This window comes from Cavia porcellus, unplaced genomic scaffold (genome assembly GCF_034190915.1).
Source record: "Cavia porcellus strain 051 isolate PalLab524CR breed Dunkin Hartley unplaced genomic scaffold, mCavPor4.1 scaffold_10, whole genome shotgun sequence".
Taxonomy (NCBI): Eukaryota; Metazoa; Chordata; class Mammalia; order Rodentia; family Caviidae; genus Cavia; species Cavia porcellus.
Genome location: NW_026947493.1, coordinates 67,172,481 through 67,236,477, shown reverse-complemented (window position 1 = coordinate 67,236,477; position 63,997 = coordinate 67,172,481). Strand labels below are relative to the sequence as shown.

The 63,997-nt window shown below is 40.3% G+C and overlaps 2 pseudogenes; both read right to left on the bottom strand.

Annotated features, from left to right (window-relative positions):
* Positions 1 to 18,442: 18,442 nt before the first annotated feature.
* Positions 18,443 to 37,092, bottom strand: LOC100735709 (tropomyosin alpha-3 chain-like; annotated as a pseudogene).
* A 16,919-nt stretch (positions 37,093 to 54,011) lies between these two features.
* Positions 54,012 to 55,724, bottom strand: LOC100735987 (heterogeneous nuclear ribonucleoprotein M-like; annotated as a pseudogene).
* Positions 55,725 to 63,997: the final 8,273 nt, after the last annotated feature.

The following is a 63,997-nucleotide window of genomic DNA, read 5'->3' as shown; positions in this document are numbered from 1 at the left end:
CAAATTGTATCACCCATTTGATTTTTATGCCTTTGTATATTTCCATTTCTTTTTAAGCCAGAAGACATCCTTTAATCTAAAGGATGCAATTGAAAATCAGTTTTCTGGAAACAGTTTGCCATTTTCTCTTTAATGCTGTGCCAACAAGCCAAAGGGCACATTATACAGCAGATATATATATCTCCATGATAGACAAACAAATCATACTGCCATCAGGACTAGCCTGCCTAACTGTTGTAAAAATTTTAAAGATGCCTTCATGGGAGATGTTGCATGGATATTCACAGAAAACAAAATTATGGAGAACTTGAGGGAAATTGATCTTATCATTAATAAGTTCATATTTTTGTGACCCTAGTGACTGACATTCCTAACATATGATTCCATTTATTTCACTAAATGTGAATTTTAAAATGTAAGTTATATTTGGGGAGGGGTAAATATGGTATTTGAACCAGTATCACTTAGAGCCAAAATCTCAGATGTATGAATTGAAATAAAGAGAGCTTTTACCTTCATTAAAAGGTATTTAAAATGTTTCTTAGAAATGCTTTTAATTTGAGAAGAATCAATTAGCTTGGGTCTTATTTAAGAGAATATCCTACATGCATTTTAAAAGATATATTTTTAAGGAGTTTTGTGATTAGCTTTAAGGCTGCTTAAAGATCTCTTATATACTGTCAGCTCCAGTGATGATGTGCAGATTCTAACCTAGAAATGGTCTGACGCCCCTTCCAACTTGGGGGTCTGGACATTTCAGTTTCCTTCTTATTCTCCAATTACCTGGATGCCTTGGCACTGTGCATAGTGCCTCCTGACTTAATGATGGATTTGCATACCTGTCAATCTTAGATTTATGTCTTCATGTGTGAATGAGCTGTTTTAGTCACACATGCCCTGCAGATCTTTCAGAACTAGCAAAAACTGTCCATCTGAGGCAAAATATTAGTCTGCTCCTCACATTCTCACATTCCTGAGATTATGCAGGTTTTTGCTCTGAATAAAATTAAAAATTCAAAATGACAATGCAAATTTCCTAACCTCATCATAAACTTTACTATATTACTGTCTGGCAACAGCCACAGCTAACCCCATGACTTAGGTTTCAAACTTAGTAAGTGAGAAATCATCTTTGCAAGCCAGAATACACAAAGTAGCAGTTACAGCAATATCCTTCTACAACATGTTAGAAAGAACATCACAAACACATTGCCAAAATTATTAATTTTCAAGAAGAAAAACACATGAAGCAAATCTTCCTGTAGAACTAATGCTGCATGTCTTGAAAATTACTCGAACTAGCAATAACATAGCTATTATGTTCAAGTCATCAAGATTCTTGTTAGTTTATACTTTAACTATTTTATAACTTAGTCTCCTAAAAAACCAGATATCTTTAAAAGCGGAAGTTCTAAGGGTTCAGAACATTTGTGGAGAGTCTGGCTCAATTTCTTTTATTGAAGAATGAGACAACAAAAGGAAAGGATGGAGGTAATATTTTCTTCTTTTCTCTCTTTTCATGCTTCTCACAATCAGTCATTATTTGATAGAAAAGTTTCACTTATATGTTGTCTTCAGTTTCAGAGTCTCTTTGTAGACCAATCTTTTTTCTTCCAAAATATGGTATTTTAAATTTCCTTTTCATGTTTCTTTCTTCAGATTCAAACATCAGTGGCACTTGAAATCTTTTCTATTCTTTGTTCCACCTTTAAATCTTTATGGTTGCTAAATTCTTCCTCTAAAATGTTTGCTTTTTGAGGTCATCAAAATGTATGCTTTAATTTTTCCCTCTTTACATTGGGTTAACAGGTCAGCTTCAAATACATCTCTCTACAGCATTGATTTTAATCTTTTTTCTTGCCCAGAACTTAGGAAATATAGTTAGACCTTATTGCTGGTGAGAGCAAATACACTCTGCTGGAATGTTTTTAAAAACTTGACCTGGCTGGCATGATCCTTACTGCAGCCACTTTGAGCTTCCTATTGCTCCCGCCTCTTTCTATGCTCATTGTAGTGTTTCACAGTTATTGTACTTAAATGTCCCATGGAAAAAGGAAGAAGAAATTGTCATTCTCAGTTTACATCCAGGGAGAGGAGGTCTCAGACAGGTTAACAAGTTGTCCAAAGTTATACAACTAGGATCCAGGAGCTGCATAAATAGGATTCAAATTCAGTGGTACTGAGCTCTAAAGCCCTTATCTTTTCCACTTAGGCTGTACCTTCTGGAGAGGAAATTTCTGGAAGAATGAGCCACAGAGTCATTGTGAATGAGGAGACAGAGCATGAGCACGCCACAGTTGGGCTCCCCTTGGAAAGGAAAAGAAATAATCAGAGATCCTGACCAAGGTGTGTGTGTGGGGATGTCCCTGGTGCGAGGAAGGTAAACCTTTAAAAACTGTGATGAAGTCACGTAAGGACCCTTCCTCAGAAGAAGCATCTTTTGATAAAGGAATGGAACAACACATGGACAGTGTCTCAGACTGACCAGACACTGCTGCTTGTCAGTTTTGCCTTCGGGAACTAAATGACTTCCAACTTTGGATACAGACCATAAACAGCTGAGGTGCTCGCTACTCAATGATTTGGAAATACTAATGCTTGTATAAATGTTATTTTTCCAAGGAGATATGTATTACGAAAAAGTCTGTAAATAAGTTATTTAGGTCATTTTTTCCTTAACATTTATAATTTTTTTCCCACTTGGTAGGAAGATTTTGTTATGTAATTTCTTTTAACAGTTCTTAAAACCATAACTTCTAAACATAAAATATATAAAAGGAAAACATTTATAGCAAAAAAATCTATGAAAAGAACACAGAAAAGCGAAGTGAGGGTCTGGCCAAAGGAGGATGCTCAGGCCCCAAGTTTGCGAGCAGATTGCTCTCAGAAAATACTTTCATGCTTACTGTTCTTCACATGAACTAGGAAACCTGGGAAAACCTTTTCTCTGCTCCTCAGGTACCCCCCTCCCCAAACAAAGCAATGAGAAATTAAAGTACATGTGAAATTAAAGAAATTGAGGAAAAATATATTCAGGTTGGCAAAGAAATGAAGAAAAATGGTAAGAAATAATTACGACAGAGCTGAGATTGATCACCAGATAGTGTTCTATGCACATCAGATCCTCTTGGAGAAATGTAATTTCTCTCTAACCTATTTCAGAGCTTAAATTATATATGGCACTTACTATTTTCAAGAAAACTCATTATGCATAATTTTAACTTCAATATTTAAAAGACCTCCAATCATCACTCTTTTTTTACCCTTTGTGATTTTTTTGAGGTCTTCGTCTTCATCTGTTTTATGTTGCTAATAACACAATACCACAGACTTGGTAAATTACAGAGAAAAAAGATTTATTTTGGCTCATGGCTCTAATCCAGGATCAAGAATCTGAACCTGATGGCCTTCTTGGCAGTAGAGTCTTAAAATGGCACAGGGCATAGTGGCATAAGAGGCCAGGAGCATGTATGTGTGTGTGTGTGTGTGTATCTGTCCCACTATCTCCAGTCTTATAAAACCACCAGTATTCAATAATGAACTCCCCATTCTGATGATTTTCTTTCATCCCCCATCCCACTCTAAGCACCATGGCTAGATTATGTTATGATTCTCTTAATACTTCAACAGTAGGAATTAAATGTGATTTTTTGGAGAGAAAAAATATATTTAAATTATAGAAGTCTCATTTTCTCAACATTTGACCAAATTATTGAACTAGAAATGGAGAAACATGGATTTCCTCCCAAGGGTTTAAACATTGATTTATAGTTTGATTAGTGTATAGAGATGGAGAAATGGTGTATAATTTCATCTGTAAACTTTGGACATATTTTGAAATTAATATGGTTTAAAATTAACATGAAATGAAATTTATTTCATTTGAAATGAAACTCCTCCTGCCACCCCTTCCCCTCATGGACAGTTGTGTGTGGGTTTGGTTCACTCTCAGGATGTAGTAGAGACCCTTCCCATGGTGCCAGTTATTGGAGAGCACTGTAGTGGGTTCCAGTCTCCTCTAGTCTCCAGTTCTGGGTTACTGAGCTTGGCAGGAAAGAAAAGAAAGAGCAAGAGACAAAATAGAGGGGTGCATAGCAGGATCTGGGTCCACCAATTGATCTCTAGGAGCGAAAGTCCATGGGACACCCAGACTCTTGGTATTTATGTGTTATATCTGAGTCAAGAACAATGGGTGAAGGGCAGTAGGGTTTCCTAGGAACAGTAATGGCAACTAGACTACAGTGGGTGAGAAAGATCAAAGCATTCTTGCAAGGACAAGGACAAGAAGAAGGATAAGAGTTTCCCCAGGTGCCTTATCCTCTTTAGCAAGTCTTACCTTGCCTTGTGAGGTCACAGCAGTTATTAAGCCCTGGGGATTCCAGCTGTGGCCACAAAAGAGTGGGGAGTTTCCACATTCCAATCTGGCCCAAAAGGGCAGGACAAGGAATGCCTAGGACAAATACTATGTCAATTTACAATCTGTGATCCCCAACAGAAGTGGGCACCCTGGTCCTGTGTCATACCTCACATGCCACGCATGGCCCCATGGCCATTGCCTAAGGGAGAGTAGGCACTGTCCCTCATGCTGGTGAAGCTGTCAGTGTGAAAGGCCGTTTCCAACAACAGAGCTGCCTTCAGCAAGACCCAAGGATTTCCACTGCCCACCCAGTGCCACCATTTCCATTACTGGAAGGACCACACGGTGGGTACTCTGTACCTACTGCTGTGTGTACTGCACTTAGCTGCATTCCTAGAATACCTCTACTCCACTGTGCTCACCAGAGACAGTGGGTCTCTGACTCCGTTGCTTTATGCACAGTGCTTAAAACCACTAGTTATAGTCAGTGAAGCTACAGGGATACGCTACAGAGCCCAGTTGAAGTCAAAGCCCACGGTGCATAACCACCTTCTAAACGTGGTAGAGATAACTGACCCATTAAGTGAACAATGCTCAGTGAAGGGTCATCAGAACTATGAAAAACAGGCTCATTTGATGCCTCCAGAAGAGCTTAGTAACTAACAACAGATCCTAAAGAAAACAATGTTGATGAAATGCCTGATAACAACTTAACAGAATCATTACAAAAAAATCTCAGTGAGAAAAGAGAATATATACAGTCGAATAAAATTAGGAAAAGGATGTATGATGTTAGTGAAAAAGTCAGCAAAGAAGTAGAAATTCTGAAAAAGAACCAAATATAAATCTTAGAAATGAACTCAATAAGTCAAATATAACTGAAAGCCTCAACACAGATTAGATCAAGCAGAGGAAAGAAAGCTAAACTTAAAAATGGGCTTTTTGAAATATTTGGGTTAGACTATTACAGAAATATAAAAGAATGAAAAGCACGAGAGAATGAAGACAGTCTTTGAGACTGTTGGGAGATTATTAAGTGAGAAAAATTTGTCTTTTTTGAGGTCACTAAAAGAGAAGAAAAGAAGAAAGACATAGAAAATCTATTCAGTAAAATAACAGTAAAAATTTCCCCACTCTTGGGAAAGATAAAGGTACTGAGGTATAGGAAACTCATAGAACCCCAAATAGAAGACCCCAGAAAAGAGCTTCAATCAGCATATTATAGTCAAACTGCCAAAAGAACATGACAAAGAGAATTCCAAAAATTGAAGAAGAAAACACCATGTCACATTTAAGCGTGTCCCCCATAGACCACAGAATATTTCTCTGTTGCATTAATTAGATCCTTCCATTACTGTGGCAAAATATTTAAAATAAATAACTTAGAGAAATGCTTTATTTTGATGCATAATACCTATGAATAAAAAAAACCTAGGAATAAATTTAACCAAGAAAGTGAAAGATTTTCAAAATGCAGATGTGAAATTCTGATGGAAGAAATTGAAGCTACACACACACACACACACACACAGGCCTCCCATTGTGCATAGACTATAATAATTAATATTGGCAAATGACCAAACTACCCAAACTGATTTATAAATTTAATGCAATATCCATCAAAATGTCAATGAAATTCTCCACCCAACTGGAAAATAGAATACTAAAATTCATTTTGAAGCACAAAGGCCTCAAATAACCAAGTAATCCTGAGCAAAAAGAACAAATAGTTCTTCTTCAGGTAGTGGAGGTATCATACTATCTGACTTCAAAATATACTGCAAAGCCATAACAATCAAACAGCATGATATGGATGTAAGTACAGACACATGGACCAACGGGACAAAATAGAACCCAATGTACTTATTCCCAATTTATTCTTGACAGACATACAAAAAGCATACATCAAAGAAAGGACAGCCTCTTCAATAGATGGAACTGGGAAAATTGGGTATTCACATATAGAAAATGGACCCCTACCTCTCATCCTGTACAAAAATCACTTAAGTGTAGGAACTGACACTATGAAACTTCTAGAACAAAACAGGAGGAACACTGTAACATACACGGATAGGCAATTATATTTTTTATTAGGCCCCCAAAGCATAGGAAGTAAAATAAAGGGAAAAAATTGTATCAAACTAAGAAGCCTCTGCACACTAACTAAACAAAAGGAATTAAAGTGATAATTATAGAATAGGAAAATTTTTTTACACTATTCATCTGACAAGGGGTTAATATCCAGACTACACAAGGAATTTAAAAACTCCTTAATGAAATGCAAATAATCTAATTAAAAATGGACAAAAGGATAAGAACGCATACTTTTGCAAAGAAGAATTTCCAGCGGCCAGTTAATTTATGAAAAATGTCCAACTTCATGAGCTATTATGAATGCAAGTCAGAATTCTAACAATGTATCATTGCCCTCCAGTTAGAGTGGCTGTTATCAAAAAGTTAAAAAAAGCAAATGGAAAAAACAAATTTTGGTGACAGTGCAGAAAAAAGGCAACATATTGTTGGTGGGAATGCAAATTAGTACAAACCCTATGAAAAACAGAATAAAGGTTCTTCAACAAACCCAAAATAGATAAGTATCAGATTACTAGCTATAAATCCAAAGGAAACAATATCTACATATCAAACAGATACCTGTGTACCCATTTGTTGCTGCTCTGATTTATAATAGATCATAGAATCAATTTAGATGCTCATCTGCAGATAAATGGATAAAGAAAATGGGCCATATATATTCATTGGAATATTATTCAGCCATAAAAGAGTAGTAGTATCATTTGCAGCAAATTGGACAGAACTGGAGGACATTACGTTAAGTGAACTAAGGCAGGTTCAGAAATACAAACTTCATGTTCTCTCTTATATGAGGATGTTAAAGTTGGTTGGAATATATAATAGTGATTAGTAGAGGTTGGAGGAGGTGGGAGAGGGTAGAGAGTGCGAAATTAGATAACAGAAACTTTGGCAGAAGTAGTAAGTTCTATGTCCTGTGGAACAGTGGGGAGACTATAGTTCACAGTAACTATTATATATACACAATATTATATAAAATGTTACATATTTTAGAAATAACTAGAGAGGAGCTCAGTGTCTTCAGATACAAAATAATGATAAGGAAAGAGAAGCATTAATTATGTTGATTTGACCAGTGTACATATATTAAAATGTTACACTATACCCTTTATAACTATTATGTTAATAAAAAAATTAAAAATTTGAGGAGATGAAAACACTAGCTACCTTGATTTCATCACAGCACATTGAATGATATATTCAGGCTAGTTGGGGTATTGAATCATTACACAGTCTTCTATACACTTGTGCAATTAATAATTTAAAAACTGAAATTAAATGTAATTTATGAAAGTTATTATATGACTTGGTTCTATAATTTTTTTAATAAGAAGTAAATTTCTTTCCTCTTTCCCTTTGTGTACTGAGTTAGAAGTTTGTGGTAACTGAGTTTCTGCCCAATATGAAAATAGATTTGAATGAAACTTGAAGTTTAAAAGCTAGTGAGTGTGCTAATAAATTGTGCTTCACCATTGATCTTTCATGATGAATTATAATTTAAAATAACAAATTCCATATATATTCTTATAGGTTAGACTCAATCACATGCTGTTGCCTTTGGCTGTATGGCAACAAAAAATAGTAACTTTAAAACTGTTTATAAAAGTAACACAAAATTTAAAAATTTGACTCAGAAAAGTTGAACAATAGAGAGAATGAACTTTCTTTGACCGAGGAGAAATGAAAAAGTGATTTCAACCAAAAATAACGTTTCTCCCTGCAGAGCAGGAAGGTGATATACGACGCTACCTTTGCAGCATCCAGACGTGTGATTTCAGGAAGCTGCCAGATGTGATATGTGCTCCAGGAGACCACACAGAGCTGGGTAGGAGGTATGGAATATGCGCCTGAGCCCCACACGAGGAGGGACCGTTGGGCCTATAAGGAAACATCGCAGCATAAATCAGCACACGGACAGCTGCTGTAAGAGGAGGCGCAGGAGCCCCTGCATGCTTGCATTAAGTTCACTAAACACACAGGAGGCAAGACTAGTTCCAGTGTACAGAACCAGATCGAAACTTACTCCTAGCTCCTTTTTTGTTTCTCTTCCCCGAGCATGAAGAAAAAAGCATGTAAAGCAATAGTTCAGTTCAAGCAGAATTCACTTGGACTTAAATTTCAGGCCTTAATGTCATGACTGCAAATGAATAGGTCTAAGTGTTATCGGTGGGATCTTCCTTATTAGGGTTCATTTACAGGTAGGCTCAGTTGTTCCCTCCTCCCTCTCTCCCTCCCTCTTTCTTTCCATCTTTCCTTCCTTTAGCTGTCAAATAACATTGTATTACCACTCTGCTAGGAGCCGATGAGGAAACAGGCAGCAAGCTAGCCCACAAGGGCTCATGAATGGGAGCAACATCCATGGCTTGTGAAATCCTGGCTGTTTGGGAACACAGTAAATAAATACTGGGAAAGACCTAACTAAAAATCAATTGCACATTACAGTGACTGCTGTGGGGGAAACACCAGCGTGCAGCGTGAGACAGCAGTGCCAAGGAGACAAATATTTAGCGTGGGCAGGGGCAGCTTCTCCGAGGAGGGAGCCCCGACTGAAGATGAGCAGGTGCCATTTGAGCAAAGAAGGAGCCAAAGAGCATGCTGCACAGGGAAGAGCAAGGGCAGGGGCCGGAGGGTGGAGCTGGAGCCGGGAAGGGGTCTGGTATTTGCAAGGCCCAGCTGGAGCTTTTGGGAATAGAGAGAGAGTCCTGGACTGGGAGGATGGGGAGGCGCCTGTCAGGTTAGGTGGGGCCTTTGAGGTGAGGTAGGAGCATGGCTTTCTTTGAAATGACTTGGGGAGCTGGGTGAGGAGCTAATTTATGTTTTGAATAAGAACGCTGGGGTGCTGGGTCAGAAACAGGTGGAGGTGGGCAAGAGAAAACACAAGGAGAGCAAAAAAGAGGGTTCTGCACTGCTTTGGGTCAAAAGACAGCCGTTCTTCAAGGCTACCCTGAACTACATGGGGAGAGCTTGTCTCAAAAAACCAAACCAAACCAAACCAAACCAAACCAAACCAAACCAAACCAAACTAAACCAAACCAAACTAAACCAACAACAAAAAAACCACCACCACCATCACCACCAAACCCCACCAAAAAAAGTAACACAGTGGTTCCCTTCCAGTAGCGATGGGCCAGGAAGCAGGTAGGGCAGGGTGGCTGATCAAGCCCCAGGAATCCGCAGAGCCCCTTTGCTCTCTGCTTGTCTCCACCTCTGGGGAACCCTCTGCTTGAGGAACACAGGTGGACATCTAATCTGTAGAGGGTGAAAGGGATTTCTGACTGAAAATTCCAGACCTGTAATAATGATTAGCTGCCCTGCCCACGTTCTCTCATGGTTGGACCAGTCGTTCTTCTAAAATTAAGATTCTAGTTTGTCGTTTTCAAAAGTTACAAGACAGCTTTTCTGATGGATGTGTCTTTATCAAGGTATATCAAAAGTGTTTGCCACATGTTTTATTGAAAGCGAACTGTGGAGGAAATAATTTCTAAATCCTTGACTTTCCAGTTCATGTTTGACATCTCCTGATGGGAGGTGGAGACTGAGGGGAAGCATAAACAAGGGAAAAGGCCACCAGGAGGAAGGAGCAAGACGGATCAGGCGATGATTTAATGGCACACAAATGAAACTCCGTCGCATTGCGCTTGATCTCAATTCTTTTTAAAACTCTAGCCCTTCTCTCGGTGAACAGTGTTTGGAAGGTTAAGGCTGTGGTTTTGTGCTTTGCAGGCCTTAGGCAGGGTGTGCTTCTGTATTTAATTTTGCTGCCGTAACACATGCCCTGATGGTGCCCGGGCTTGATTATTGTAATTCTCTTTTAGTAGGACTTCCAGCAGGGTTTTTCTGTCACTTGGTGCTCATGCAGCATGCAGCAGCACATCTGCCGGCTGATTGGAGAATGGGCAATCATGTTAGCCCGTCCTGTATAATTTGATATGTGTGGGTCACTGAGGACTCCGGCAATGCTTCTTTGTTTCTCTCCCTCTTTCTTTTTTTTTAAAGGATGAAAGCATTTCCTCTGTATCCATGCCTATCTGTCTTTCACAGTCATTTATTTTTTCTTAGGAAGAATCCTGTGGCATTTTATCTACTCTCAGGTCACATGTCATTTAGGCTAAAGATATCTATGCTGTTTGAAATCTGAATGACAAGGAGAGAGAAAGAGAGGGTGGGGGGAGAAAGAGAGAGAGAGACAGAGAGAGAGAGAGAGAGAGAGAGAGAGAGAGAAAGAGAGAGAGAGAGAGAGAGAAAGAGAGAGAGAGAGATTACAAGGCACTGTTTTAGTGACTTTATTTTTACTTAGAGTCTTATATCTTGTAGAAAAGTGACGTGACCCCACCCTAACCCCACTCTATCCTACCTGCCTTATCTTGTTCTGCTTTGCCCCCCCCCCTCCATTCCATCCTTCTATTCATGATTCTTAAGCCCAGCAACAGTCAGAAAGCAGAGGCAGCTGTTCCTGACACTGCAGCTTTGCCTCTGATTGGTCACATGACTTGGGCCCACTTGATGAGCGAACATTGGAAAATCTGTGGGTGTAGAGGCAGAGAAGTCGGGGTCTCTAACCCTGAGGAATCCTGTGGCCTCAAAGTTCTCTCTGGACCTCCAGATGGGGACTGAGCCCATGGTCTCCCTCACTGACAAGTTCACTGTGGTTTAACCAGATGGGGAAGAGGAAGAGGCTGGAAAGTTGACTCAAATGGAGGTGTTGTACCCCTCACCTCGAGGAGGTCAAGGTGGGCTGAGCCTAGGGAGATTATTCCAAGGGGCTTTAATTACTGAACATATAACTATTACAATTACTCTTTTTCTATGGTGTCCTGAAATTCACTTATTCTTTTGATATTTTTAGTTACTATACTTAGTGCTAGTCTGATTTTTCAAAAGACAAGAATAAATTTTAGTATGGAAATAGAGCCCATGTGAAACCTGTACTCTGCATTGCTAGATATTATTGTAATTTTCTTAAGGCAATGACTAAAGCATCCAAAGGATGATCCAGATGTAGGCTGGGGGGGGGGGAGAACCTTATCTTTGTGCCTCTAGTTACAGGTCAGCAGTCATTAGTTCCTCTGTAGGAAGTAGTTAGGTGATTTTACATCTCTGATCTCTCAGGTGTTGTGAAGGTCCTGCCAATACCCTTCCATGTCTTTTTCAAGGTTAATCTTGAGTTCCATGTAGTTTGGAAAGCCTTCGCTGACTAATCAAGTACTATTATTGTTAAGTATATACCTTATACTTTTAACTAGTCAGGTAATATCTAAATTCTTCGAGAATAGAGCACATAACGTGATTTTTGAGGTTGGAATAGTGGACTGTACACGAGCCATACTTAACAGATATTTGTCCATTGATAATTTGAATTACTTTCTTTCTGCCTTTCAAAACTGAGTAGCTTTGCTAACAATATTTTTCAGAAGTCCTGTATAAATTACTGTGTAACATCTACAGGAATTCCTGAAAGGACTCCATTCTTCTCTTGGGGACTGAAACATAGGTATACACTTCAAGAATTCACCTATCTCAAGAGGTCAGCAGAAAACACGAAGTCCTGGTGGAAAATTTTCTTGGAGGGATTTTCCTCAAATACAAAACAAGCATTATCTCATATAATCCTTAAAACCGCCCTAGTAGGTAGGAATAATTTTGCTTCTCCTTTAATAGATGAAGAAACTCAGGTTTGGGGTTATTAATATTGTCAAGATCATACATAAATTGCCTCACACCACAGAGCTGGTAACTCAGTATGTGCAAAAATGAAGGCTGGCTCCAATGCTGTGGTTCAGATTTTGCCTATATGGTAGCACCCATGTCAGAATACATGTGTGCATACATATATTCATACACACATGTATATTTTACATATAGCTATTATGTGATAAACTGGATAGAAACTGCTCATTAATTTTTGATATATTTGATTCTATCCATAGAATATATTTTTAATTCAATACAGTAATTTTTTTTCCCGCTCTTTGAGTTTGACTTTTCTTTTTGTGACATGGTTTTGTCATGGCAAAATAACTATTAAAAAGATATCTTCCTCCTTCTTCCCTTCATTCAGTCCTTCCTTCCACTGAATTATCTTGGCAGACAGACCCAAAGGCATTCTCTTTAATTGGTGAGGAAACCAGATTGGTGATTGTGTGGTTTTAGTAAACTAATCAAATTCAGTGAGAAAGTTGTGAAAATGTTCATTTTAATTTTGTTTTGTCTTTTCAAATATAAAGTACCCTAGCTGAAGATTTATTTTATACACATACAGTGAAAATGTGTAAAAAACTAAAGCATGCTTTACTAGAGTAATGTTTAAGAAAAGTCAAAAAAGTAGGAATCTAAGAAACAAGCATTTAAATAGCTTGTCCAACTGAGATCAGAGTGGCTCATAGAAAGCAGTAGAAGAGGTACAATTAGCACTAGATGTTAATAGCAAGGAAGTCTTATTTCATATAGCAGTGAAAGCCAACCTCACTGTGAAAACATCCTTATTTCTGCTGAAATAAACTCCACAGTGTCAGTCTCAGGTTGGTGATCGCAGAACATAATTCTTGGGACACTTCTCAACCAAGGATACTAAAGCTCTTCAGATAGTCTGACTTCAAGGCTGTCCACGGCTTTCTAGGTTTGCAGTGATATATTGCCGGGCTCAGTTAGGTAGTAGAATTGCTTACTGGCTTTTGGGGGGATTTTCATTTAAATCCAAACCAAGACAGAGACTCTTTTTTTCCTTTGTTCATTAAGAAAATGAACTGATGTCCAGTGTCAGAGCCTACAAGTCAGGGATCCCATGAGGAGGGAGAGCATTGTTTCTTGTGGATAAAGGACACAGGACATGATCATATTACTTACAGTATTTTTAAAGAGTTAGATGAAACGACCCTAGACTACATAAAATACTGTGAAAGCGTATCAAGGAATAGTCACTTTATGAATCCTAGTAGGGTGTAAAAAAGCACTGTGCTGGGCCCCAGCCCCAGCGATTTTGCGTAGACCCTGATAGACACTGACTTACATGAAGGAGACATTTGCCAGTGTCGGTGTGAAGGCACCAACAGATGACAAGTGCTGGAACTTGAGGGAATGACTTTCTCTCTGGGTTTGGAGAAGGCGTGATAGGGAAGCCAGGACCTGAAGCTTGGGAAGGGTGGCTGAGCTCAGAGGCACTGTAGATAGCTTTCTAGATCGCTGTGGTGACTGTACTTCCCCCTCATATCTTTTGAGACAGAATCTCACTGTGTAGTTCAGGCAGTCCTTGGATTCACTGTGTAGCCCAGGCTGGCTCTGAACTCATGGGCTTCTTCTGCCTCAGCTTCTCAAGTGCCGGGATTATAGGTGTGTGTCATCATGGCCAGCCTCCAGCTCCTCATTTTATTTTTTTTTAAAACAAATTCATTCTGAGGACCCCCGAGGGAATTTATGTAGATTACATAGCAGGAAATAAGCTTTTATAAACAGATACCCTGGACTGAAAATGTCCAGAACCTCAGTCCAGTAGAACCATGTAGAAGCTAGATGGAGAGTTTTTGTTTTGAGATTTTAGGATTATTTTATGAATTTGTGTGATTAATTTCATTTTCATATATATGTATATGTAATTATTTTTTTGGATGTGTATGTTTTCATTGAAGTAAATGACCAAAAACCTTATTGAAAACCAGAAGAAGTATGTGGCTTAGATCTTAATGGGGTGACCTGACTTTGTGACTGTGGGCAAGTCCTTTCTCTAGTCCTCCTCAGGTCATTTACAGAATGAGAGAACTGGACTAGGCGCTTGGACTCGCACAGCTATGTGTAAAATTCATTGCGCTGCGTGTGTCCTGTGCTTCTAGTGGACACACACAGTCGTTTTTCCTCTCCGCCATGCCTGTGAGGTGTGCGTGCTGGTCCTGGTGTGGATGAGGGAAAGGGAGAAGAGAGAGAGGCAGGAGAGGGAGCACTGGCTTGGCTGAGGCCAGCAGCACGTTCGAGGTGTGTTTCCAATCAACTCTTCACTGCAGCACTCAAACCTAACACAAAGAAACAAAACCAGAGCAAAACAAAAAACCAGCCACACAGACAAGCAAACAGGCAAAAAGAGCTGGGGCAGGCAATTTGTCCCCTGTCTTTTTAATCTAACCCATTAATAACATTTCCAAGCCAATGTTTGGAAATTGGCAAATTATATTTAGTAAGGACATTAACTTTTATTTATTAAAAAAGTTTTTTTAAAATTCAAAGATAAATCTTCTTAAACACTTATCACATTCTTATTTTTCTCACTTTTCTTTGGGTTAAAAATAGTAACAACAAATAATAAGGATAATATCTTCTCAGGTAGTCACAAGTCCTAGCTCTGGCATTTAGAAACCTGTGAATGTTATCCAGAACTGCATTCTGTGACTCTTGATTGTATTTTCTGGGAGAGAACTATTAGATGAGTGCTCTTGAGGCTTGTTTGGAATCCTGAGGGTCTAGTGGTGCCCTGACTCCCTGGACTGGAGGGCAAGAACTTCTCTTTGCTGATTTTGAGGAGCTGAGCCCAGCGTTCCCTGTGAAGGGGGGCGCATATGTCAGCTCGCTCCACTTCACAAACAGTGGGGAGCTTGGAGATGGAACCTTTGCAACCCTGCTGGGAAGATCATCTTTACATCGAGTTTTACAATTAGAATGGTATGAATAACATAAATAAACGGATGGTGATTTACCTTGCTTTTTTATTTCATTTCCTGCAGTTTTATGAGTTGAGTTTTGTGAAAATCTCTATTACCAGTCGGCGGGTAGTCCACCCATCTAAAATTATTTGTTGATTGTCTGAGAAATAATTTTCCCCCAAGGAAGTCCAACAATGACATAGTGTTGATTTAATTGTTAAACAATTCTGCTTATTTTTCATAGTGTTTTTTGACTGTGTGTAGCCTTTCTGTGTTCTGTGAATGTTTGATAACCAACTAGTACTGCCTGTGGGTACCAGTCTACACTTGAGTGTGAAAGCCTGCTCTCTGTGCCTCAGTTTCACCTTTGTGTCTAGAGGGTAATAACAATCAGGCAGTTATCTCCTGGAGTAACAGATGAGCTTCCTTCTGCTCAGGATTCTTTTAATGTATTTGGACTCACTCTCAGTGTATTTTTATAGTATGGACTTCTATCAGCCAATACCATGATTTTTTATGCAAAGTTGTAAATACATATAGTAGTATAATAATAAATGTCCCTTAAGAGAAAACCAGAAAGCTCCTTGGGTTATTTCTTTCAACACATGTGAATCCTCTAAGCTTTGGACTTTTGGTCAGTCCATTTCACCAGGCAAGAGGTCAAAATTTGTCCTAGCCCAGAGGGAGACACCGGGTCGGGGACACATCTTCGTTTTGCTAGTTTAAAGTCACACAGGGACCTTGGGAGACATTTCTCTGATGTTTATACCAGGTTAGTCTTTCTCTCTAAGAGGGATATTAAGTTCAGTAAGTGGAAATTTCATTTGGCTTATTTCTAGCTAAACGTTGTACATAATTGAATGCATTGTCTTTTTTTTTTTTTTAAATCATGTCCTGGTAACACAGTAGCTTTAAAAAAATATCCTCTTTGTTTTGTGGAGGAAGGAGCCTTCAAAGATAGGCAAATCAAAGCAAAGGGCAGGTAAGGTGGAGGAGATGGCACTCTAGAAGAGGATGTGGAAAGATTTTTCCTCTGTTTTCATGTTGATCTTTTCTCCTCCTTTAAAATGAAGCTCAGTTCTTGCCAATTCCTAGATCTTAGTCAACAAGATCATGTAATTTCAGTCACCCACAGGAAAAATTTTAATCCATTACAAATACTAATCTATTTTTGAAATGTATTGTACTTATGGTGATGGTGATGCATCTTATCTTTTCATAGCCGATCATTTTCTAAATGTAGGAGATTTTTCTTTTCAGATATTTCTCTTCTATTCTTGTAGTAACTACTTAATACAAAAATTTGGGGAAATGACATATACCAGGTGAGGGAAGCCCGAGGCTCTGCCCAGGTACAAGAAGGGTGATGTCATTTCCTGCCTAGGTCCCAGCCCGGACCTCCTGCTTTGTTTCCTTGACCTCAGCCTCCTAGCCTGTCTAGTTCATTCTATGTACTGGACTTATCTTTCCTCCATCCCCACCCCAGTGTGACTGTCATCTTCCCTGACTTGAAAAGTAGCCAGTACATCAGTTCTCTACTGTGCTCTGTGGGTTTCTCCATTCATCTACTCCAGATGCACTTTTGAGGACATTAGTCATGGTACTGGGGTTTGGAGATATGAAAAGACACAAGCCTCACTTTTGATGATCATCAGTTCTTGTGGAGGAGAGAAATATAGTCCAGGACCAAGTTCTGGAGTTGGACAAGGAAAGCTTAGCAAAGGAGGTGACCTCGAAACCTGACGCTGAAGAGTGCGATGTGACAGATGAAAGGGATTTCTAAGAAGAAGGAAGTGTGGGAAGATAAAAGAGCATCGATGTGAGAACTGGCATTACTTGCTCCCCAGCTTTTGGACTGCCTGCCTCAAAATGCCATCAGAATCCGTCCAAAATTGTCAAAAACCTGGGTCCTCCCCATTGTTCCCTTGGAATATGCCGTTTCCCCCAGCTTTCCTATCCTCCTTCCAACCACTCTAGGGAGCCTTTCTAAACCTCTCTTGTCCTGTTCACGGTGCCCTGTGTATTTGAACTTTACAAATATATATAATCTATATGCCATTTTAATGTACAGCGCAGCTGCATTAAGTATAATTACAACTGTGCAATTACCACGATCATCAGCTCCAGCACTTTCTCATCTTCCCCAATGGAAACTCTGTACCCATTAAGCTCCATTAAACAATAACTCCCAGATCCTCCCTCCCCCAGCTCCTGGCAATCTCTATTCCACTCCTCCTTTTCTTCTCTTTGCTTTTCTTTTCTATAATATGGGAAATGTACTTTATTTTGGTTTTATTTAAAATGCAAAAAGAATAAAAACAATGGTACAGAATTTCAAAACAAAACAGTAGGAGATCAACACTGGTCAATACATTGTGCATCGCCAGCTTCAAAGCTATCACTAAGACCACAAGAAAAAAATGATCAAACAATTGAACAATGAAGCACAAACTATTCTGTGCAATGAATCAGCAGAGACCAGCAGCACAGCTATAGATTATGTAAATATATATATCTGTGTATATTATATATCTGTATATATTATATACATGTATTACATATAATCTCTTCCCTTCTGTATCCTCTCCTATCCCCCATCCCAGCCGTCCCCCCCCAGCAGCCTCCCTCCCCCTCAGCTTCCCACCCCAGGGAGACAACATGATATTTACACATGTGAGTCTGATTTACCTCAGCTATCAGCATGGTCTCAAGTTGCTATTCTACTTTTTGTCTTATGAATTTGACTGCTTTATGTATCTCATATAGGTAGAATTACATAGCATTTGCAGCAGGGAAAGGGGTAGAAATGGGAATCACGTTTCTGGTTAGGCTGGTACTTGGTACTGAGCAGCAAGGTCTCCCACAGTGGAGTCTTCCCTGGGCTCGGTTTGGCTCTGAGACCTGCTCATGCTCCTTTTCCTCCTCTATGGAGAGAGTATTACGCGTCAGGCTGAGAAGTTACCTTCCAAAGTGAGAAAGGAATTAGATTGCTGCTTCAGAGTATGGAAATATTTGGAATGTTTTACAAATAGTTGTTATAACTAAAAAGTTATTACAAATGTGTGCATTGGTTGGTGGTATAGCTCAGCAGTGAAAGTGCCTGAGTTTGATTCTTGGTACCAAAAACCAATTACCCCCTCCCCCCCAAATGTGTATATAACAGCACACTTTTCAAAACACTACATTGTGCTTACATTCCCTTAAATGTTGTTCCCAAGGTGCTCAGCCTCTAGCCCAGCTGGGATTTCTGGGAAGAGTCAGAGATGGTTTGATGAAAAAGACAAGGCGGAGATGGGGAAGAGGGGTAGAGGATGTAGAAAGGAGAAAGCAGCCTTCCAGGTAAAGATCAGCTCTCAGTTTCCAGGTCAGTTTAGGGCAGGCTGGCCTTGGCTGGTATGGGAGTTAAAGGGAGGAGCATCCAGGGGCCGGGTGGGCCTGGGGAGCTCCACATCTCCTGCAGATAGGGCAGGGCCTGGCCCAGCATCCTTCGCACACAGAGCTGCTCCTCTGTGGTGCATTTCAGCTTCTCTTCCAAGTCCATCGGTTGTCTTTTCCAGGTTGGCAACTGATCTCTCAGCAAGCTCAGCGTGGGTCTCCGCCTCCTTGAGTTTATCAGTAAGCATCTTTATCTCTTCCTTATATTTGTTTTCTTTTTGAGAGTGCTTATCTTCAGCAGCGCGCAGATCCTGCAGGTTCTGGTCCATCAGTCTGATCCGCTCATCCTTCTCCTGGCAATGGGACTCTGCCAGCTCAGCGCTGTCCTCTGTGTGTTCCAAATCAACTTCAATAAATGTCAACTTACTAACCAACTCCTCACATTTCCTGTCTGTCTCTTCTGCAGTGTGTTTAACCCACTGAAGTCAGATTCCTGGAGTTCCATCTTTTCTTTATCTTTTACAGTTGGGTTTTCACTAACGATCGTTCCCCTCTCACTCTCCTCGGAGGCTTTCTCAGCTTCCTCCAGCTTTTGCAGGGCAGGGGCCAGGCGCTCCTGTGCATGGTCCAGCTTCTCTTCAATGAGCTGGATCCTGCCGTTTAAGGAGGCCACTTCTGCCTCAGCCTGTTCCCAAGCCCGGCTTTCTCCCTCTACTTCCCTCTGGAGGCACTCGGCCCCCTTCTCTGGGTCACTGGCTTGCTGCTGCTGGTGATCTCGGCCATAGCACCCAGCCAGCAGCCTTAGTCTCCATCTCTGCCTCCTGTATTTGGTGCTCCAGCTGCATCCCGATGCCTTTACTCCTTTTGAAGGTTTTTAAAACTTGTAGAAGATTAGTTTAGCCTATATTATACAATCTAGTATGATTTTTCCCCTGGAGTACTGCAGATTTATTCCAGGGCTTTTGTACTGAGTTACATTCCCATTCCTTTTATTTTGGGGCAGAATCTTGCTAAGTGACTGACTTACCCAGGCTGGACTTGAATTTGCAATCCTCTTCCCTCAGCTTCCAAGGAGTGAGCTGCCATGCTTGCCTAGTAGGGTCATTTTATTATCTTACTTATTGCTGATATTTTATAATACCTTAGTACTATTGAACACCTACTAAATGGCATGGAGTGGGCACTTTATGTATAGCAATAACTATAACCACTAACACTTACTGAGCACTTACTATGTAATCAGGCATTATTTTGAGGCATTACATAATGTATTTAATAATGTATTTAATCATTAGAAAACCTCATTAGAAAGACATTTACTAGCCCCATTTGACAGCTGAGGGAGTAGAGGCCCTGAGCAGTTATTCATCCTACCCAAGGACACATAGTAAAGGGATGCATTACAGACTCTCCCAGCAATGTGGAAAATCCAATACTATCATTTTCATTTATTCACATGGGAAAATTGTTGCTCAGAGCAAGTAAGTGCCATACCTCATATCACATGGCTAAGCAGCGGCAGAGTTCAAGGGCACCCTTGGTTTACTTGGCTCCAACTATGGTTGCTCGTTCCATTGCAGATGAATTCTTTTAATTTACCTTGTTTGCTGTTGCTGTTACTAGATTGCAATTGTTAAGGGAGAAAACTTCTTCTGGTCACTGCATATTCCCAAATCCATAGTCAGTGGTCACTGAATACTTGATTTCTCATTGTTAGGCCTGTGAATAGATGAACATACAGGAGTCAAGGTAAGGACAAAGTTTTTAATGGAAACGAGTTTCGGAACAGAGAATGGAAAGAAATCATTTAAAACAATAGCTTAACAAAGAAATTAATATTCCATTGCCATGGTTTTTTGGAATCTGTGAGGATGTCCTAATACATGGGATGCAGCGTTAATATGCTGTATTCCATGCAAAAAATCTGCATTGATTATTCACAAGACTTACATTGCTCTAGTGAATTATTAAAATTTGCTAATGAGATGAGAAGTGGCCTGAAACTTCCATCAGGCTGGTGTTTCTGGTCTGGCCATGAAGCCTTTTCTGGTAAGAGGGGAGAGCTCTAGGGGACTCAAGTGGGGAGAGGAGGGCTGACAAGGAGTGTCAGTGGGTGGATGGATGGCCCCACTGGGAGCAGAGCACGCATGAATTGAGAAGTAGGATCCATCCATTATATAAAAATAAACAATAAGCAACTTTTGAATCACAGTGCTGTATTTTCTTCTGGGATTCAAATGACTACACAAACCACTTGAGCTTCATTTTTATGGTTTATGAAGCTCAAGGGAATTATATGCTCATAATTTATAGTTGGTGGTTCCAACGTAGTGTTTATGGCTCCGTATGCTATGTATGATGATATCGTGTGCATGCCTGTACACGGGGTTTAATTAATGACCTAGAGATTATCCTTGGCCTGAATTACTGATGTCTCTGTATTGGAAAATATGTGCTCCCTTGCTGAAAAGGAAGAGCAGTTCAGGGATGAGAGCAGTAGCCATGGAATTGCAGTAAAATTTCACACCACCTGATGGCTACATCAGTTGCAGATCTGATCTTTGGGATTCTGCATGTGTTGTGCACCATACTTTTGCAATAAGCGAAGCAATTAAAAGTTAAATTGAATTTGAGTCCCTTTGATTCGGTTTCTTTCCCATGGTTTTTGGAGAGTGCAATGGATGTAAATATGATTGATTTTCTTAGTTGCTCTTTCCTTCACAAGAAATTACCTTTTTCTATTTCCTGCAGTTCAGATGAGTCTTGTAATGGACCCATGCAAAAATGTCTTTTGGGATGAGAAGAGAAGAAGGAAAGTCGGGGACCAGACTGTAAATTTTTAAGAAACTTTTTGAAGAGTGAATTTTAGAGTGCAAAGCTGGAAAGTGACTTAGAATAGTGTCTTGTGTGTGACATTTTCTCTCAGCTACTACAGTCATTAACTGACCTACTCAGGAGGGCTCAAGGAAGTAACCTGGAAACCTCTGAGCGCTGTGTGCTAGGCAGGCACAGTTGTAAGTGCTGGGAGATGGGGAGTGGAACGAAATCTCTGCTTTTCTAGTGGGTCTAGCACAGAGGCTGAGAAACTTTTCTTGCGACGGGCCAGATAGTAAATATTTTAGGCTTATGGCCTCTCTTCAGAATGGAAAGCTGAAGCAAACTTTCTAGGAGTGCGTGGTGCTGATCCAGATGAGAAGTGATATTGGCTCAGCAGTAAATAGAGAGACGGGGAGGAGGCAGAGTCTCAGTGATATTTTGAAGACGGAATGGATGGGCATTTCTGAAAGACGGGAGGTGAAGTACGAAGAATGGGCCAAGGATGACTCATAAGTTTTCTTATAGGGTCGCAGGATTCTGGCGCTGATCACACCACCCAAGAACCTTCTGCTGCGTCTGGGAAAGGGGAGGTGTGGAGAAGGGTGACTTGCACCAGGTCCCCCCAGCGTGGGGTGGATGCATCGGTCTGATAAGCATGGCTGTTTTTCTCTTTCCCGTTCATGGTCATTTGTTTTCCTGGGTTACTCTTCCAAGTGCCCACCTTAACCATATTCTTTATTTTACTCTATCCTGTTTTTATTTCCCTTGTGAAAAAATTTCCTTCTGTTTTATAACTGACTGTTTTTTTGTCATTCTCACAAGGCAAGCTTGTTGAAGTTTCCTAGCATGGCCCTGGGCATCCAGTAGTTGCTTAATAAATGTTTGTTATATAAAGAAATAACCAGAGTTTTTCAAATAACCCACCTTCTACTTTCAGCTATTTAAAAATGTTGTCGTTCCTGTGTAGTTTTTTTCTCTTTCATTCATCTTTCCTCCAGTGTGTTCTTTTTTTATTTTTAAATTTTATTTAAGGAGAAAAAAGAAAAAAAAAACAGAAAAAGGGTACAAGTTATACAGAATTTCAGAGAAAATAAACAGTAGGAAATCACTAGTTAATTACATATTGTCATCTTAGAAATAGTTGTTCAAGTTACAAAATTAAAGCATATAGAGGGGACTTTCAGACAGTGAGACTGCAAACAGTTTTGTTCAGTGATCCAACAAAACTCAGTAATCTGGTTATCTATCTTATACACTTAAATATATATGCAGTTATATCCTTTAGAGCACTTTCTTTTCCTTTCTTTTGTACAATGACAATTACACATTTTGTGTTTTATTATTCCCACAGTTCTTATTACTTTTTTTTTGAAGAAAGTAAAACCAAATGTGACATAACAGGACAGAGTCAGTCAAATCAAAAGGATGGACATAATACATAATGTAAAAACAAAATACAAGGTGATCAACAATGGTTACCATACTGCCTCTTGCTATCTTAAAAAGAACTGCCTATATCATCAGTTATAATAAAATTGAACAAAACAGTAAAGGACAAGACCAAAACATTGGAGACATTAGAGGACTTCAAAAGAAGATAATAATCAACCAGAATGGGCGTCATAATAAATCTTATTGTCTTCATAGTTGTTGCCTATACTTTCGAACTTGGTACTATCAAGAATAGAGGAAAATCAGTCAAAACAAGATGGTGAGAGCAATACAGGGTTTCAAATCCAGTTAACAGGAAATCAATGTGGGTTACTATAATATATCCTATTTTTTATTTATTTTTCCCTTAATTAAAAGGATAAAAATGAAAAAGTAGATAATAAAAAGGAGATTGAGATAAAAAAGAGGGTATAACAACAAAACAGCGCAGGTCAAAACATAGCCATTTAAGCAAAATAGTGTTTCACCACAAGATAATCTCGACTTAAAAGTAGTTACCATAGTGTCTCTTTCCTTAAAATCTTTGGGTATAACTTTGTATACTGTAGCCAGTGTGTTCTTTATGTCTTCTTTTTTTTCTCTTAGACTCTTTACTTGAATTTGATTCATGTTTTCTATTTAAGAGTTTCCCTAGAGCCTGTCACATGGAAGGGAACAGACCTTTGATTTTCATTTAAAATTATATCTGTTAAACAGCTACACATCAGGTAGTAAAGCATTTGACATATTAAATCTCTTTTTTACTTTCTTTTTGGATTTTCAACAAGTCTCTTGGGGGGCATACAAGTTCAGAGCATCTTGAAATCCTGCCAGGAATGTGGCACGGTTGCTACAGCGTGCATAGTACTCGAGTGTGTGGCGTGCAGCTGGATGATGCAGGCTTTATTCATACTTCCAGAGCAAAGCACCTATCCACACCCTGGCCTCTCCTCTGGCATTACTCTTAGCTAACATGTGATACAAAATCACCAGGTGTCAACAGTCTAGGCCTCTGTGCCCTGTCTAAATCTAAATCTTCTCAAGATGAGGATGCACCTGGCAGAGGCTTCTTCCAGAACTCCTTGAAGCTGAGGCTGCATAGTCACACAACACTTGCTTTTAACTAATTTACTGTGCCATGTTTTGCAAAATACAAAAAGAGGAAATAAGTTAAGTATATCATAAATAAAATATACTATGTGACTGGCTTTTCTATTTCTTTACCTCATCAACAGCAAATCCTAGATCCTTTTAACTTACATGAAATCCCTGCTTACTGTGACCTGAAAGATGTTTTTATTCTTATCTTCTTGCATGTTACATTTTGAAGAATATATAGGTCTTTTTATTGTCTCAGGAAGTGTTGTGAGATGGAAATCTATTTTTTGTTGTCATATTTGTGGTTTTGTGATCCATTGATCATAATCTCATTCTAAATTCAATGATAGAACAATAGATAATATGTTGAGTATTCTGTATGCAACTTTTATTTGATTCTCATAGCAATCCTAAAAATAAGACATAATGTTATTCTCGTTTATAGGTGGGGAATGAAGTAATTTGCCTTATGATACAGAATATATGGTGACTTGACTGGACTAAGACATCCTCAGTGGTAAAACGTTTTTCAAGAGTGTTCTGGAGGGTGTTTTTGGAGAGATTAGCAATTGAACTGGTAGATTGAGGACAGATGGTCCTGGCCAGTGTGGGCCAGACTCAGGCATCAGTCCTTTTGGAGTCTAGATAGAGATGACAGAGGAAAGATGAAATTGCTCTCTCTGTGAGCAGAAACATCCACATCTGTCTTGTCCTAGTCTTCCACTTGGTGCTCCGGGTTCTTGTACTGTTGGACTTGATTTTAGACTCATTTCTTGACTTTCCTCGTTTTCAGGTCTTTGGCTTGGACTGAAACTATACTACTGGGTTTTCTATTTCTCCAGCTTATAGATCGTAGATCCTTTTAACCTCCATAACCAAAGGCTTATATTAAGTCTCTTATAAATCTCAATGTATCTCTGTTAGTTCTTTTTCTCTGGACATATTTGTAATGTTCAAATGTTATCTCTGCATATGAAGAAATAAGAAATCACCACACACATAAAAACTTTGACTTCCAAATCCACGACATGGAGGTTTAAGATCTTTTAGGTCATTAGGCTCTTAACTCTGTGCACTTAGAAGAATGTGTTAACAGTTATCTTTGTGATCTCTAAAATAAACCTCATCATATCATTCTCTGCATACATGATCACTTCTCATCACTTAGGCAAAAGGACAAATCTTTACTTGTTAAACTTTAAGTCTGCTCATGCATTATGCATGAGTCTAAGAAGTTTGCAAATCTTAATTTCCTTAACTGTGTGGGGTATATAATCTCACCAGCACTCCCATTTTGCAGATGAGAACTCATTAAAGTTAAGTAACTTGGCCGCTGTAAGATAGCAAGTCTTCAATGATCGGCCCCAGCCCAGCCACAGACCAGGTCTCATTGATCCCTACCATCTTTTCTACCCTGGACTTTTATTGATTTCTGAAATGCACGAAGCTTTCTTTGTGCTCTATGGCCCATTGCAAATGTCCTCGCATTCATTTCTCTCTATTCTGTCCTCATTGGTTCTCCGTGGTGATGACATTATATGATGGATGTGCTCCACTGTGGCAGGCCTCCAATAATCACAGTTCCCTTGACTGTAGGAACTTATGAAGCTAAATCCAAAGGTCCAAAGAGGTTTTATATCCTCACCCCTTATCTGTGATTCCCTGAATTGTGTTCAGTTCTTTTAGGAGGACTAACCCTCACCCAAGTGTTCCTGTCTACCATCTTAGAGTTCCTCTGAGATTCTCTTGTTTCCGCACACCTCATCCCATCCCTCGTACATCCCATCAGTCCTGCCTTCTTAGTCCACCCTGAACCTAAGCACTCCACTTCACTGCTACCTTGCTGATCCAAGCCACTGCAACAGCTTGGTCTTGGTTTCTCGTTTTCTCCTGCTCCTTCTAGTAAGTTCTCTACAGGCAGCAAGAGTGATTATGCTGCTTCTCTGTGCTCATCTGAGGTGTGTTTCTGTCACATTCAGTGCACAACCCAGTGCATCATGGGCTCTGCACTGGCACCCAGATCCCTTGGGTCCACAACTACCTTTAGACCTTTATTTTCTTCATCTGCCTCCCTGCTCACTGCATTCAGGCTTGGAGACTTCTGCCCTTGGACTTCCGTCCTCCTGCTCTAGTGCACACTCCATGGCCTCCCACCTCAAAGGCTCTGTTTTTTCTGCTGTCCTTCAGCTGAGACTACTCCCCCACCCTCTGTGGGTGCTCTTCCTAATTCTTATCTCTGCTCAGACCATCTCCTTGGGGATGCTTCTTCTGTCCCCACTGTTCTCTGTCCCTCCCCTAACTCTATTTTGCCTTAAGGCATCTGGGTTTTTCACTGCATGCTTTCCTTTTGTTTTCTTTTTCTGTCTAGAATTTAGGCTCCTTGGCATCAAGGATTCCATACCTGAGAAAGTACTGAGTCCACAGTAAGAGTATATTAACTAGTTGGATAAATAAATTGATAAATAAATTATTAAAGAGTTAAAAATGAATATGGGAGAACAGAGAGTTGGATATTTCCAAAAACACTTGTGGTGAGAGAAACACAGGAGATAGCAGGCAATCTGTGTAGGGCCGCTTTTCTCCCCTTGGTAGCAAACAAGAATTTACTTCCTTCTGGGAACGAAACTGAGTCCACACTGAGGAAGCACTTCCTACCCTGTGCTGTTTTACACACCTGTTACTTCACCCCTGTACTTTTGGTTGGCGGCTCAGGGAAGGCACCTGATTTGCCATCACTGAGCAAAGCAGCTGTGGTTTCCCACATTTCCCCTGTGCTTGGGGCTTCATTGGAAGTGGGCTTTATAGAAGCTTGGTGTACAGGCTGTTACTCCCTCCTGGGGAGGATTTAGAAGGCATCAGAGCCTATTTGTCCACTTGGGAGCAAAGTCCCCCAGGAGAAGCTTAGTACTTTGGCTGCATAGTCTTTCTAAGGAAATTCCTGCTCAGGCCTCCCAGGGTACAGCAGTGATGTGTAGCAGTTTTAGGTCTCTTTGTATTCCAGTTTCATCTCTCCCCATTGATTTTTCCATTTGCAGCTTATAATGGCAATGAGGATAGCAGGTACGGATGGAGCAGTTACTAACACTGCTCCCTATCTTGTAGCTGGGGCACTCCTGGGGAATCAGTTGAATGGATATTTGCTTTCTTAACTCTTCTCTGGGTTTCTCCAAGTTGGGGGTCACCTAGAAGGTCACTGTTCATCCTGTGCATTGACTTAAATATTACAGTACAAAGACACACGAAAGAATTAGGAGTGTTTCTCAAAATAAAACTTTCCAGGGAGATATGTTCATAAATTGTGACAATTCTTACTAATTTCAGGGATATATTTTGCTAGCAGAGGGTCAAAAGCATATCAGGATAGATAGGGAAGAATGAATGTTAATTTTACTGCAGTTTGATTATGATGCTGGTACCCTAACGAATGCTGGTATTTATTTTGCTTTAAGAACACTCAAGATTGATATGATCTCATCTCTGTAGAGATCAATTTAGAATACAGCTTGGATTTGATAAAGCAAATGGACTTGTAAAGCAGGAGACCTGAGGTCCCTGCGTCGCAGCCAGGGTCCCTAGCACTTCCAAGGATCCTCACTGATTTCCACTTAGCATTCTATTCTCAACCTATTCAGTTGACTTGTTTTCCAGCCCAGAGCAGTTTAGAAGCAGCAAACAGGAAGAGGGCAGAGGAGGCTGCAAGTCAAAGTCACATGGATGGAAGACAGAAATGACAGTTGACAGTCTGACAGCCAGGAAGGTGACAACAAAGCTTAACCAGAAGAGCAGCTTTGCCACTATTAGCATGAAATTGTCGGGTTTTGTCTGAAGGCCAGGACAGATTCAGTGGGGCATTGCCCGCAGATGTGACATGCCGGAGGGGGACCTTGGAAGGAATGGCGTGGAGTAAGAAACCGTGACTCTTTAGAACTCGGTTATAAATTCACCAAGTCAAAGGGCTATGCCTGGATGTAAAGCTAAGAGAAAAAAGGGAGCCAATATTTCTTGGTTCTGTCCAGACACTCGAAAACTCAGGAGAGATGGTTCCAAGGTGTGTGGGCATGAATATTAATACACCGAGGTAGACCAAGGTGCATGTGGGTGATCAGGTTGTTAAAAACTAAATCCAAAGAGTTTAGGGTTTTGTGGCTTCACCTCTTCTATAAAGCTGTTTAATTCCCTGTACGATAATTCCAACATCTCTCAGATCAGAGTCTGACTCTGGTGACAGCCTTTGGCAAGCCTTGCAATTTTGTGTAGAAAGCTGGACCTGGTGGTGCATTGTGGTGGAAGCGTGTATGTCAGTCCGGCTAGCAGTTGGGCTGTGTTTTAATATTTACCATAGCTGCAGGTGCCAGAGGCCCCAGTGTCCTCTAGTTGTCCTTGTTTTTGTCCTCTTCCTTAGCTTTGAGCTTTCCTGTATACTGCTCCTAAAGAGAGGCTCTTCCAGGTGCTGCTGGGCACTGGAGACTGTTGCTGTGGCAGCGGTGTGTGTGTGTGTGTGTGTGTGTGTGTGTGTGTGTGTGTGTGTGTGTTGGTGGGGGCATTCTATAATCTTCTGATTAGCTCCCAGTCTTTTAGGGAGTCTGTGTCTTGAGGCTGTGGCCTTCACATGTGTTTTCATCCTTCCTCTGGTAGTAAAGCCCTATCTCCCTTCATGTCCCCTACCAATCCGTTGCTACAACAGTTCCAATCTGCTTCCATGAAGCCCTGTTCTTTAATGCTGTGAAATTGCTTTTTCCCCTGTAAGTGAGATGGAAAGGCTGCAATTATAGGAATGAGGAAGAAATTCTTTCGCCTAGGTGACATAAGGATTCAAAATTGTACACAGGTGAGATCTTTTCCCCTTGATAGTAAGGCCTTTGTTTTGGAGAAGGATTTGAATGGGTTTGTTTCACAATGGTTCCTCTTTCATTCTTCATGCCATGGATAGAAAAGAGTCTCAGATCCTAGCTGTAAAAATGGGTGAGGATCCTGGAGAGAAAACCCAGCAAAGTGTTCCTCCAAGGACTATGACTCTCAGGAATTTCTTACTATTATAGCCAGCAATTCATCAAAATGACTGTTTAGCCATTCCTACTAAAGATAGCAGATCTTGGTTGCAGTATCTTTTGAGATGCAACTACCTTTCTAGGTTTCAAGAAGGTAGTTTGTTCTGCTATCTTAGTTTTATGATAGATCAAAAAAGGTATTGCTTTTCAGCCTCTCCAGTCTTTCTTGCTGTAAGGATAGCAGTGGAGACTTACTTCCAATATCTTTCCATGTCAAAACTGAGAATTAATATGCCTCAATTTCTTCCATATCTAAGTCCTATTATCTCTGTTTTCAAAATGTCTCTTAAAACTTCTTTGACTTTAGCTCAGAAATTATATCTTGCTTGTATAATTGCAGCAGCTTCTCTACCTCTAATGCTGTGCTTGTTTAGGGGATTATTTAAGTCTCATTAGGGGACTGACACTGCAAACATCTTCTGGTGGCCTTTCCCTCTTGGCCTAGATCAGAGCATCTCTAGCTTCTCTTGCCATCTAGTATTGTAAAACCTAGTAGAAAAGACCAAGGTTTTGGGAGCTGGAGATAAAGCTGTGGATGCATTTTATAAGAACTTTAAAACCAACCCTCCAATTTCAATTGATTTAATTAAGCAATCCCTATAAACTTGGGCATGTTTAAAGGAGTAAAAATCTATTTAGAGCAAGTTTTGATTCAGTATGTGATCTCTCCATTTATCACTACAAAACGTGTTCTTGTGACCACCCTGACATACCTATGATATTTGGCATTTAATGCACCTGTAATATTTGGTACAGATGAGGACATGGATTACATTTTTTATTTTAGGGTAATAAAGTTCTGAGTGGCATGATGTGGCACATATTCTATCTGAACATACATGAGGCTGGACATGGGTAAGGCCCATAGCACAAGCATTTGACCTATTGGTGACCTCACACGCTCTTAATTCACTTCCAGAGACCAAATGAAGTGATAACCATAATGTGTCAACAGAACAGAATTTAGCTGGCCCTGGAGACAGTGCATTAGGGTCCTGTGGGTAAGGTGTAAATGAGATGGCAGTCAGGTATGTACATAGGAGCGGTCATTACTGCGGGCAGATGTGCACAGCTAATGGTTGGCAATGGGGATTGCTGCAGGGGGAATTCCTTGATAAAAACGAGTTAAAAATGAGACAACGGATTATCCAGAAGGGTGCTTTTCCACAGACTACACTTTTATTGGTGAAGGCAATCAAAGAGAAAAAAATCAAGTCATTAAAAATGAGAGCCACTATAATGTATTTATTTAATATCATCAAAGTAGCACACAGTAGTATGCGATATATGAAATTTTCCCTCTTAATCTGAGCAAACTAAAGGAAATATTGTTTTTATTTTTTCCGAGTAAATGTAGCTGGGAGGCTGGCACATTAAGCTGATGGAGGAACCTAATGTACAGAGGCGGAGGGACTACTTGCAAAAGAGTTAAATCTTTATGCATGTAAGCCAAACTGCCCATGATCCCATTATACCACAGAGAGCCTGATAGCATTGCTCCCAGATCACAAAGAAAAATCAGCGCACAAGTGACCTGTGTATTAGCATCTCTGCAGATCTAAGGCAGGCGCCGAGATTTATATACACTTTACACACCCCTGAGGAAATACCCATTTTATGCCATTGATAGGCCAGATGTATTTTCTTCCGTGAAGTGTGATCAGAATGTAATTAGAAGAAAATACACTGTGTATTCAAAAACAAATACGCAGAATTCTTTAAAATTCCTTGGTAATTTAAATAGAACAGCAATATCAAATTAGAGGAGTTGTGTGGAAGGGTTATTATTGTGTAGTTGGGGCCTATGTGGTTATATTTGCTACAGTGCACTGATTTATTTGTGTAACTATTGAGTTGAATTGAAAATTTCACATCTTAAAAACCCATTTTTCTCTGAATATGATTACTAATGTGATAAAAGGTCTCATATTAGATAGTGTGATTCCTTGAAAGTGCCAATATCAATTTCAGTCTTTTTCTTTCAGAACCCATTTTAAATGGAAGGAAAGAATATGGAAACGGCTTTGAGGGAAAGATGCACATATTTCTAATAGAACTTCCTAGAGCAATCACACAGACCTCTGTTACCTCTGTGCTTTTTACTGTAACAAAGTGATTAATATGCCTCAAAAATTGAACTTATAGACTAAACTATTTTAGTGTCACATCAGCAAAACACACAAAGCCCTGACACATCTAATTTCTATGTTATCCTAAGTAGTATAAAATTATATGTGTATTTATAATGTTTAGGCATTTGAATGGGTTGTGTGACATAAGTGCAGACAATTATATACAGGAACATGAATAAAAGATGTTCAAGTTCATAAACAAGGCAGTCACCAGGCAGAACAATTGTACATGTGCATGATGAATTAGGATGAAAATTCTCTTTAATCTCTTCTAGATTTGAGCTCATGATATAGAAGCTATCTTAGGGCATATTTTATAACCTGTGTACTACAAGGATTTAAATTGTTAGTTTTTTGTAAATCAAAAGGAGGGTAAAACATTGTTAATGTTTCTAAATCTCTCTGAAGAGGTCCAAGGAGAGGACAGATTAAGGGCAATGGATTTAGTGACAGGATTAACAGGGGTTGTTTCTGAATTGAAGGCATTAGGAACCAACTTTGCAAAGCAGAATATTCTCGCAAGCGGATTTGGATATTGTTTGGAACTATGGATGGACTCCAGTGAACCAGTAACCCATAACCTTGCTCTGGGATGTGGCGGAACCTTGCAAATGTGAAGAATATGGAGAGGAAAGGAAGGTTTGTGGATGCACATTAAAACTGAGGCAAGACACAACATTTTAAAAATATGACCGCAAGTTCTGTAGTACTCCTCTCATTGAGAGGAGGAGTCCATGTCCCTTCCCATGGAATTTGTGTGAGTTTGTCACTCCTTTGATCCATTGAATGCAATAGGAGAAATATCAAGTGATTCTCAGGCTTGATTAGAAAAAGAGGCCTTGCAGCTCCCACCCAGTTCTCTTGGGATGCTCACTTTGGAGGAAACCAGGCTCCCTATAAAGAAGTCCCCTCGCTGTGAGACTGCCAGGCTGGAGCAGCCATGGGTATGTTCTCTGGTTGGCAGGCAGCACCAACTGCCAGCATGTGAGGACATCCAGCACAGGACATCCAGCTGGGCTTTTAGAGGGCTGTACTTTGAGACCCAGTTGTTGAGGAGCACAGACAAGCCTTTCTTTTTTACCTTTATTCAAATTATACTGAACTGTGGGAATAATAAAGATATTATTTCATATCACTAAGTTTTGGATGCTTGGCTCACAGCAGTAACAACAAGGACAAGCCAGTGTTTCACAAATTTATCTTTACTACTCATCATTTGGGGAGCACATTTAAAACAGGTTTTCATGTTTCTCCCATGGATTTATGAGTTAACAGGTCTCAGTGCAGAGATGAGGGCAGGAAAGCTTTGTTTACTAGTATAGAAGTTACGTATTCTAAAAGGACTCCAAGATACCACATAATTTGTCAGCTAGTTTTTTTTTGTAATTTTTTTTTATTTAAAGAGAAAAACAAAACTAAACAAAGCAAGACAGTAAAAGGCTAGAAGTAATACAGAATTTCAAGAGAAAAAATATACAGTAAGAATTCACCAGTTAGGGACTGGGGATTTAGCTCAGCGGCATAAGCACCTGCTTTGCAAGCAGGCAGTCGTGAGTTCAATCCCTGGTACCGATGAAAAAGGAAAAAGACAAAAAAACAAACAAACAAACAAAAAAAGAATTTACCAGTTAATAGATCACACATTGTCATCTTAGAAACAGTTGTCCAGATTACAAAATTAAAGCATACAAAGTGGACATTATATACATGAATTTTCATGACCAAGAAATGTCTTTGATTACTTGGATTGGCCCATTGTTTTCCTGATTCTATGATTGTACAACACAACACGTAAAGGGGTGTCTGTCACTCCAGCTCCACTTTTGAAAATGCAGTGACCAATATTAGATCCTTCCATTCATTACTAAATCAGAGTAGTGCGAGGGGCCGTGAGGGATGGAGGAAGGGTATTGTGTGGAGGAGGCAGGGCTGGAAAGAGGCCGCAGAGGCGATGGTGGCATTGTCCTGTGTCTGGCCTATGGAAAAAGAAGGTGTCCTGGGTGGAGGAAAGCAGACTATGAATGGGAGGCTGCTGGCCATAGCTTAGGGAGCAGGACAGAGGTGCCTGGGAGACTTTTTTCTCCTGAATTCTCCTATTCTGTTAAAGCTCCCAGAGCACTTTACTATACAGACTTGTGCAGTACTGTTACCTCTAAGGATGGTAACAGCAATCCAGCCCACCTCTGAGTTAGTGTTTACAGAGTGTGTTACATCTGTTTCCTTTTCTGTGCCAGAATCACGTCTTCTGTTTTGTCCTGTGATTAGCAGGGTGCCTGCCACACGATTGCCGTGCTCATACGGGCTTCTGGAGTACTAAGAACAGACGATAAGAGGTAGTACTTATGGGGCACATTCTGTGTGACAGGCTTATGTGTGAGGCACTTTAAGTAGATTATCCTATTTATTAGTCTATCAAGTGTTAGATCCTTATCCCCGTCTTAATGCAGTGAGGACCGAGGCAGATTTGTGACTTGCCTAGTCATGTGCATTGTGCATTGAATGGTGTTCCCTGCATTCTAAGGTGGTTAGATGTCAGAACTTGACTCTGAATGAATAACTAAACCCGGAAAGAGGATGAACAGGGTCTGCCACTCTTGACCTCGCCTTTCGTGTCTGTGAGATACCTGCTCACCCTGTACTCTTCTGACCTCGCTGGGCCACTGCCAGCTAGGGCTTCAGTTGTACTTTCCTCTGCCCCCTCTTTCTTTTAATGCATTGAAGTTTAATGCCTGTCGTCTTTAATGACTGGAAGCTTTACAAGGGTAGGCTCATCTGTGTCAGTCCCTCACCATGGCCTCCCCAGAGCCAGCACAGGGGCAGCCAAGGTAGGCTCCCAATGCACTGTCATAGTCTACTATCCTTTGTGTGGGGTGGTGGTTGGTGATGTTGAAGACAACAGTGTATTGGCTCATCACAAGCAATAAAGCTGTATTAGAGACAAGCCATGAAAAACTTGATCAGCTATGATTAGGTTTACACTCCATTCTTAAGGAGAAGGGAATGTCGTTGATGTAATTTATTCCAACAATTACAATAGGCTCCAAGTAGAGACTTGAGTGGTGTGTGGCACTTGGAGAGGACACACTGGGCAGCACCTCTGACATTTGTTGGGAGACAGGAATTATGCTAAAAATGTGCTGTATTGAATGGATCAGTCCCATACACAAGGCCACTAGACTTCCAGCTGAGAAACACTGCATGACAACTTGAAACAAAGTTTCTGAATATTTATAGGGCACAGGCAGTGACTAACATTATATATTTACCAAACTTCCTTGGTAAGGGAGGAAAATATTTTTTCTTGGCTCTCTACAAGTACAAAACTTACAGGGAGCAATTTAAGATATGATCCCGTAGAAACTTAAACCAGCAACATTTTAACGTTTGGATCAGAACCAAGGATATTTTAATCTTTTGGCTCTTCATGAAGTTTATTGATTCACATGGTTAAGTTAGTCAACAAATACTTATCAGGCAATTATTAATGGACAAAACACTGTTCTCGACAAGATGGGAAAAGACTCTACCCTTGTGCAAGAGTTTACAACCTTGAGATTAAACAGGAGAAAGATGACCTGATTGCTTCTTCCGCAGGCAAGAATTATTTATGTGAGACTTCTGAAAATATAACTAGGGCCACATTTCTTCATAACTAGACAAGCTAGTGTCCCTGGGGGTGTGTGTACTGTCTGTGCCTAGCAAGATAGACATAGACAATGTCATTAGAGCCAATACTGAATGCATACTCAGGACTGTTTGGGGACTAAGAGACTTGAGGATTTATTTAAAACTGGGAGATGACAGGAGTTGGCACCTACAGGAAATCTTGCTAGCACAAAGTTATTTTATTTATCACAGATATTTTAGTGAATGCCATGGTTAAAAGGACATTAGCATTTACTCAGTTGGCTGCAAATAAGGCAAAACTTTCTTAAGAGAAAAAAAAAAAAAAAAAAAAAAAAGAGGTGGAAAATACCCAGACTGCCAAGAATCTTTCTGCAGCCAAATTGGCTTTCTTCTTTTTTTCCAGCTCATACCTCTTTGTGGGGGCAAACAGGCAGGAAAAAGAGATGTATGTAGGGTAGAAAAAAGGTGTTACAATTATATAGTCATCATTGTATTTTGCGTATTTTTGGTTTGTGGTATATTAGATAATGTTTTCATCATTTGGTGAACCAGAAGAGAGCTAAGAAAATTTCCTTTCCACTAACTTGATGTATTGGGGAAGAAAACAAGAGAAACATTTTTACTTACACCTAAAGCCAATGATATGAAAAAAGGGAGGTGGGGTAAATATGTCATTGGCAGGAACAATTAACCACACTTATTGTCACTGAGTGTTCATTGCTGTGTCTGGATAATTTGTTGGGATAGAAACTGTGATTTGCTATTGTTATACATAAAGAGAAGGTGGCCAGTCCAGGGCCTGCAGTCTCAGCACAAGTCGAGACCAGAATGGAACTTTTCTGTTTTGCTTTTAGTGAATGTTGAGCTTTTTGAAACAGAATACCAACACATGGAACACTCAGTGCTGCCCCAGCTGAGATTTAAATCCTCCATGGAGAGAATGGAAATCAGATTTAATTTGGTTTAAAGAAAAAATGGAAGCTATTTCTTTGAAACAGAGTCTGTAAAATACGTTTCATACCAGCTACTCACTTTTTGTAATTTATTTTACTTAAGAACATGGGTTTTTGAGTCAAATAAGTATGAATTCAAGTCCTAGTCCTGGGCAAGTTGTTAAATCCTGAAACCTCATTTTTTTTCCTCTCCTGTAAAATGGGAATAATAATTTCTGACCCAAAGATGAAATGCAGAATCAATGAGGGGAAATAACTGAGTACATTGGAAATAACTGAGTACAATAAATGCTTGGAAATAACTGAGTACACTGTCTGGCACAGAGCAGATGCTAAGTGTTCGGGATCAGTTAATATTATTTAAGAGCACACAATGAAATGACAACAAATGTATGTAGGGAATAAGGCAGCTGACGGCAGGGAAAGAGAAAAGACTTTCTCTTCAACGTTTCCATCTTATCTATGAGGCTAATATTCATTTTGAATTAGAGAGCTTTTGGACTGGGAACTTAGAAAATAACTCATCTACCCATACCTGCACCTCTTATGCTTTTCTTTGAGAGATAAGCACACAGAAACATTAATCCTTTACAGAGAAAATCAGGCTAAAAGATAGGAAAGCCTGAAAATCAAGGGTGATTCAAACCCCGGTGATTAGAATAATGGCCTCAGGCTGCAGGCCAGCTGGTTAAGGCAGGGCAATCCCAGAAGCAGGCCTGCAGGCCTGCCATGCCAGGGTCACAGTATGGCACCTTGAGGTGAAGGGTGGCTGGAGAAATGCCCGAGTCCTCTGGAGGCCCCTCCCTGGGACACTCACCTCTGCCTGGAAGCAGCTCGACCTTGAATAACAGAAATTACTGTTGATGTGTGCCATGATGTGAACAAGGTTGGGAAGCGCTGATTCAAGGATCAAGAATTTTAAACCTACAATAGGCAGGAAGTAGGGAGAGATGGGGTAAAAGCATCATGGAGAAGTGCAAACTGAACTCAGGATTTATTATGCCCGAGCAAGGAGTAGATCTCTGGGAAGACTGTCCCAGAGTTTCCTGGTTAGAGCACACTGTGAGTGGTGCCTGTGAGGTTGTGCAGCGTGTGACGCCAGACTGAGTCTAGCTGTCAGTTCAGATGGATCTCGGAGTGCAGAAGTGGGACTTCTGCTCTAGCCAGACGATTTGCGGCCAGGGATTTCCTCCTCGTGTAGATACTGCCACTGAGTTACAAACTGCACACTCATTTATCTGAAACACAAGACACTCACATAAGAGTGAACCTGGAAACCTGAATAAAGTCTTGCCAAATGCTTAGCTTAGTGTTTTGGGCTCTTTGATCTCCCCAACTCAGAGCAGAGGACAAGCTTGATGCCAGCAACTGCACCAAGGCTGGAACGAAAAGGCGAAGTGGATGTAGGTTGGAATGTTAAGAAGGATGCCAGGCAGGGAGAGCAGAGATCATGAAACTTGCCATTTCTTTAGGGCTCTTCTGGCTATGCTTGTTGACTCTAGAATCCATCTGCCAGTCATCACCTTCTGGGATGATCATGATCCGAGATCGGTGGATAGCTCTGTTCCTTCCTTACTGAAGTTCAAGAACATTTAGGGTCTGTCCTGCCACATCAGATCACAGGACTTTTTTTTTTTTTAATTGAGTGGGTTAAGTAATAAGCTCAGATAATAATGTTCAGTCCTTGTGGCAGTATCTGAGTCATCTATTAATGCAAGGACATTAATCTGCTCTATTATAAATACAGGATAATTACCCATATGATGTGTGAAGTTCTTTCTAAATTTCTTTTCCTTATTTAGTCCAACATAAGAACTAACATATGGTGCCTTTGCTTTGGGTACATGTGGACAAGGTCCATTACAAAGAAAGCAAAAACTGTTGGTAAGTGGGTTGATTTTGAGAGTCAGCCAGTCAATAAGTACGGTAAAGTCTTCTGTGACTGGGACCAGGTATTGGGGGTACAAGGATGAATGAAGTAACAACTGTGGAAACTAGACCCTCAGCATTTCTAAACTAGGAGGGGGGAGCAGGCTCAGTTCCAGTCATGGGAGGTGAGAACTCGGAGACCTACAGAGGTGAGGCTGCCAGTGGAGGGGAGCTCAGTAGGGCCTCCTCTGCCACAAGGTGGAGGCAGGTAGGTGCCAGCCAAGGAGCAGTTCACAGCTTTGATTGGGCAGCTTAAGGCGGGAAGTGCTCATTCAAACAAAGTAAGTTCAACCTAGCATCAGGTGGGCAATTGTGGAAAGTGGTAATTCTCAGATTTAGAAAAACAGCACACAGAAAGCAAAGCTTTGGTTTACTGAGCTTTGATGGTATTTAAGAAAGAAAATCAGAATGATAACACTAACATATATACTAAGAATTTGTAACATCTTTTGTCCTTCAAAGTTCTTTTTTTAAAATTTCCTGTCCACCCTCACCCCAAATTACCATAATGCTCTTGGAGAGAATGAAGTCTCTGTGAATTGGGTTTGGTGGCCTGTGGACCACAGGAATTCTAACAGTGCGAATTCTGCTGTTGGCTGAGCTGTCACTCCCAAAGTTCTGCTCACACCTTTGTGTGTTGGTGACAGCTCATGGGAGAGTGAAAAGGCCAAGAGAGCCACATCTCATGCTGGTGTGGATGTGGGCTGCAAGCGAGAGGATGGAGGAGGGACGCTGGGACAGTAAAATACGCCACCCCAGCGGGGGTCTCTTTGACACGGGGTTATTCAGAGCATCTGCAGAACCTGCAGATACCACAACGGCCCCCAAAGCTGTCCCTTTGTAAAAAGAAATCAACACTAACGTACATTAGTGTAAAGTAACTAGCACGTGAAGACAGAAGCTTTCCTTTTCTGGTACTGCCTGCACGTTCTGTTGGTGAAGGATGAGGGCTCTTTCACAGTGGAGGAGGTTGGCGTCAGACACTGTGGCTTTAGAGATGTGATGGAAACGCGGTGAACACTGCCGAGTGCCACAGGACTGAAAGCAGGCTCCAGAAACACTGCAGTGTGTCCCCGTCAGCTTTGTCCACTGGCCGTGGCACCACCATTCAGGACTCTTGGCCGCAAGTGCACAACTAAAGACAAAAACAGGACTTGCAGGACTGCTTCAGGAAATGGCAAAAATCATGAGATAAGTGTGTAGGAGTGAGAGGGACATTTTGAGGAGGAATGATGGCAATGTGTCTTATTTAACACTTTAAAGAGTTTAAACATTTGCCGTATTTTCTTTATCATGCCTCTTGTCACGGCACTGATCACTCTTGCTCCCACTCCAGCTTCCGCTCCTGCTCCCTCTCCAGCTCCTCTCTCTCACACTTCCTCACTCTCTGTCATGTTGAGGCAAAGCATGACGATCCTCCACCAGACGCTGGCACCTTGCTGTTGGATTTACCAGCCTCCAGAACTGAGAAATAAAATTTTTTCTTTATAAACCACTCAGTCTATGGCACTCTGTTGCAGTACCAGAAAAAATATGAAGATAGCTACTAAGAACCTGCACATTCTGGGAAAACTGGGGAGGCTTCTGTGTCACTGTGGTCCTAGCTCTCATAGACCATTCAGTGATGAAGATCCTTTCCATCTCACGGCCCATCAGGTACCTAATCTCTATGAAGCATGCCCAACTGTGAGACACATGAGAGAGAGCCAGATAACGGCAGCCCATCGCTGGACTGGTCTAGCTCCCCAGTCTGAATGGGTCTCCATCTCCCCCTGGATCTGGGCTATGGCCTCTAAATCATCCCTGCGCCATAGGGGTCCAGTTTGCTCAGTCTTGCTGTGACTGTCATATTAAAGACATGAACTCTTTTTTGAGTAGTAAAGTCTTCAATCTCACAGGTCTTGCTGTTTTTCTGTGGGGAGAGGGTAGGGAAAATTACCTTTCTAGTCTCTTATTAATGATCGTTCAGCATAAATGAATTAATTCATTAATTAATGATTAATTTATTAATTGTAATTCCTATTGTTTATATTTCTCTAACTATATTGAAATTTAAATAAGATGAACAGTTTTGTGTCTTGCTTTTTAACTCAATCCCATATCATGAAACTATCCTACAGCATTAAATATTTCATAAGAAACATAGTTTTCTTTTTGATGTTATGATGAATTCTGAAATCAGTATTTTTGACATAAATATTTGTTCAAACTGTATGGACAATTTTTTACAGTAAATGATGGTTTTTGCTCATGGAAATTTCACATATAGTTGGAGAAAGGAGCAGGAAAGGGAGACAATGAGAAATAATTTTTCTGTAGGTGGTGGATTGAACAAAGCAGACAGAATGCCAGGTGCAAAGGTAGCCCATAAGGGAGAAGCAGCAGTGGTGATGATAATTTGCTATGACAGTGTTCAGATAATTCTTTCTTAGGCCCTCTGACATTCGGGGGCATATGTTTCAAATCAGAACCTAAAAGAGAGGTAATGGTCTTCCTACTCAAAGTGTGGCCTCAGACCAGAAACATCAGCAACCTGCAAGTGACAAATGCAGGATCTCAGACTCCACTTCAGACATCCACAGATTGAAGATACAGAATCATTTTTAGCCCATCCTAAGTCTTTGTGTTCTAACTAGTTGATAAGTCTGCATTTTTAGCTTGCAGCCTAATTTCCCTTCCCATCAACAAAGAACCCATGTTTTAAAATGCATGAGCAGTTATTGCTATTATGGTGATGACTGTTATTACTATTATCTTGGTTTTATAGTGTATATTTTCTTTAAGAGCTGAGAAGTCTTAAGAAATGTCTTACTGCTAATCCTTACAATATCACTGTGAAATAGGTAGGTGGCAAATATAAACAAGTATCAATATTATGGTAAATCATACTTAAGTATATAGTTGGAAACCCTGAGCAATCTAGTGAAAGCAATATCCTCTTGGTTCTGGTGAAGGATTTCAGGTTTGTATTTCTTATTGTAAATCTCTGAGGGATAGGGTGGCTAATATGTTTTCCTCTATCTCTTATGCCAATTTATATAATGTTTCTTTAGCATTTAAATGAAATTGCTATAGGTATTTTTTTTTTAATTCTAGGCTTGAAAAAGGTTTTACAAACATAACCCCACCAATGGCTCTTCAGCACCACACTTTTAAGGAAAACACAGAGACTCAGAATAACTGGGAAGAATTGAAGTCAAAAGCTGAAATTTAATCCATTTAGCCTCTAAATTGAGGCATTTCTGGATAGAGAGCAACTTGTCTTTCTGTCTTGCCAATTACTTTGTACTGTCAAATCTTTCCAAGCTTTAAGCCATTTGCCTATCATATCATCAGTACCTATTATAAAAACAACTAGTGTGTTTAGACTTTATTTTTTGAAGCGATTATTTCTGATGATATTATTTTATCCACTTTTTTTACTGAGACTAAATATTTGTACATCTTTATGGAGTGCATTATGATAATTTGATACATGTCTACAATGTCTAAATATCAAATTGGGAAATTAACACTTCATTCCGCTCGCACATCAATTATTTCTATCTCTGGGGGACTTTAGTGCTCTTTTACCTGTTTGGAAATATACCATAGACGGTTGCAATCAAAATTTACCCTACTGTGCTATAAAAAAGTCAGAACTAATTCTATCTACCTGTAAAACACCTAATTAATATTTAAAATTTATATATTCCTTAAGAATAAATGTTATATTAGTACTACAAATGGAACCTTTATGTATTGCTTGGTACAAAGTTAAGTAATACTATACTAAAAAGAAATACTTTAAAGCCAAATAATATCAATTTTAGTATGTAGATTTTGAGTTTGAGGTTAATTTTTTCTCTTTCTTAAAAGGAGGACTTTAGTAAGTACTGCAGAGATGTTAAAGCTCTATGGGCACCACAAGACTTCCTTCTAGAAGTAATTAAGGGAATTAAAGAGAGTTACTTAGGGATTGTTTTTCCGACTTTGTAGTCAGTTGTTATGAAATGCCCGCAAGTGTTGGATCATTTCCCTTAGCACCTATAATTTTGGACATTAATTCTCAGCTGTCACCTACAATCTACCTACAATTTCTCCTATTACTCTTCCTCCCACAAAATACTTCTGCTGTGGACCATTGTAAAGCTTTTCCCATTTGATTATAACTTATCTCACCATTTGAAGTTTTTAAGCCTTCAAAACCCATCTTAGTTCCTTGATGACCTGGGAATGTGGGAATCTTACTATCTTTTAAGTTCCTGTTTCAGCACTCAGTGCATATTTATTACACATCAACTTAATGGTTAAGAATCTTCCTTAAGTCTGCTTTCACCAGCAGCTAGGCGGAATGCTTTCTGAGGGCAGCATGGCGTCTAGATCTCCTTCTTTGTAGGGTGCCTTGTGGTCAGTGAGTAATGTTGCTTACTTGAGGTACAGTTTCTTTGACTTTGACCTTATTACACTTATGATATGAGCTTCCATTTGCTAACTGGGGCTGTAACAACAATAGATTGGTAGCTTTGAGTTTCCATTGGACTTTGTCATTCTGTTCAATGTCGCTATAGCAGAAGTAGAAACTTTTGGTAGCCTGTAAATCAGAATAGTAATTCTAATTTATTTCTGTGTTGACCTGGAAGTTATGGTTTGTGCTATTTGTTGCTGTGAGCATTCTTAGAGACCTTAGAAAATCCCTGACTAACTCAGAAAGGGTCAATTAAATTGTTAAAACTTTGGGTTTAGATTCAATCTGTTAGTGGGATCAGTTAGAGTTCATAGAAATTCTTCCTAGAAGAGGTTAGAAAACTATCTTAGATCACCTGATAGTTTTCACTATTTAAGCCATCAGATTATACGTCTGTTTTCAGTGTGCAATATTTTTCAGGCTCTCCCTACCATGCTATAGTTGATTTTCAACTTAATCCTTCCTTTTGGGCTCTTTACCAGGTTAATTAATAGCATTTATCTCATATCCTGAATATAACTTTTTCTGAGTTTTGGATGCAATATTTCCCAACAGATCACCAAATTTACAAACATGTTTTTCCTGGTGAAATCTTGGTATTTCGCCTGGGTAAAATCTAAAATACTAGGATCATCATCTAAATACTGATATACTTTCGTTGTTTGGAACCTTGTTTTCTATTTTGAGATGTTTTGCACAGGTGGTACTTTACATGAGATACTTGATGCTTGCAAGAAATTTTTTCAAAAGTATTTTCCTTTTTGAAGAAGGCTTTTTTAATCTGTGAAACTTTTTGAAAACAACTATAGTACATTTCAAACAATATTGAAAATTATTCTGAAAGATTGGAGTCCACATAAGAGCCAGCGAAGTCAGCTCTAAGTAAGCGAGTCCATAGTTGTTTTTCTTTTCTTTGTTTTTTTTTAAGTTGTTGAGATTGCATTTTCTTGGACTTCATAAAATTGCCAGTATGTGAGGGATGTTAAAGGGTTAATCGTTTCATTTACTTAAATATTCCAAACCACGATGGAAACATTTTTGCACCTAAGAGGAAAGATTGTGGGTGAAAAACTGAAGATACATGATTTATCACTCCCCTCACAAATAAAATTTATTCATTGCATCCACCAGCCATCACACAGATGGTCAGAAAATTGGCTTTGTGTAGGGATGTGGATTCAGGCATGAATATTAATATGAGACAGATGTAAACGCATATTAATATGCATTTGCTTTGCATGGACTGACATTACAATATTTTCATTAAAGAAACTGCATTTGAAAAGAAAGTATAGGTCACCTTTTACAAAGCATAAAATTGTATAGTGGAATGTATTTGTTGGCTCTGGAAAGCTACTGTTGATAAGAAACAGAAATATTAACGTTGAATCTGTGGTGGATGTTTACAACATGTCAGTGAAAGTATCAGACTGATTTCACCCCCTGGATTACAATTAAACTATGTTTTCAACTTTAGCATACCAGGCATGGGCTGTCATTTGAGCAATGCAGGAAACAAAATCCTACTTGGAGATGATACACAGACAAGTATCAGCCATGAGTCTGAGAGAAACTATCTAGAAAAATCCATTCATATCCAAGACACAAATGTTCAGTGTGAGGTTTTTGTAATGGTAGTGATTCATAAAAATGTAAGATTTATGCCAGAGTGATATTTGGATTTTTTCTTGTTTCTTTTTCTTCCTTTTTCTCTCTCTTTTTTTTTTGGTGTGGGCCAGCATTTACGCTGAGATCAGCGCCTGCATCTGTGCTCCGTTCGTATCTGCTTAGGGTAGCATTGTGCTTCCTTCCCAAGTGAAAGGAGAGAACGTGATATTGTAAAAAGCCGCTCACATGCTGGCCGCTTTGTACTCACAAACCATTCACAGGGCGTTTTGCCGCTGAAATATTGCTTACTGGAGAGAACAGCAGCTTTCTTCCGTTTGTGAGTCCCTTTAAAATTGCTGTGTTGGCTCTGCAGACAAACGTGATTACATCCCAGCGCACAAATGTTCAAGTTAATAATTATAAATGATCTGTTATTGATTATTCACTTCAGTGACTTCACTAATCCTCACAAAACCTCCAGGAAGCTTCTGAACTCCATTCTTCAACCCTGATTTTCCCTTTGGACTTCATCGTGCCTTTCCAGCTGCCCATTGAACAAATCCAGCTGGAGGTTCAGTGATGTGTCCAAAAACAGAACTGGCATCTCCTCCGTACGTCCCCACCAGAATGGTTTAATACAGTGAGCATGAACTCTAGAAGATTTCAGTTCAAATCCTGCTCTTGCTTCTAAGTGGCCTTATGACCCATGTAAATAATTTCACTTTTCTGAGCTGCAATTTCTTACCAGGGATCTTACCAGTTCCCACAACTACCTTCGTATAATTGTTGAGTATTTCAAGTGTGAAAATTCACACGGAAGTGCTCAGTATGTTTGCTGGGTAGAAATTTCTCATGTTTATTTCCAAAATTTTCTGTCTTTTGCTGGCCCTGCCATTTCTTTGGTCTCTCTCTTTGTCAATTATTGCTCCAATTTGTTTCATTAATCTTTGCTATCATGGTTCCGCCTTGGTCTTTCCTACTTCTCTCCTGGTCTTTTGTTATATGGTGTTTTTATAAATGACTTCTCTATCTTTTTATCTAAGCTATGAGACAGGTTTACTTTTCCCAAGCATAACACCAATCAAGGTTCTCCTTTGTTCAGAATCAGGGGTGTAACATAACTCAAGGAGTTAGTTTTTTTGCTTGGCCAGTAATCTACCCTTTCAGGCAATTTCTGTCTTGTTGAGGCCCAGCTGCAGGGCTGCAGCCAGTTGGGCTGGAGCACTTTTACCCAAACCTGCTTTCCCCTTCTTGGTTTGACCATTACCCTAATTCTATTGGAGAGAGTGCCCTTCCGTATCACCACCTGGTAGATTGTCATTCCCTCAAATAATCCCTCTTCTAGGAATTAGTTTCTTCTAAACACCCATAACATTTCGTTTCATTCCAACAAATGTGTGATGGTTAATTTCATGCTACTTGCCTGGGCCATAGGATGCCCAGATAAATGGCATTTGAATTGGTTCCTTGAATTAGTTCCTCTTCACTGTGGGTGAGGATCATGCAGTCTATTAAGAGCCTTAATAGAATCAAAGGCATAGGAAGATGGTAGAGACATCTTTCTTCCTGACTGCTTGAACTAGGACATAGTCTTCTCCTGTCCTGGCACCAGGACTTACTCCCCAGCATTGAGGCTTTCAAACTTGGTCTGAATTCACCCCTAGCTTCCTGGGTCTCTGAGCTTGCAGATGACACTGTGTAGGATTTTTCATATCCACATAAACATATCTCTTTTTTTCTCTATACTCTTTTTCTTCTGTTTCTCTGGAGTAACCTGACTAATATAAAATGTTTACAGAGAAGTTTGACTACTTTATAGTAGTTAATTTAGTCACCCCTCATTTCAATTCTACCACACATCATTTTTACAGATGAGAAAACTGAGTCATCAGGTAGCAAAGTAACTCCTTTAGTCATGTAGGTGGTGAGGGCAGATTCAGGACCGATCTAGGGAGTCTGGCTACAGAATCAGTATGATTATAATTCACATGTGTTCTATGTCATCTAGCCACTCGACTTTAATATTCTTAATATTTCATGTGTCTTTTTAGCTGTTCAGCTTGTCCTATTATTACTATTAATGTACTATTATTAGTTATTTATTAAACTATCCAATAGTTATAAGAATAATGACAATATTATTTGGCTGGATTATTAGGTCATTTAGCTTTCTTTCCATGTTTAGGTCAGAAGATTGAAATGAATGTTTGTTTGGAAAAGATACTGAATGTGTTGTTTAAGAGCTATACACATGTCTGTATATAAAGTGTTCATACCATACCATACAAAATAATAAAAAAATATATAAGAGGGATGTCTTCAGATATTTGCTTGCTGAATTTCCTTTAATACGTAGAGGTATTTCTCATGTGTTTGTTTACTCTATTTCCCTTATAGATAGACATAATAAGGTATTTTGACTCTGGTTCTATAATTCTTGTGTATCTTTTATATAGGTAGTTCCTATGTGGAAGATTTTCAACAAGACAGGAGACCTTATGTTAAAACAGGCCAGCAACACTTTCATGCCTCTAGGCATCCACTAGTTTCTGAGTGGAAAACAAGCCTGTTTTTCTCACTGCCTTATTTCCAGTGTCTAGCATATTGCCCAGAATATGGCTGGTAAACAAATGCTCAAAGAACCATTCTATTTCCTCATGTTGTTCTAAGTACTCTTAGTAATAAGTTATTTGTATGTTAATGTATTCCTTCATGTTTGTTATGATCATCCTTGGTGTGGTTCCTAAAGTTGCAGTACAGAGTTCTCCATCTAGTCACTTCCAAAGAAACAAAGGAATGAATCTTTATTTCTCACTTGAGAGCAGCTGAGTGTCACAGCAAACAGAGCCCAGGGTGATTACAGAATAAATTTAATAGGTCCCCTGACCCTCCTTCTCTTCACTTGTGCAGGCAGTGAGTTTTTAAAGCAGGAGCTCCTACGCAGGGGACATTCACCTTTCCAGAGACTCATGGATAGGGTTGCGTCCGTGGGATTGCCAAAGCTGTACACAGATCTGCATATGATTTTTTGGTGGAGGTGGGGAAGAGGATCCACAGATTTTAGTATTTTGAAAAAGAATTTCTTGCTACTTTATGCTTATTTGCTTTTAAAATGATTCAAGTAAGATGTTTATATTACAAAAATCCAAACTCTAGGTAGTCTATAAAGTTAAAAATTCCACAGCAGACAAATATATACATTAGAATGTCAAATTTTTTTTTCATCTTTCAATCTTTAAATCCTGAATCCACTCTTTATAAAGCAATCATATAATAATTGTGTTTGTTAACAGTGTAAATCCATATTTTCTAATCAGTAATATGTTCTAATTAGTTTCCTTTTGTAAAAACTTTATTTTGAAATAATTATAGATTCATAGAAAATGGAAAAATAAAGCATGAGAAAGTCCTGTGTTTTTCCCCAAATGATAGCATCTTGCATAAGTATACTATAATATCAAATCTAGATATTATATCTATTATATCTATTATATCTATAGTTGATACTATCAACTGATGTTGATACTATGACTAGAGCTTACTGCAATTTCACCAGGTTCACATGCATCCGTGTGTGTGTGTGTGTGTGTGTGTGTGTGTGTGTATAGTTCTATGCAATGGAATGATTTGTATAATCACCACAATCGAGGTACAGAGCCATTCCTGATCCCCTTTTATAACCACATCCACTTTCTGCCCTCCCTGTTATCCCTAATCCCTGACAACCACCACTCTGGTCTTTATCCCTATAATTTTGTTGTTTCAAGAGCGTTATATAAATGGAATCATATAAGTTGTAGTCTTTAGGAATTTGTTTATTTTCTTTCTTTTTCCTTAGTGTTAGCCCCGGAGATTCATCCAGGCTGGTAAATCTTAAGAGCTGACCCATTCTAGTGCTGAGTGATACTCCACAGCAGATTTCATTACCATCCATGTAGCTATTTGCTCAACTTATTTCTAGCTTGAGTCTATGATGAACAAATCTGCTATGGATGTTAGTTTACAGGCTTTTATGTGAACGTAAGATTTGATTTCTTTGGGATAAACGCCCAACAGTACAATTTCTGGGTCATATGGAAAATCCATATAGTTTTCAAGACACTAAAAAATTGTCTTTGGGCCCTACCTTTTCCATAGATTATCAAAGTTGACTGTGATTATTAAAGTTGACTGTGAAGATTAAGCCAAATTTAAACCATCCAAATTTGGACTGGAAACCTGACGGTATTGCTTCAGATTATTCCAGAAGGACTTTCCTCTGTTTTTCATGCTTTCTCCTGCTACTCCTCAGCACTGCACACAGCCTTTGATTACATTTCCTGGCAAGTCCTTGGAGTCCCCATTTTCTGATCCTCTTCAGCCTTCTCATCATCAGTTGTCTGCAAAGGACATCAGCTTTAACTCGCTTGCAAGTATTTTCATGGACTTTATCAATTTTTATTTATGTTTGTTGTTAACACTTCATTTACTGATTGTTATCCGCTCCGTGAATTCTGTTTTGTAAAAAGTTAGGCTCTTTCTACTAACTCTTACATTGCACCCCTAGGTCTTCAAAGTGAGGTTCAATGAAGTCCAGTGTTGCCACTGGACGGGGACCCTGGAAGAAAAGCAGCTCTGCTCAGACTGGTGGTGAAATACGAATTTTCTGGGATAGAGAAGAATGATGTTAAAATATGTGAAAACCAGGATGATGTGGTTAATAATTTCTTCTAATTTAAATCTTCACTAGTGCTTTATTATTTGGAAGTGAAGAATAAATACATTCAGGAGCCATTTACAAATGTAAACACAAAATAATTCCAAAGATGATGAAGCAAACAGGGTTTGTAAGGGCAGCCCAATATTTTTCAGTCTCCTTTCCTGATTATTTCTGATTTCCTGTTTGATTCAATGTATTTTCTGATCTGTTTGTCAGTATGGGTTCCCTTTACTCTGGGGTCCAGCAGCCAATGATAAGTTGTCCTCAGAGTTAGACACCTTGTGTTCTGGGGAGTACTTTTAACTTGCCACACCTGATTATACCAGTCCTCATCTCTACAGATCTGATCCCGGCTTGACAGCAAGTCCTCAACAAGGAACTGTCAAATTATATGGTGAATTTTTAAATTCAGAAAAGTATTGCAGTGAAAGGCACATTGCCATTAATCCCTCTTACTTTGAACACACCTATTTCATCATTCTTGCCATTTTCTCAAGCAGTTCTGGCGGGAGTGAATGTCTTTAGAAGGTGTGTCAAAAAATAATATTATGGCGAGTGCTACTGCTGAGTGCCACCCACTGGAATGGCAGGCTTATAAAAACACTACCCTGTGTCCTTATCCACCTTACTCATCTGATATGACATTATACAACTTCTGGCTCTTTTCCAAGGCAAAGTGGCCAGGAAAGGCAAATGTCTGGAATCATTTCAGCTCATCAAGGCAGCCACAAGAGTACACCTAGAGACATGCAGGAAAGAACTCTTCCAGAACTGCTTTAGAAAGTGACAAGAATGATGGGATAAATGTGTTTGAAGTGACAGGGAGTATTGTGAGGGGGACTAATAATAAAGTGTTTTTTAACGTAATTATTTTTTTTTAAAATTTAAACCATACTTTCAGATCACACTTTGTGATTCTCTTTGCATTGTCTTGATTGAGCCTTGACTGTACCCTAATGATCTGAGAAGCCGCAAGGAGAGTCTTTAGTACTTTTTTTAACCTTCTCTCGTTTTAGCTAATGTTTATCAAGAGCTAGTTCAGTGCCAATCATTGTGCTAAGCATTTTACATGCATAGCCACAATTAATATGTGTAGCAATTGTGTGCTTTTAGGCCATGGCTGTCTTTTCTAATGTTTTCCATCCCTGTAAAACATGCTGATTCATATGCGCTGCACACTGGATGCTCAAGACCCACAGCTTATTCTTCTGCCTCCTATGCTGAGCTCTCAGCTTCTGTCACTGAGGGATGTGCTCCGAGGGGTCACTTGAGTTTGTTCTTGAACTTGTGCTTCAAATGTGTTTGTTTTCGAAATTGTATCAACTCATTAGATTATATACACTATTTATAGGGTGGGGAAGGGAAGAAAGAGGAATTGCTTTTATGAAAACTAAGTCAATTATTTGGAAAGTCTTGATAAGAAAGTCACTCACTAAGTTGCTTTTACATTTTGTGAGGGGAAAACATTAGGAAAATTTAGAAAGATCATGCACCTAGACTATCTCACAAACGTCTGTATATTCTTGCTCCTCTTTAAGAAGGTAAAACTTAAAATTGTGTGTGGGTGTGATTTATGTAAAACAGATGATGATGCATATAATAAAAACATTTTTTTTGGTGCTAGTGAAGGAACCCAGAACCTTGTGCACACTAAGTGCACCTCTACCACAGCCTCTAGGAGATTCTTATTTATTTATTTAGTGTTTTTAAGACAATGTCTCACTGTGCAGATCAGGTTGGCCTTGAGCTCACTTTGTAGCCCAGGCTGGTTTCAAACTTGCAATGATCCTCCTGCCTCAGCCTCCAGAATGTTGGGATTATAGATACACACTACCACACCTGGCTGAGATTCTTATTTTTTTAAAAAAGGCCTTGACATTAGTTCAAAAGGCTAGTGAATGTTTACATGTTTTAGATTACTGTAAAATGTTTAAGGTGTTCTTATATCATTCTGGGACCTCTGTTTTAATTGATATTTTATTTATAAAACTAATTGCATGACTGAATTGTTCATTAAGGGCCCTATCATAGCACTAGTACTGTAATTTTTTGGATATAGAAATGAACCTTCGAGAGGCTATTTAACTTGTCTTGTTTATCAGACAATTCTATGGTGCCCCTTGTGATACTACAAAACTGTGATTGGGTATATGATCTTTACATCAGGAAGTTGCTTGGTGCTGGGTGAATTTCTTTTAAAAACTTTAACCTATAATATGCATATTGGAGTTTAAAAACATTTTTGATAGTGATAATAAACCTAGGACATTATAACATTGTAATTTAAACACTCAAATATTCAGTGAAAAACACCAAGTTATAAACAGTGTATATAATGTAAATCCAATTTGAGGAAGATTTGTATCTATATACATATATACTTATAAATTATATATAGCATATACATAAATATATGTGTATATATAAATTTAAGGTGAAGTATATATTGTATATCATATATATGTTTTAGATCTATGATCATCATCAGATATATATCCTCACACAAAATAGATCAATGGATTTATACTGTATTCTAATAGTTATTTATGTTTCTGACTTAAGAGATTCTTTGTTTTCCTGAATTTTCTGTAGTTTTCAAAATGTTTTTTATATGCATAAAACATTTTCATAATCATTTGAAATACTCCAAAAACCTACTTGTAGGTTTATATATTTTTCTTCTCTTCTCCACTCGAAAAATGTGCTGTGTAGCCTATTATTACAGACATCCTAATAATGGTGGCATGAAGTCAGAGGAAGAGAAGGAATCATCTGTGATACTTTCTCTTTGTCTGGCCTTCTGGACAAATTGGTTTAAAAAAACAGGCTTCTCTTTTGACCTGCTTTTCTGTAATACCTAACAATTCGTCTCCCATGTTTTCCTCCTGGGTCTACCGATGCTTGATCAGTGCTGTGTTCTGAAGAATTGAACGCAGTGTGAGTTGATTTAACAGAGTTTCTGTCATCCTGGATCTCTATTATGTGTAAAATTATAAGAATTCTCCTGCCTTGTGACCTGGAATGGCCCAGCTACGATGAATAATTCACCATACAGCCTTCTCCAGTCACCTATTTATCCCTTACGTTTTTAAAATCGAAGTTTTATAACACATACCAAAAAAAGGCATGGGTAAACAAGTTTCAGATTTCATTTCTCATACACTTTAAGTAGATCCCTGAGCTATATAAATGTGCAAATGAAAGCTGTCTCTCCTTATCCACTTGGCTTTCTCTGGGCAGTTCATTAGTTCTGTCTCTATCTTTTCTTTTTGATGCAAGAGCTGCTGATGTGAGGATGAATTGGAATATGACTCATCTGAAAGCTAGCTGAGCAGAGGATGCCGGGTGTGATTAGGGTATAGGAGTCGGGAGGGGGGTGTTTCTGTATGCATAAATGTTTTTTTTTTTTTGCATAAATGTATTATCTTTAAAAAAATCAACATTAGTGGGGAAATTTCCAACCAGTGCATGGAGCTTTTAGTGAAAAATAAAGCACTAAGCTATAGTTTTCCACAGGAACATGGTAATAATTCATTAAACTTCAACAGTTTAATCAAGGACGCTATGATGGTGGGAGGCCTCAGTGTGAAGCCCAGAAAAAAAATCTGTCTGAGGTTTGGTGTGATTTTCTCGCTTTTAATCTGGAGCTCAGAGTGTTTCCAATCATCCTTGCTTCACAGCTGGGAGTTTTCCTTGGCATTCTCATAGATTGTAGGAAGAATGATAAAACAGCTGACAGCGGGCTGTGTGAAGGTCTCTGTCTCTTACCTTACCACAACAGGAGGGGGAGGTACAGCTGTTATTTAATAAAGGACTTAAGATATGGCTCAGCCTGCCTAGCTTGGGTAAACACAGGCTGTAATTGTTCTAGTGGGAGACACATGTGGAATCCCAGATCTGGTGTTAGTGACATCTCTGGCTTCTCTCTCTGAGAATAATGATGTCTGCGGATATATATTGATGTGTATTTGGATAAACAGGACTTGTGGCAGGTGACAGATTTGAGGGTCACAAAATGTTTTAACTTTTCCTTTGTCTTCCAACCTTAAGACATTTTTGGCATAGTAATAGTCTTGAGAGTGCAGCCTTGGACTTTTCTTGAACAAGTCTATTCGCACTGCTAAATCACCTGCCAATCAACAACCAGAAAATAAATAAAATAAAAATATTTGAAAATTAATTAAATACTTTGTTCATTATAAAGTTTTTATAGGCAGAGAGCAAGAGTTCACTCAGATGATTTCTCAGCATCGCATTCAGGTTGATTCTGCTTGCAGTGATCAGATACACAGAGACCTGAATCAACTTTGGGTTTAGCAGGTGACACAAGCTTCCCACCCATCCAAAAACAAGGCTGGATCCTTTCCAGTGACAATGCTTGTTGAACTTTGGTGGGCAAACAAATCATGTTAATGTAGCAGACGGTCTAATGAAAAGAAGCACAGGAGATGAGAAGTTTCATTTTTGTAAGGTATTGTCACCTTTATTGTTTTAATGATAAAAGCAAAATATGATCAATACAAAAATATTAAGAAATCCTGAAAGTAAATGAGAAATAAGGTTTCTCTGCATTGCAATGTCATCCTCTAATGATAACTTTTGTTTTTAATGTAGTAAGATCCAGTGGCAGTAACAAGAACAGGGAAAAGGATGAAGAGAAAAGGGGCTCGAAGGTAAAGAAGAGAAAGGGATTGAATGTGAAGGAGAATAAAAAGGCTGGTTATGGTTTGTGTCTAGATGGCCCCCAAAGCCTCATGCATTTTTAGATGGGGATTGGTAGCTGAATCTAGAGTTTGTGATTGATTCATGGTCCAGTGCTGGGATTAAGGGTCTGAGTCCTGCACCCATTTTAGGGTGAGCAGCCTCCATACAATAGAGGGACAGAAAGGCTCTTGTTTCTCCCTTCTTGCTTTGGCTGTCTTCTGCCTACCATGAATTGCTCTCCTCTATGAAGCTCTCCTACCTTGGAACCAGCCAGTTATGGTCTGAAATTTGTACAAATTGTAGCTATAATAAACCTTTACTTCCTTAACTTTGGGATGCAGGTGTTTTGTCTCAGCAATGAGAAAAGTGACTAACGCAGGGCTCTAATCATAATTCTTGCTAATGTCTTACATTTTTTTTTACTGCTTCTCATTCATGTATAAACCATGCCCAGCATATATACTTAAGATTTTGAAAAATGATAATGGAATAATCATATTTATATTGTTTAGTAATGTATTATCTTCACTTGCCAATAGATCATGGTGATTATTTTATCTCAATACTTTAGTGTATGCCATAATTTTAAATAGCCATATAGTAATCCTTTGTATAGATTTATCCTTATTTAGTTGTTTCTCTTCAGATGGACATTTAACCTGTTTTTATTATTTTGTTATTGTAGGAAATGTTACAATGAATATCATTACAACATACACTTTTTGTATTTGACAGTGTATGGTAGGAAGTAGAATTTCTGGAAAAAACTGACACTGTAGCCAAGCTATCACTAACAATGTTAAATCAATCAGTCAATCAATCAATCTATTATTGAAGCAATTTATATTCCAACAGCTAGTATATGACAATTTCTCTCTTCTCTAAAGTCTTTGCCATCAATAATTTTTCAAAAAGCTAATATTTTAATCAAATTAAAAACTAACATTTTAATCAGTCTAACAGCATTAATTTTTTGAAAATCTAATGATATTAGACTTATTAAAATATTGCAAATCTCTTAACTTGATTTAAGTCTGATAGAGAACTTCCTGTTCTCTATCTTGATGCCAGCTAGAACACACAGCCACACTCGTTGAATTTGTCCTTTAGCCTCTTCCATGTAAAATCAAATGGAAGATTTCTCACATATCACCTCAGGAGCATGCCCTTCGGCTTTGCCAAAGGAACCTGAAAAGCTTCCTCTAAAGTTTCTACATTCTACCTTGATGGCACGATCAAAGCTGGCACACCACTGTCACCCATAATCAGACTCACACTCTCTAGGTTGATGGCACCCATCCGTTCTAGGCTGGTGGCCATGTGATCCATCACAGGACCCCTGTGGATCAGGCCAGGCCCCATCCTGTGGGCCCCATGTGCTCCATGCTGAAGCCCATGCTCTCGACAGCAGGGCCCATGTGCTTCACATCAGAGCCCATGTTCTCGGTGGTTTGGCCCACACAGTTGATGGGTGCAGCCATGTGCTTTGGGCTGAAGCCCATGCTGGAACCCATGTAGTCCATGCCAGAGTCAGTCCCCTCCATGGTTTGGCCCATTTGCTTAATGCTTGAAGCTCTGTGGTCAAAGATCAGTGAGCCCATGTGGTCCATGACCAGACCCATATGCTGGATCTCAGAGCCTACACAATCCATGTGGTGGCCCAGCCCTCTGGCCATGCACTCCATGCCAGCACCCTCAATGTGGTCAATGCCAGGACCCATCCTCTCAGTCTCAGGGACACTGCCTCCATTTCCACCTCCTCCCTGCATTGCCCTGATCTCTCCTCTCTTCAGTGCATTACTTAGGGTTTTATTTATCTGCCCCGTGTTTTCCATGCCACCACCGACGGGGCCTAGATTCTTTCTATTTTATTTATTCCAAATCCTAAGCCTTCCACTCCCATTCCTGCAGGCCTCTGTTCCCATTCCAATGCCTTTGTTCAGGTGATTGGCATCAGTAGGAAGCTCTCTTGCACTTAACCCTATGCCAGTACCACCATTTCCATGGGGAATTTGCTTTAGACATTTGGGAAGGAAAGTCTCCTTTTGGTAAGGTCTTCTCATCCATTTTGACATGCATTGGTCTGTCCAAGAGCAGGTCATCAAACATGGTTATAGCTTACACAGCTTCAAAGGATGTTCAAAAGCCACACTGCCTATTCCACAACCTTTTCCATCTTTATCCTTCAGAATGTCTGCTCGGACAACCACATTGGCCATACTAAATACTTCCTTCTGTTTGCCAGCCAACTTTATTATCCAGATTTGCTACAGATCTTCCAACCAAATCTCCTTGTGCTTCTAAGCCTTCCAATCTTTGCATTACTCTCCTGGCATGTTCACCGTCAGGATCTTGTTTGACTTTCTGTGATCTTCCACTCAGACTATGCTTTTTAGGACTTCAGCATCCTTTTTTGTGCTTGTTTTCTTCTTGAACTGAAGCACAGCACATCCCCTTGACTTTTCTCCAGCAGCCATAAAGAGCTCTACAAATGTCACTTCTCCAGCTTTTCTTTAAACAGGTCTTTAAGTGACTGTCACTTTGCATTGAAAAGTATGTTCGTAGTGAAGGTGTGGTACCTTTCAGTCAGATTGTCATATGGCTCAAAGCAATCGCCTCCTCTTTTTATATTTTTCTCCTTCCTCTTCTCGTTCTGAGTAGGTCCTTCTCCTTCACCCCTCAGGCCAGGTCCTTGTTGCTGCTTGGCATGCTGGGTGGGCTGCTTTCTTCCTCCATTTTGGGCTCAGTTCGCCACCTGGGCCTCAGCTGCCACCGTGCTGCCATTTTCTCCGCATCTGGGCTGAAGAAGTTCTGGAAGTCCTTTTTTTGTGTCTTTACAGGGCTTGATAAAAAATATGGTAAGTGATGCTGCTGAACGTCATCTGATGGATAGACTGACATAAAAATATTAGGCTGTGTCCTCATGCACTGTATTCACTGGATCTGGCTCTTCCCCAAAGTCAAAATAACCATAAATATTTTACATCAATTCAGACCACTGAGGCAGTAATGACACTACAACTAAAGACATTCATGAAATAGGATTGTCAGAACTGCTTCAGAAAGTGACAAGAATGATAGAATAAGAATGTATGAAGCAAAGTAGGTATTTTGAAGGGGATTAATGGCGATAGATCTTTTAGTGAAATAAATTTTTAAAATTTAGACATTCACCATATTCACTTCATCTGGCCCTAAAAAAAACTTAGTATGAGTTTGCTTCTTAGACTCTTTTTTCTATCCGCAATTCAGTCGATAGTTTTCTGTCTTATGCTGGCTTCGTATGGCTGGATTATTTACACTTACTTCCCAAAGCAGAGTGATTCTTTCTATAACAGCAACATTTATTAATACAGTGTCTATCCCTGGTTTGATATGGGACATACACTGACCCGCACATCATTTTCCTTTACTACCTGTACAGTTCTTCTTTGTTGATACATCCTACACTGGGCTCAAGTGCAGTGGATTAGGTTAGATCTTTCATTCTCCACGTTCTCACCCTTAGCTGTTGGTCTTGGTGGATGCTGAGTTTATGCAGCAACATGTTTACTTACCAGGTTTTAGAATCACTTAAGATGATAATCTCATATGTGTTGATTTTTACTATCTTCCCTTCTAGTGATTATTTCCTGATCTTGTCTCCAAATGAGAGGGTGTGGACTCTTGAACACAACCCTCTATGATCAATGACTTCTTTTCTGTAACTAAGAGGAATTGTGTACTCTCATTCTAATTCCATTTTCCTGGGCTCACACAAGACAAGGGACTTTGAGTTTTCTCATCCATCTCTACCAGAATAATGGTTTTATTGTTCTAAACTGCTACATAAAGACACAACCACTACTGAGTCATTACCTATATATATTTTTATCACCCGCTATTCATTATAATGCCTTTGTGTTCTGTCAGTGTTATCAGAGGCAGCCACTATTTATTAGGCATTCACTAACGTGTGACATTGGGATAGGTGCTGCCAAGGACACTTACTTAGAATGAAGCATTATATGGGAGGTGGCCATTAAAAATTGTCTACTTTCCTTTATAGTTTATCACTCTGCTTTTCACTATGGTCTAGGCATCAGGTTGGTGGAATTACTCATGTTGTCCTGTTTACTCTGTTAGGATTTTCCAGAAATACAACTGCATTTTTCATATGTTTTATATGGGCTCTATGCCATATGGTCTGCAGGTGAATTTGCAAGTATAAGAAAAGGTAGTCTCTCTGTTTATATTTAAGCTTTAACACAGGCTAAGAAACAGTAGGAACTATTAGTACTTTGCACCAATGATTGGAAATTGGCAAAACTTTCTACTAAAGAAGGAAGAAATTACATGCATACATCATGTGTGAGTGTGGGTTTCAGGTGGTATAAAAATTTCTAGACCAGAAGGCCCTTCCTTCTGTGTGCCCAGTGCAGTTCAAGGGAGACAGACAGATCTGCCTCTGCCTGCTGTGTGCCACCACCAAAAGGTTACATCCTGCAGGTGGCCAGCATGGGCAGAGAGAACCAGCAGACTCGCCTTCACCTTCAGGGAGCTGCCATTGGAAGGCTCTTTCCTGCAGGCAGCCAGCAGGAGCAGGGACACACAGCCAGGTAAGCCCTGTGCCACCATTGGAGGCCCTTGGTTCCCTCAGGCAGCCATCACCTACTAGCAGAATCAGACAAATACACCCCTGTGTGTCTGCCACCATCATGGGAGTCCAAGTATAGACATATAGACTAAGAGAAGCAGCCCCACCTCTGGTGCACCCCTGATCATCAGTGAAGCCCCAGTGTAGCTGCATAGGTCTGGAGAAGCCTACTCCATGCCTTGCTACCTTTCTGTAAATCTGGATTTAAAGGAACCCAGGTACCTCTCCCATCCTCCTATGCTGCTTAAGGGCAGCCAACATGGTAAGTGTCTGGGCCCCCACAACCAGCTTGCTGAGAGGAACCCAGAAGAATGTCAAGACAAGGAGCAAAACACAAACTCAGACCTCTAGCCCACACAGAATAAGTCTGGGAGAAATAGTCATGGAAGAAACAGAAGTCACACACCTGAAATCTCTGAAAGGATAGCAACTGAAGTAAGGAAACAACTTTATGAGATTGTAAAAGAGTTAAATCAGAAATAATGTCTCAGGTAAAAGAAGAAATCACAAACATACTGAAAGAATTGTTCAGCATGTCTAAAGAAGACATAGTCAAAAAAGAGGAGCATAGGAAAATGATGGAAACCTTGAATGAATATCGAAAGGAATTACAATGCATGAAACAGATTCAAAGAGAGATACGATGTCGGTGTCACTCCCGGCCGGCAGGAAAAACACACGACAGATTCTGACGGTGTGCAACCTTGTCTTTATTTGTCTCCGCGTGGGCCCCGTGAGGCCTCTGCTCTGCCACCAGTCCTTTCTTACCGGTGGACTATCTCTCTCTGTGCTTCTCTCCCGTAGCGGGAGAGGCACTCACTTTTATAGGGTAACAGTGGCCAATCAGTTCAAAGCGCGCGATGCGGGCTGACTGGCTAACATCAGTTGTTGCTAGGCAGACTATCTTACAGAGCGGGTTGTTTAAGTCGCCAGGGCAATCAGGGGGCAGGAAGCAGGCGCCAACTTGGCTCACTCAATGGGAGGGGTAATCTAGCTCAGGTTTTGCTCTTTCTTACAGGCCTCACGTCCGCCAAGTAAGGCGACCAGGCTCGGCCGCGGCTCCCAACATCTCCCCCTATTTTATTTATTTTGAATGAATGTACGCATCGCAGCCCGCCCTGGATTGAGTGCAGAGGCTTATGCCCTGTGTTGAGGCCCACCGTAGGCCCTTGGCTTGGACCCTGGTCGGCCGCCCCTGGGTCCGCCAAGGCCTTGAGACCCTCGTCCTTTTTCCAGGGCCAGGAGTGAACTGGACGGAACCTGGATGCACATAGGCATGCACTCATGCCCCTCCGTGTGATCCCCTCGGAGAGGCATCTAGATCTGGGCAGATTCTAGTAATCCAGCGGCTTTCGTGCAGTATGGGGTAGGGCCTGGCTTAGGTCGAGTCGTGCTGGGGAGGCACGCTCTTACCCGTCATTGACTCACCCACCCTGCTGTGTGGTGTCAATAGGGAAGGAATGCGGAAGACCCGCCACATCTAGACCCGGTCGTAGGCCAGTCGAGCGAGCCAAGCATAAGCCTGGGGGTCATTGTGCCCATCACGGGCTGCTGCCAGGGCCGCATGGGCAACCAGGCGTACTTGACGCCGGGCCGCCGCAAGGTGCCCATTAATAAATGATGTAACCCATCGGAGCAAGAATGGTCCTACAAGTAAGAGCAGAAGCAAGGAGCACAGGGGACCTAACAATGGTAAAACATGGGGGAGCAAGCCATTCCAGGCTCCCCAAAAAGGGATTGTCCTGCAGTTCTTTTAGGGCTCATCTTGTTGTTGGGTCTGCGGTTGGCCTCTGGTGGAACAGGCCTGATCTTCAGTCGAGGGACTTGTCGCGTCAACCTCTCTGGGACCCACAGTGGTTTTCATCCCGGTTCCTGCGGAAAAACACAAACCGTGCCTCGGTTCCAGCTAACCACCAGATCCGGGCCCATCCATTGTCATGCCATAGATAACCGCGCCTTTGGAGGCAGGCCTTGGCTTACTCCCCCTTTTTGTTTTTTATTTTTTATTTTTTATTTATTTATTTTTTTTTATCGGTACCAGGGATCGAACTCGCGATTGCCTGCTTACAAGGCAGGCGCTTATGCCGCTGAGCTAAATCCCCAGCTCCCGTTTCCTCGACCGGCGTTTCTCTCAGCCTGCTCGGCAGAGAACTCTGCGTACCATGCTCGCCAATCAAGATAACTACCCGAAGGAAGGCACGCCTTGGCCAGCTGCATCCAATCACCCGGTGTAAGAGGCTGGGAGGCAAGATTTTTTAGCATAGCTATGGTATAAGGAGCTGTGGGCCCGAAGGTCGTGACAGTGCTTTTTAATTTTCTAATCTGTTTTATTTCAAACGGTTCCCAAACATTGCGCCCTTGGCCTGGGGCCATTTGCACAGGAAATACTCCATAAGGACCGTAATCTATTCCTTGCATCGATGGATCCCCTCTGGGCCATCGTTCACCCCTCCATAATCGCCCATGAAAATATCGTCCGCCCCGCGGCGCGACGTCATAGGACGGCGGTCGCGACAGAGTGGAACGGGGCGTCACTTCCTGTGCCAGCTGAGAGAAGGGAGGGTCCCCTGTAGCGGCTTCTCGGCGGGGAACCACTTCTGGAAAAGAGCTCCAGGGCGGAGCGGATGGCTCTCTATCTCCTCCCCGCCAGAGAGCGCTCGGGGGTCCTTTCTCCTCTCTCTGCTTTTCTCGGGCGGCGCACGCACACAATTCGCGGCGCAACTCGGCATAGGGGTTTTGGGCCTCTCGGCTTCCTGCCCCACCTTCTAGTTCCTCCTCGCTATCTGAGTCGGAGGACTCTGGAGCTTGGGTGTCCTCTATCTTTCCCTGGATCTTCTCCCCCTGGACAGATCCCTCCCGAGAGCATTCCGATTTTGCCTGCTCAAAAGCCTTGCGTGCGTCCATGATTTCCGCGTCTCTAACTGCCGACGGGAACCCCTTCCCCTCCCCTTCAAGGCACGCATGTATCATTTCCCACAGGGGGCGAATAGCCGGCGAAATATCGCCTTCCGATTCCGCCGAGGCGAGGTCCCCGCCTAACTTCTCCCATGACGGCAGGTTTAAATGCCCCGTGGGTAAAAACCAGGGAGCCACCCTATCTACCTCTGCTATGAATATTTCCAGTGTTTTTTGACCTACCCTGAGGTCTCTAGCTTTTAAAAGCTTTCTAAGGGCCTTTACCAAGGGCCGTGCCTCCGTGCTCGGCAAATTACCCATCCTCAACCTCTGAGGGCTGTTACTCAACGCGTGTGACTTAGAGAACCCATCACCTACGCGTGAGCCTGAGGGGAATCTAAAAGCCCTGTAGGTGCGCGCCACCCAGAGTCCAGGTTTATCCCCCACTCACCTGTCCGGCAGCACCACGCTGGAGTGTTGCACACCACCGAGGGGAGTGATCAGGTCCCCGTACGGGCCACCAGATGTCAGTGTCGCTCCCGGCCGGCAGGAAAAACACACGACAGATTCTGACGGTGTGCAACCTTGTCTTTATTTGTCTCCGCGTGGGCCCCGCGAGGCCTCTGCTCTGCCACCAGTCCTTTCTTACCGGTGGACTTTCTCTATCTCTCTCTGTGCTTCTCTCCCGTAGCGGGAGAGGCACTCACTTTTATAGGGTAACAGTGGCCAATCAGTTCAAAGCGCGCGATGCGGGCTGACTGGCTAACATCAGTTGTTGCTAGGCAGACTATCTTACAGAGCGGGTTGTTTAAGTCGCCAGGGCAATCAGGGGGCAGGAAGCAGGCGCCAACTTGGCTCACTCGATGGGAGGGGTAATCTAGCTCAGGCTTTGCTCTTTCTTACAGGCCTCACGTCCGCCAAGTAAGGCGACCGGGCTCGGCCGCGGCTCCCAACAATACATGAAATTAAAAATTCAATTGAAAGCTGGCAAAACGACTTGAAAGAGACTGAAAACAGACTTTCAAACCTTGAAGATAGGATTGCAGCTAGTGATAGTGAAAGGAAAGATCTTTTAAAAATAACACGGAATCAGGAAATAACAACTTAATGGCTGCAAGATGACGCAAAGAAGCATACTTTATGAGTGATAGGCATCTGTGAAGAAGCAGGGGTCAACACAAATGAAATTAAAAGGATATCCACAGAAGTAATAGAAGAAAACTTTCCAAACATGGGAAATGGACCTGGCATGCAGAGAAGTGAGGCATACAGGACTCCAACTAGCCATAACCAAAGTAAATCTACACCCAAAAATAAAACAATCAAGGTCCTAGAAACTCAGCACAAGAATAGAATATTAAAAGTTGTTAGAGAAAAGAGACAGATCACCTATAAAGGAAAACCAATCAGAATCACAGCAGACTCACCAGCACAAACCATCAAGTCAAGAAGAGGTAGTGTGAAGTGTTTTAAACCTGAAAGAAATCAATTTTCAACCTAGGTTGATCTACCCAGCAAAACTATCTTTCAAAATTGATGAAAAAATAAGATACTTCCATAATAAAGGACACCTGAAGGAATTCATGACTACCAAACCAACTCTACAGAGAGTGCTGAGGGACATTCTAGAGAGAGATGAAGATGACAGTGGTTCCAGGAGCAGCAGCAGAGGAAGATCATCAAACAAGACAGGCAACTGAATGAAGGAAAAGTGGAGGGCCAACAGCAGGAGGATAGCATGACAAAGAAAAACCAATGTACACCAATTGTAACCATTAATGTAGATGGCCTCAGGTTAGCAATGAAAAGAAACATAGGGAGAGTGAATCAAGAAACAAGATCTATCAGTATATTGTATACAAGAAACACATTTAACTCGAAAGGAAATTCATAGACTGAAAATCAAAGGAGACAGGAAATAAAAAAAAATGCAAGAGTAACTTGCCCATCAACTGCAGAATGGATAAGAAAGATATGGTATTTTCATGCAGTGGAAAGCTACCCAGCTTTAAAGTGAAATAATCTCAAGGCTCCTGTAGGTAAATGGATGCAACTGGAGATCATGTTCATGGTTGAAACAATTCGAACTCATACATGTGAATCTTAGCATAAGAAACAGAAGGCGTTAATGAGATCTAAAAGCAAAATAGTTATTGTATGAGTGATGGGGAGGAAAGACATGGGAGAGAAAGGTAGAAACTACTGTCAATTTTTTATTGTTTTATCTTGAACTGTTGTATTGCTTACACAATTTTGTTAGGTTTGGCTTTGTTCTGTCTTGTTTCGCTAGCTGTTATGCCGTCAGATGATAGGGGCAGCTATTTTGAATATAATGGTATATATTATGGTAATCATGTTTTCCTGTTATATTGCTTTGAAGTCTTATAATGCTTTCATTCATTTGTTTGATTGGTTTTATTCTGTTTTGTTTGGTTTTATTATCTGTGATGGTATGAACAGATATTTTGAATAAAACAAGACATTATGGCAGCCATTGTTGATTTACTATCATCTTGTTTCGAAGTCCTACCATGCTTTTGTTCTTCTATTTTGATTGGTTCTATCCTGTTGTGTTTTATTTGATTTTATTATGTGTGATGGTATAGACAATTTTTTTGAGGAAAATGAGATATGATAGTAGCCATTGTTCATTTCCTGTTATTTGGTTTTGAAGTCCTGTAATGCTTTCATTCTTTTGAATAATTTTATACTATTTTGTTATGTTTGATATTATTGTGTGTGAAGGTATGCTCAACTATGTCAAAGCAAAGAGACATGATAACTACTGTTTATGTCCGGTTGTCTTTTTGTGAAGTGCTGTGTTGCTTGCATTGTTCTGTTCTGATATGCGTTGTTCTGTTCACTTTTGTTTTGTTCTCTTTAAAACAAAAAATAAAAAATTAAAAAAATTTTCTACTTCAATCTAGTATGCATAGTATTAAACTCAATACAAATCTTGTAAACATTTATAGTCGCACTAATGTAACCAAACTTATTTTATTAGAGATTACATTGTAGAATTTTGGGATTGTCTTAATTTTTTTTTTTGAGTAGTTTCTGCCTTGTAGGCTTATGATCAGTAAAGCTCTTCCACTCCCAGTTTTCTTATTCTTTGCATTCATCACTCATCTCAAGTTGTATAGCATAAACATAGTTGCAATTTACAGTCATCCCATTGGTCTAGTGGTTCTCAGGCATCTTTCAGTGTTAGTATACACTGATCCTACTCCTTCCTGGTCTCTGGGTATCTCTTGTTACAGGACAAAGTCCTGCTTGTTACAGGTGGCAGAACTCCACTGATCTCTGCTACTACAGTTTGGGATAAGTGTTCTCAAGAGACCAGGTGTTAAAAGGTTAGATGTCAGGGTGGTGCTATTGGGGGCGGAATGTTGAAGAAATGTGGACTAGTGTCAGGTCTTTAGCTCACTGGGATAAGGCCTTGAAGGGGACAGTGGGACCCCAGCTTCCCCCCACTGTCTTTTGCTTTTTGGCTATAATGTGAGTGATTTTGCTCTGCCATGAACTG